This window comes from Diospyros lotus, chromosome 11 (assembly GCF_014633365.1).
Source record: "Diospyros lotus cultivar Yz01 chromosome 11, ASM1463336v1, whole genome shotgun sequence".
In the NCBI taxonomy this organism is placed as follows: domain Eukaryota; kingdom Viridiplantae; phylum Streptophyta; class Magnoliopsida; order Ericales; family Ebenaceae; genus Diospyros; species Diospyros lotus.
The window spans coordinates 7,069,245-7,134,152 of NC_068348.1; the positions used below are offsets into that span (position 1 = coordinate 7,069,245).

Genomic DNA, 64,908 nt, shown 5'->3' on the forward strand with positions numbered 1-64,908 from the left:
TGCTAACTAGCTCTGCCAGTATGTGATTTACTGCACGTTTACATTCATTATATTACTGTTGCATGGTTTGGTATGCACATGGGTACGGGCTACATGTTGGGATTATCATGATTTGGTTATGCTTGATCATGGACATGCTAGGTTGGTCAGGTTGCATCCAGCACGGGCATATGCATCGCGTGTGGTTTACTATGTGGGCGGAGCATGGCCTGATGCTTGGATGTATGGGCGTCGTGTATCACATTGATGTTCACTACGCCATTGCATTTTTATGTGCATTGCATGGCTACTGGTAGTATATGGTTCTCGGACGGGAGTACCGTTCCGAGAGAGCCTATGGCTCGGCTGTCGGGAGTACCGACAGGGATATGGGTGTCGGGAGTACCGACATGGATGGGTGACGGGAGTACTGACCCGGGATGGCGCGCACAGATTTGCTGGAGGTATTTGTTACCGTCTAGGGCAGCGACAGGTTGGTATGGGACTTGGGTGCCAGGTGTCTTATGTGGGCCCCAAGGATCGGTATGTGCTTTTGTTATGCTATACTATTGTGTTTTTAGCGTCTCATGGCTTGTGTGTGCCCGGGGGTTTATTCTGGGGAGAGATTTCTGGTTTTGTGTAGCCTTCAGCCTCTTTTTCCTTATGCTTGCTGAGTTTCTCGACTCACCTTGTTTTTTCATCATTCCAGGTAATGGCAGCGTGGGCCATGGCAAGGGAGTCATCTTTTAGCGACAGAGTCGATGTGGTGTACAGGAAGTCCCGTCAATCCCTATCAACTCTGATGGTTGAGTAGGATTTACTCTATTATTTTATACTGTGCCAGGTCTTTCCTTGAGTCTCGTGTATGTCGGCACAGGAGTCTGTGGTTATTTATTTATCATGTGACCGCTGTGCTAGCGGGGTACCCGTAGTGCATGCATGTGTTTAGCTTCGCTTCCGTTGCCCTTATTTTCGTGTATGCATGCCGGGGTGGTTTTGGTCTCGTGTTTCATTCTTTTTCTCCTTCCGTAGGCGCTCCCGTTCGGGTAGGCCGGGTGGTTGGGGATATCCGGGCGGGGGTGCTTACACGACCGAATGGAAAAGATCCTAGAGAATTGCTAACTTATGTAGCAAGAAACGAGCCACAATGGTATACCCCCCATGTACTGGATCAGTATCGCCGACAAAGACCCCCGGTGTTCAAAGGAAGGGCGGGAGACGACCTTAGTGTGGTTGAGTACTGGATGGAGCAAACGGAGAAGCTGCTCCAACATCTACAATACAGTGATAATGTAACGCCCCGTTATTTTGAGGAAAATAATAGTAAACATTTAGTTTCCGTGCCTGAGGTAATTTATGTATGATCTCCAGAGAATTGAGGGAATTTAAGAAATTAACTTGAGGAATGCAGTACTTGGATGAGTTATTATTTTTAATATAATGTATGGTGATATTTAAGGAATTTATGGGGTATAAATATAAAACTTGGACATTTAGTTAAACTAAAATTTAATATTGTGGTAAGACATAATAAGATGGTGGGAGCCAAGTGGTTGCTCACGCAAGTGATTAAGTGAGAAGGCTTGTTTTTGGAGAATTTGCTAGAAATTTTCGGCAAGCAATGGGCTGTAAAACGACACCGTTTAGGGTGCCCAAATTGAAGCCAAAAGCTGCCAACAGCCGCGCATCTAGCGCTGCTGCCCTTGTCCGCCCAGCCTTATCTCCTCACCAATTTCAATTTGATTTTGGGCCAAGCAATTACTCTCCAATTTTAATTTAATCCCAGCCATGAGCGTGGAAGCTCGGATTAGCATTGGAGAAGGGAAATCAGAGGAATTAAATGTGTATAATGATGGCAATTGAGGAAGGGATATGTTTGTAGAAAAGTAAAAAATTAAGGAAATCAAATGGTGAAGCAACAAGGGGGGAGTGAGCGGTTGCCGAGCTCACTTTATGTTTATATATATAGGATGTGTGTGATAACTTGAATTAACAAATATTATAATAAAATTAAAAGTGAGGCAAGTTAAGGCAACTTAATGTTTGAAGAGATGGTCTTGGTAGAAGGGATGGCCATGCGTACCTTGGGTGTGGGGCAATTATCAAGTGTGGTTAAATGGATTGGATAGAAGAAGGTAGGCGTAATGATGCTCCTAGGAAACTTCAATTGGAAATCTAACCTCGACATTGTTAAATTGATTTGTGGGTGCAAATAAAATTACAACCCTATTTGTCTGCCCCTCCCTTATGTCTGCCAAGCCTTCTAGTGGCTATCCATGGGAAATTAAGGGAACAAAATTGGAGGAGAAGATTGAAGAAGGAGAACAACGAGCAGCAGTGAAGAAGTGGAGAAATCTGGGGTGAAGAAGTTTGGATTTAAATTGGCATCTATATAATCAGGTAGGTAGGAAGTAAGTATATTAGACATTGTGCGATTGGATTTAATTTTTAGACGGATATATTTAATATCTAGACTGTGGCTTTGAAATATTAGTAAGAAGTTATTATTTTGCAATGGTTGAGCAAGGAAGTTGGAATCCATTACTGGAAGACAAGCTCCTAACCCTCTCCTCGTGTTCCTTATTTCCCATGAAAGTCTCTGTGGTTTTTCATATTTTAATCTTCCCTCACCGTGACTCAATTCCACGCATTAATAATAATAATCCGCGTGGTAACCACCCTATGACTTATATTTTATTAATGAGTTTATTGTTAATGGAATGAGCTAAGCAATGATGTCTTGGTGTCTTTCATTTCGACTGTCACAGTGCTTCGTATCACTCTGCTTTCCTTAGGAATGATGCCGAACCCCTTGGGGCTAGGTTCTTAGAAAGTGGCTATAGTCAAGATTATTGGGTTATGTTAATAAATTATTATGAATATGGAGATCGTTTCCTGTGTATGAGAAGAGATGAGAACGTAAATGACATAATGGTGTCTATGTTGTTATGAATAAAGTGTGCGAAATGATGAGCTTAAGTGACTAAGTTTAATGACGTCTATGTTTGTTTTGAGGGTATGGGGTGCAAAGCCACTGACTGTCAACCGTGGATCGTGGCAGTGGATGGCTGGATGTATGGGCGCCAGTCATCGACTGTTACGATAAACGCTAGATGGGCTAGAAGAGCTGGTACTGCCAGATTCTCTCATTGATTGTGTGCATATCATAATGTGTGTGCTGCATGGGGATTGGGTTGCATTCACTGGTGGGACATGCTCTATGTGTGATGGGATGTGTGAGCATTTGCATGACCCGATTGGTCTAAGAGCCAACTTAGGTATTCTAAGTAAGTAGGTGCATTTAGAGCATATAAAATGTGTGAATTCTTATGTGAGCGTAGCATGGCCTGATGCTTAGTTTATGGGGGCCTTGTCATCACATTTATGCTGCAAAATTCTTTGCATTTCCTACTTGTTGCATTGCATAGTGAGAATGTGTGGCTATAGGTGATGAGTATGGGTGATGGGCGGCGCCCACCACGAAACATAGGCCATGGAAGTGGGCTACAGAAAGACCTTGGGAGTGAGACCTGATTAGTGGTTAATTTTGTAAAAATTTTGTTATAATTATACCCTTCTTTTGATCTTAAAAATAGTTTAAATTAGATATTAATATATATTTTATGGTTATATGCAAGTTTAAATTGAAAAATGAATGAAATAAAATTTTAAAGTAAAATTTAATAATAATAATAATAATAATAATAATAATATATAAAATTATATATAATACATATACATCATTATATGCAAGCATGTAATATATATATGTGCCATGTGTAATACATATATATAATATATAATTTATTAATAACATTAATTTTTTTTTTTTTTTTGGCATGAAGAATTCAAGCCTATGAAGACTTAAAGTCCATGAAGAAATCAAGCCCATGAAAAATTAAAGCCCATGAAGAATTCAAACTCATGAAGAATTAAGGCCCAATTTGAGCAATCCATGGAAGATATTATTTGGAGAAGACCCAAGGATTATTTTTAATCCTAATGAAGATTAAAAAATCAATTTATAGAAATCTATTTTTTATTTTTTATGTGAGAGCTTTATTAGGAGTGTTTTTTAGCTAAAATCTATTTAACTATTAGGTGGATATTATAGCTAAAATCCATTTAACTTTATGAGTGCTTTATTAGGTATGTATTTTAGCTAAAATCCATTTAATATTAGGTGTGTATTATAGCTAAAATTCATTTAACTTTAAGTGTGTGAGTGCCCATTAGATATAATTATGTCTAGTTAAATAATTGAAATTGTGTGGTTTGTATTGCATCTTGTGACCTATAAATAGGTCACTTGATTGCATTTGTAAGTGTGATTATTATTCTTGAATCAAAGTTTAGTTATTTCCTTAGAATTCTCTCTTTGAGAATTGCTTTTGTTCTCTCTCATTTTCTTTATTATTTTCTTTTGTGATCTTACTTCCTTTCTTTCTTCTTTTAAATTCTTATGTCATTTATTGTTACTTTATTATTCACCGCCTAAATGGCCGGTTAATTTATGCCTTTAAATTTTTATAATTTTAATTATTGTCTTTTAATTGTTCACATCCTAAATGGCCGGTTAATTTATGCCTTTAAATTTCTGTAATTTTAAGTCTTGTCATTTAATTATTCACCGCCTAAATGGCCGGTTAGTTGATTTCTTTAAATTTCTGTAATTTTAATTCTTGTCATTTAATTGTTCACCGCCTAAATGGCCGGTTAGTTTCTGCTATTTTAATTCTTGTCATTTAAATTCTGTTATTTAAATTACGTCATTTAAATTCATGTCAATTAACTTTTAAATGGAAATGAGTAGCTAAATCTAATCTTGGGTTAAGGCAAGGACAGTGTCCAACGCCAATGATTCCCAAAGAAAGCTGCGCTTTAAATGAGTAACATTAATTTAAATTTCAGTATGAGTGTATCTTAATAATTGAGAAATCACTAGGTTTGGATTGGAGCGTAAGCCTAACTTAGAGCTTTCATGCCATGTATGAGAGTTACTAGAACTGGAAACGCTATCATACCCAAACCCGAATGATTAATTTAGTTGTTTTGTATATTAATTGTAATTGGATTTATGATAGTTGCTTAAATTAGAATCCCGCATATCATGTATGGGGATTGCTTAAACTAGAACTATCATCATCTCTAATTGCATTTAATAACAAACCCTCATATCTGAAATTAAATTAATGTTGCTAATCTTTTATACTAAAATTTGGGAATCAACGGGTTGGTACTAAAATTGTCTTAACTCAAGCACTATCCAAATTCATATTTTTACGTTTAATGTTTATTTCAATTATTGCCTTACTTTATTATCTAGTATCTGTTGTCTAAATAAAAACCATAAAAAATCATGTTATCAAACCATCTAAATGCGTGTGCGTGTGCGTGTGTGTGACATTATTTTTCTTTTGTCATAAATAAATCTCTCAATGGACGACCTGGACTCATCCAGAAAGTATAAATTTAAATTTGGACTACAACTGCACTCGTACACTGACGAATATAAACCTCTCGCCTAAATAAAGAAAAAAAATATAAAAGTTTTATTATGATTTGTTTTTATTGTGTTTTAATTGCAGGGTGAGAGTGTAGTCAAATTTTGGAGCCGTTGTCGGGGAGATTAAGGTAAAAACAAAAAGAACAAAAAATAAATAAATATAAAATATAAAAAAAGAATAAGCTTCTCCCGATAAATTCGGTAACTCTATTTCTCTTTTACTTTATTTTTGTTTGTGCATTGTATATGAGATTGAGATCAGGTAGAATTCTTAAACAGCATTTTCATATCATTTTGATTCTTTACCTGCAATTTGATTGTCAACTTTACACTCATGTCTCAATACTACTACAATCTGTCTGCACAAGATACTTATCATGATGAAAATAATCATTTTGAATCCGATTTGTCTAAACCTCTTAAGGATTATCTATACCCTCCTAGGAAAACCAATTTTAATTTGCAACCAGACACTATCCATTTGTTACCCACTTACCATGAAATTGAGGTTTGGTGTGTTGTGTGTAAAACTTCAACTCATTCGACGGATGACTGCCCTATAATACCTGCTTTTAAGGAGGTATTGTATGGTCAATCCAGTTACACACACACACACACAACTATGAGGGAATGTATTACCAGAACCATGAGGAAAACTACCATTTGGACTTTGATGCATATCACCTTAATTCACACTTTTATCCAAATTTCTCATGGGAAAATGATTTTGTAGCCCAACCACATGAGCACTTCCTTTCCCAGCCTCAATCATTTCAAACGAATGAAAGGTCTACATTCGATGCGTATCAACCCCCTCATGGGAATTCATTAGAAGATGCCTTCAATCTATTTATGCAAGGCCAAATGGAAATTTTTACACAAATGTCCAAATGTCAAGAACATACCTTTAGAGTTATAGAGGACATTAGGAACCAATTGACACAGCTAACACAGACTTTGAGCATGTCAGAGCCTGTCCATCCCAACTCACTCCAAATCCCATTAATAAAACCCATCATCAAAAGTGAAAGTCAGGAGCAGGACATAGGAGTGACTGTCTTAAGGAATGGAGAAATAATTGAGAAACTTGATGCCCCTAGGACAATACACCCTTTGGTGCAAGAAGAGAGAGTGGTTGATCATAGTAAGGTAGATGTCAATGAAGCCTTGGAGGAAGAAAAAGACCAAAATGATATGAGAGAAGAAGAAACCTGGGAGGAAGAAGAGGATAAAATCCGAGAGCCAAAATGTGAAGATGTCATAAGTTTATCCACATTTAAGCCTAAATTTCTATCTTTTAGGCTAGTCGATATTATTGGGGATCAAATTAAACTAAACACGTGTGAGATGTTTGTGCAAATTAATGTGCCATACGCGGATATATTAAAACCAACACCTCCGGACGATATATTTTCAAAATATGTATGTGCATTCATGAGAAAAATCAATTTATATAATTTTGAAAATAACTTTAAAAGTGGTGTAGTGAATGGGAGATATTATACGATTAGGTGGGCAACCACTCATTTGATCCTTAATTGGAAGAAAAGAAAAAACAATTCTAAAAAAAATAAATAAAAATATATAATAAAATAATTTTATATATACATATAAGTTGTTCCTTTTCTGCATTACTTAACTAGTGTTTCTCTATGTGCAGTTTAAATAAAATTTCTCCTTACGAGTTTATGTATTGAAGACCGCCAGGTATGCCTATCTTCTATCCTTTTATTGCCAATTGAGGACAATGCGCAAAGGTGTCGAAAAAATTTTACCTAAAAAAAAAAAAAACAAAAATTAAAACAAAATTAATTAAGAAAAAAAATTGAATTGAGAGAGACAGAATTGACGCTGGTGGTAGCCATTTTTTTCTCGGGCAGTGCAATCACACTGCCCTATAAAGAAAGAAGGCACACTGCCAAATGTTGAAAACAGAGGCGCCAAGCGTTGAAAAAAAAAAATGTACACTGCCAAATATTGAAAAATGAGACGCTAAACGACGTCAAATCTGATGGTGCAATTATGGCATGCCTCGAGTCGAGTGTAGAATAGTGATGCCCATTGCTCTATAAGAGACACCATATCTGTATGAGGCAAGCCACCCTTCTTGAGCTCAGTCTTCTCTCCTTTGTGTTTTTCGCCGATCAGGTACTCTCACCCCTTTTGTAAAATTTATAATTCTTTATTTTCTTATTATAGTTGTTTTTTTTTTTTAAAAAAAAAAGAGAGATGGATCTTTATCTCTCAAAAATTCACAAGTACTATCCATCTCTCCCGTAGAATGATTTAAAAAAAATTTATGCTGCTAGGTGTGAAAGACTTAGGTTGTTGATGCGTAATAACATCCTTGAAGATATTCGTTGGCTGATTGAAGCAAAAGTTCGATTAGCTGGTGAAACTTCACATAGTTTTAAGCATTTTCCAGGCTTAGGGAAGAGTAGTTTTGCGAAGAAAAGAAGAGCGAAAAGAGTGAATGATTGTTACAAATGTGCTTGATGGACCTGTAACACACGATGCAAATCTGTGGGGTTTACGTCCATAAATCGAGAAGATAAAATTAGTTTCATAAAGGATGGACTGAGTAAGGAGTCTTTGGATGATATCCGATTGACTCTTGAGACGCATCCATGTGGAATAGTGCAAAGAGAACTTCTTGCTTTATGGACCCAGTTCAGAAGTGACCACCAACGCTATAGTCTTGGGAATCTGACTAAAAACGACTCTGTTTGCCAATCTATAAGAAAATTGGATGGGAAGCTTATCCCCGCTTCATAGAAAGTGTTTAAGCCGTTTTTGGACGTAAAACCAGAGGAAGATGTGAGCCACAATCACAACTACTTATATATACGCATGATTTTTGTTTGTATTTATTTCTTGTTGAATTGTTGTATAGCTACGTTTGATCACCAAACTTCTTTTCAGGACATACAAAAGGAACAAACATGGAAGGCCATTTAGTTCGTCGAATCAATACCATATGTGTACTTTGTGGCTCTCAACTTGGGAGTGATATTTGTTACGCACTTGCAGCGAGCGAACTTGGTAAAAAATTAGGAGAGAAAAAAATTAATTTGGTATATGGAGAGGGAAGTCCTGGATTGAATGGTTATGTTTCACAAGCTGTACATCTTGGAAATTCATCTGTGGTAGGTGTAATGCCAATCCCTTTAGTTTCGAGATTACACACGGTCAACTTATAGAAACGACTTCTATGTCTGAGCGCATGGCTTGTAAGATTTATCAGTCAGATGCCTTCATTGCTTTACCAGGAGGTTTTGGAACACTTGAAGAAATCTTTTGTATAATCTCCTGGGCCAAGAGTAATCTCCATACCAAACCCATTGGACTTTTAAATGTTAACCATTTTTTCGATGGGTTACTCTCTTTTCTTGATCAGGCTGTGGACCAACAGTTCATTTCTCGTTCAGCAAGAAAGATTCTCATTTCTGCATCCACCATTGATAAGCTGCTAGAGAAATTACATGCTTATGTTCCACAGTACGATCCTCATGAGTCTCGGATAGACTGGTCTAAGGCAATTAGTAACAAGCGCCAAAGGGGTCCGATTAATTTAGATTTATCATTGTGAGAAATGCTCTTTATTAAGATGGCTGAGTAAGGAGTACTTTTTGTACTCTTGAGATGCATCTAGTTATTGTACAACTTGCAGGATTTTTCTTGGTTGTGTTCTTAAAAAAAAAAAAAAAAAACAAAACTGTGGAATGTTGTTAACAAAGTCTTTGATAAGATGGCTGAGTAAGGAGTACTTTTTGTACTCTTGAGACGCATTTTGCTTATCTTATGACTTGCATGAAATTTTTATTTTGGTGTGAAAATATAAATATATATATATATATGGTGTGCTCATTTGTTGTTTAAGTTTTAGCAGTTCACAGCAAATCTATGGACTTGTGGAGTTACAGGTATTCCTAACAACCCTAATTTATTACTGCAATTCAAGTTGGGGGTGTAAGGTCTAGTTATGAATTATCTGGTTCATATTTAACTGTGAGTTTGCTATTGCTAGTTTGTAGTCTTGTGTGAATTAATTATCTTTTTCTGCTCTTATTAAAAAAAATAAAAAAAAATAAAATTGTGTTTTAAATAACGCTAATCCTAAAGTTTTGAAGTTATGCACTGATAGCCGGTTAAGTTTTCAATACGAAACATGGATGCATTGATTTCTTATTTGAAAACGTATATGCATTAGAATAAGTAATTTGCATTCATCGGGGATTCAAAATTTAAAAATTGGTTATCGGTCATAAAGTCAAAGGTAACAGTAATTAACTGATTAGTACATTGTATGATCCCTCAACAGAAGTGGAGACTATTACCCAAGTAAGTGTTTGAGCCTAATAACCGTTAATTCTGAGTGAAATAACACTTACTCTAAATATGCTCTCTTGTTTATCTTATCTTTTCAATGGCTTCAAAATATCAATTCGTTTTGAATGTCTAGTATGATAGCGGATGAATTTGACTGGTTTCAAACTCTGACTTAGATGACTGAGAAGCATGATAGGGGGATCAATTTCTTTCATTGTGAGCCTATTAAACCTTTTTCTTTCTTTAAATCAACCTCTCTTGTTAGCCCATTTGAGCCATTTGTAGTACAACTTCTTTCGTTACCCTTGTTTAACCCATAACTATATGAATTTTATCCAACCTGGTGTGATTTTGGGAATTAGTCTATTTATCTATTTTCATATTTAAAGAGAAAAAAAAAAGAAAAAAAAAGTGAAAAAAAGGGGCAAATTCTCTTAGCTATTCAGCATAACTATTTCAAAATAAATGCTAAAAAAAAAAAAATCTCGACACACCCTTTGCACACTCTACCTTTTCTTTGACAACCCGTATTAACCTTATAACCCCATTACAACCCAATCTGGTCCCTTTTGATGCTATAAATCATGTGATCTCAGAATTCGAGTTTGGAGTAGCGAATCATGTTTAAATTCAGAAGTTACTCATCTAGAGCATTATTCCAATCATGAAGCTATGTCAATTTTCCCTGTTCTTTCATGAAAATACGTTCCTTGTATTTGGGATGACACCTAGTTTTGAACTTGTTCTGCATTTACTCTTATAACGGTGCACCCCCTTGTGTGTACACCTGAGGAATTCTTTTTATTGGAGGGAAAATCCATAGTAAGGTTTGAAGTCAAAACTTCAAGGGAGTAAGTCTGTGTGTTGATTATCCTAATTGCTATTCCTGAGATTGTATGACCTTTAACCAAAAATCTGATTTAGAATGCTAAATTATTTATTCAATTTTATGCATTTCGATTTTGAATTTGAAATTTTTACATTCATACAGTTATTGTGAATAAAGCTTGGCATGTGTATAGTCTGATTGCTAAGGGACTAGCAATGTTTAAGTTGGGGGGTATGATTAGTGGTTAATTTTGTAAAAAAATTGTTATAATTATATCCTTCTTTTGATCTTAAAAATGGTTTAAATTAGATATTAATATATATTTTATGGTTATATGCAAGTTTAAATTGAAAAATGAATGAAATGAAATTTTAAAGTAAAATTTAATAATAATAATAATAATATATAAAATTATATATAATACATATACATCATTATATGCAAGCATGTAATATATATATATATATAATATAATCTAATATATATATGTGCCATGTGTAATACATATATATAATATATAATTTATTAATAACATTAAATTATTATTTTTTTTTGGCATGAAGAATTCAAGCCCATGAAGACTTAAAGTCCATGAAGAAATCAAACCCATGAAGAAATCAAGCCCATGAAAAATTAAAGCCCATGAAGAATTAAGGCCCAATTTGAGCAACCCATGGAAGATATTATTTGGAGAAGGCCCAAGGATTATTTTTAATCCTAATGAAGATTAAAAAACCAATTTATAGAAATCTATTTTTATTTTTTATGTGAGATCTTTATTAGGAGTGTTTTTTAGCTAAAATCCATTTAACTATTAGGAGTGCTTTCTATCATTCCAGGTGAGAGTATCCTGAGATCGCAGGTGCGTCCGACAGGGTTTGGTCCGGATCGTCGAGTTATGATAGCAAGTGCAGAGTTCTCCTGAAACTAGATCCTGGGTGTTGTGTGTGTGGGTCAGGGTAATGCTTCTATGTTTTTGAGTCAAGTGTTTGTTATGTAAGCCCGGGTGGGCTCGTGTTGTGAATGGTTATGTATGATGATTATGAGATGTTATATGATAAAAATATTATGGCTTTAATAAGGGTTGTGTCTCTAAGTGTAGCTGCGTTATTATTCGATATCATTCAAATAATGACCATCTCACGGATCCTCTTGGTGCACGGGGGCTCCGAGAGGCAGGCCGTTACAGACAAGGAAAAGGTTAACTATGCTACCTTCATGTTAGAAGAAGAAGCTAGGTGATGGTGGCAATCGACTCAGTGGGCCTTGCAAAGAACGCCCAGGCAAGCAAAACATGATCCAAGGCCGAGACAAGCTCAGCCGATAGCTTGGGAAAGATTCAAGGAGGCTTTTAAAGCTAAATATTTTCCTCGAAGTTGGAGGGAAGAAAAGACTTGGGAGTTTATGAAGTTGAGATAGACATAAGGAATGACGGTGTTTTAGTATGATGTCAAATTTACCAAACTAAGAGGACGAGTGGCAGAAGGCACAAAAATTCGTGGGTAGACTGAAAGTTGAATTACAACAAGCTCTTAGTTCGTGTACTGTTGACATTTACGACAAGGCACTTGATATGGCTCTAACTACTGAGATGAATCTACTGCGTGTAGGATTGATTATATCGGACGATAAGAAAAGGGATACAAAAGGCACGGAACATAAGTCAAGAGGAAATAATGTCAAAGACAGTGAGCCGTGTGCCCGATGTAACAAAGTGCACCCAGGGAAGCAATGTTTCCTGAGGCATGTCTGTTGTTATGCATGCGGTGAAGACGAACATAAAGAGAAAGACTGCCCTAAGACTAAAGAGGCACATCTGACTGAGAATCGAATAGGGATTACATGTTTCTTGTGCAATCAACTTGGACTTATGCGAATAAATATCCGAAAAGACAAAAGATAGAGCAACCGGGGAAGGAATATGAAGCATAAGGACCTCGTACTGGACGAGTTTATTGCTTGACAAGAGAAGGCAAAGAGACCTGCTCGACAATGACAAAAGGTACATTGATTTTATTTGAGTAGATTTTGTGCATTTATGACTCTGACATATGCATTAGCATAGAGGTAAACTTGGAAATCGGACTTAGGGTTAAGAATTAAGGCTTAAGGTTTAGCACCTTAGAAGTCAAGACGATATGAGCATACAAATCTTACAAAGAGACAGAAAATTTTGAAATAAGATCAATCATGGTTCGAAAAGAATCATTTTGAGGATATGTGCGACCACCTAGAAGAAGCTATAACGGGAAATTCTGTGAAAAACACACCACAGTTGGTAAGCGTCAAGTGTGTGATAAATGTAAATTAGGATAATTGATATGTGGTTAAGGTGTTTGGGTAACGATATTATCGACAAATAAGGGTAGTATCCACCGACCTAAGGAAAAACCCAATGGTTATACTTTAGTTCGAGTAGGATCATTTGAAGTGAGGTAATAAGCTGAGTGTAGCCATAGTTATTTGATTAGTCAAGCACAAATTTTGAGGACGAAATTTTTTAGGGGGGGGGGGGAAGAATGTAATACCCCATGTTGGTATGAGATTGCTATGTAATTTAAACAAGTTCGGAATACCAAAAAATGGGCTTGTAAAGGCAACAAGTGACCGAATCAGCTGCAAGAAGTACCCTAAAGTTTAGATACCTAAGGAAAAATGTATGTCATTGAGGAGTGACTGGAGGTGAGATTTATTACGTCGAAAGAAATCAAATTTGAGGCAATTCCCGATACAGCTAAATCATAGCCTAAAAGACCGAATGATGGTAAAGGGCTTTCAAAAAATTCATGAAATCCCTTGGAGACTCTTATTTTGTAAATAGAACGACCCTTAAGTAGTTTCGAGAAGAAACAAAAGGATGCACGATCAAACATGATTTTTGCATAGAATCGAGTCTAAGTGTAATTTTAATTTTAGGAGTCAAAAATGACATTTTTCCAAATTAGTTGGGAAAAAATGAAAAGAATGGAATCTAGGGGTTCAAATGGTCAAATATCGAAGATTAAGGATTTCGAATAAGGGGCCAAAGTGAAATTTGGAATTAGGGGGATCAAAGTGCAAAATCTTAAAAAGGGCAGTCATGGCCACTGCCGACCAAGGCCACTTCCACCGCCAACCAGCCTATTTCCGATGTTGGGAGGGTCATTTCAGAGGCCAGTAATGGGCCCCACAACATGGTGGTTCGATTAGGATCGAGCATGGCCGAGAATGGCCATGATTTGATGGGGTATGGTCGAGCATGGCTGTGGGTTTTCGAAAAATCAAGGAATGGGTGTTCCTGATAAATCATCATGATTTGAGGCTACCTAAGTTCGTATCAGACCATTAAGAGCTTGGATTTGACTAGGCATGGCTCGAGTTGGTTGGAAATCGTGTATAAATAAAGGGTTTGGGGTGGCCGAATTCTTCAAGAATTAAACTCGAGAATCCGAGTGTTTGAGAAAGAATTGAGGGAGAAGGATAAGGGGTTTTTTTCTTAGAGTGTTGGGCATCAATTCTGGAAATTTTGGTGGGTTTTCATGGTGTTTTGAGTGGGTTTCGAGGGTGGCCGGAAAGTCATGGATCTTGCCGAAGGCGGACTAAAAACAGCCAAAATGAGGCATTTTTTAGAGGTGTTTTGGGCCAAGGAGTGTGCCATTAAGATCAATTTGAAGAGTGCTTCAAGGTGGTGGAAAGAAATTAATCATCGGAGGAGGTTGCAGATCTCTAGCAGTGAAGGGTTTGCTTGAGAAAAAAAGGACACATTTAGTGCATGCGTGGAATCCATGTGCAGTACATGTACCCAGCATATAAGGGCATGTGACATGCAGGGTATGTTTGGATTTTTTTTAATATTTTTTAAAAATTATTTTATGAATTATGGTGGAGAAAATTTTGAGAAAATACTTGAGAAGGTATTTATTTTAGAATTTTTTAGGAGAAAATGGAAATAAAATAAGGGAAAATTATGAAAAAAATAGATGTTGATATTCTTTTGAATAAATATGATGTCCAGGGATTGTTAAGGCTCGAGGTTGAGTAATAGTATTATTCTTGAGGCCTGACACAAAAATCGAGGTTGGCACGAGAATCGAGGTATTTTGAATTATAGTTAAGGTGAGTGTTCTCCCTATAACTCGGTTTATTGTGAGTGTTCTGTTTAAACTTGGTTTATTTCGGGTGGTTCAACCCTATACTTGATTTTGTTTCATGCAATGGTTTTGGCATGTGAATGGATGATTTCATGTGGATGGTTTATCCAAATTGGTTATTTTTGTGTGCATAGAAAAACGTGTATTGAAATGTCATTTTATGTAATGCATCATTACATATTGTGGTTATGGCCTTGACATATGTGTTGGACATGGGTAGTGTTCCGGGATGCTTTTGAGTGAGAATGTAATCTCTAACGTGATTGTGGTGAGTAAGGTTCCAGCGTTAATGTTGACCCTCCCGTGTCAAGAGTGGTAATGATTGTTCTCGACATGTCGGAGAGATGCATTGATGTTGCCCCTCTTAAGTTAGGATTATGTTATGCCAATGCGTCGATGTGATTATGTTGCCTTTAGAGAGATCACTCTTTTCCCATGGTATGAGTTAAGCCCTATATGGGATTCTCTTGGGCTGGGACATGTCGGGATATGTCTGTTGTTCATGGTCTTGTATACATTCACGAAATGTTTTGAACCCTCACTCAGATGATTCAGTGTTTAATTTGGACTATGTCCTTGGAATATTCAAATGTTCCAAGTGAAAGCAGCGGCACCAAGGGAAAAAATGTCATTGAGATGTAGCTGTCATTTACGTTTTGGAAGTTTAGTAGGCCTTTGACAATGTTTTATGATATTCAAATGTTATGTATTATTTTGATGATGTCATGTTGAACATCGATACGTTACTTGGTTATAAATGAGGAATTTACGATTATTTGAGGTTTCGATCTTGCTTCTGCATATGTGATGATTACCTGTCTTAGCTTATTCATTTTAAGTTTGATATGCTGAGAGGGTAGAACGGGATGGTTAGGATTGATTTATGTTGAGCATATGTTGAAAAAAAAATATTCCCAAAATCTCGGGTTAATGCATGCTTGAGAAAAGCGGGGCGTTACACATAAATTCCTACTCGAGTATGTTATGCAAAAGCTCTGTTATCTTAAAGCTTAATTGAGTATGGTGCTTCTGAAACTAACTAAAGATCTTTCACACTCGAGTAAGTTTTCTAAACAATCGAGTATCTTCATAGTTATGAAATATGAGCATATTTTTTAATCGAGTAATGCTCAATGTGTTTTTCAAATTAGTCGATTACATGCTTTAGCAAAATCATTTATCAATCAACTATAAATGTCCTTATACTCAAGTGCATTATGCAAATTCTTAGTATCTCAAAATTAATCGAGTTAGGAGTATTTTTTAATCGAGTATCTTTGAAATCAAATTTCTGAGCATCTCATTAATCGAGTATAGATTTCTTATTAATCGACTAAAGTATTTTGTCAATCGAGTATCTATATGTGTTAGTCGAGTGAAGATAGGTTAATTTGTCTCTGGCTAAGTCTTTGACCCTTAAAGTAATCAAGTAACCAATGTTGGTACTCGAGTGATTTTTATGTTAGTCGAGTAATCTTAGCCCAGGAATAGAGTAAGAAATGCATGGTTTCTGTGGTTTTTGAATTAGTCAAGTAATGACTTGATTATACTCGAGTAAGCCATCTATGTAATCGATTACTTGAGAAGTTCAATCAAATAAGCGCTATATTAGTCAAGTAACCCTAAAAGTTAGTCGAGTAACTGGTGTTGAATTTCAAAAAATATAGTCGTTACTCATAGAAGAAAAATATGACAGTTTTGACCATTAGAATTTTATCTCTTTATTTTATGAAATCTAACTATGTTCTCATATAAAAGAATGATAAATATGTTTATGCATGGTGTGCAAAAATGCTTATTTTTATAATATGCATATGGTTTTTAACTAATTTGACTGTTTTCAGTCAAATCAAAAGAAGTTGTGAATATGTGCAAGTATCAAGGCAAATCTCAAGTCTCAAACTTCTATAAAAGGTCAAGTGCTGCACAAGATCATTGTTGGCGAATAAAGATATCAAGTGAGCTTAGGTTGATATTCGAACAATGTAGAGCCAATCCAAATTCAGGCACAACAAAAGCCATGCTTTTTCGAGCAAATGTTCATTGCTTGAGTGATAAGTCTTCATGATCATTCCTTCCTTCACTTCAAGCCTGTTGATTTTGTGTGATTCAAAATTGTTTAAATGTTTTTCCATTTGTATTTTGTTTTATCAAAATAAATCGCATGTTGTTGTATGAGATTGAGAATCATATTATATTCATGATTATTTGAATTTAATTGTTATGCAATTCTGTTGATATGTATATATCATGTGGGTTGAGTTTGCTATGGGCCGAGCCCATGTCCGTATTCATTAGCGTATTGATGCTGCTGGCCCAGCCCATTTGTTGATCCATCGGTGCCATTATAAAAGGGCAGTTTGATGCCCTAATCGATTCAAATTGCATTCTTCTCATTCTCTGAAACCCTATTCGGTGATTTCTTGAAGTGAGACACATCTTGTGTAATACCCGAGACTTTTGTAAGCCATGGTTATTTAACAAATAAGAAATGTTCTAAGGAATCGTGAAAATTCGGGGCTAAAACCTCTACTTTAAGAAAAATCGAGTAAAAATGTAATTTCTCTAAATATCATAAAAATGTTTGAGGAAACGTTAAATGGTGAAATGAACCTCTTTTAAGGAGTTCAAGGATTAAAATAAGAAGTTATGCGAACGGTTAGAATCTCAAAACTTAGGGGGGCAAAGTGTAAAAATATCAAACCTTGGGCCAAAACGCAATTGTTGAAAACCTTCAATGGGACTTGCCAAAGTAACTAAACGGACTGACCGCTGGCTGGAAAGGCCATCATGAACCCTCAAGAATAGGCTTGAGCTGGCATGAAAGCTGGAAGAAAGGAATTGGCTAATTTCTCTTATAAATTCAAGTTTTTTGGATAAGGATGAAGAAACTTAAGAGATTAAGGCATGGTCGAGTAGTTTGAGGGGTAAATCCTGTTCTTTGGAAGGTGAGGAGTATTTTGAAAGTGAGAGTGAGAGATTTCGTTAAGAAATAAGAGAGAAAAAAGGTGGCCAGAACTACAAGATCACTCACCAGAAATTGGGCATGGGTCACCTGAAGCAACACGGTAAGTCAAATTTTAAGTTATAATCATGTAAAGGAAATAAAGAGGGAGATGTAGGATCAAACGGGGAGCAAAATGGAGTTAAAACGAGTGAGAAAAATGAAAAAAACAAAGGGCCCGTCACTATCGCGTCGGACGTTGCCGAAAAAGACGATTGACGCATTCAACGCACGGGCCAGATCTGCCTGCGTGTGCAGGCGCGTGAGGGCTTCTTCTGGCAGCGCGTGGGGGCGCATGCAAGCTCCATTTTACCTGAAATTTTCAAAAAATGTGTATTAAATTATTTTCTACAATTCCATATAAAAACATTTAACATTTGGTTTCTGAAAATATATTGTTTATGCAGAAAACGCAACAAGTCGCCGTGAATAGCACCCGAGCCGGATTGCTGAAATGAGTGACTCTTGTTTTATAAACTCCCGCATCCCTTGCATGTCGTATCTACATTTGGGTGGCTAGCATATCATTTATTTACTTTTGTATTGCATTTTTATTATACTTGAGCATACATCACTACATTCATGGCTAGTGACTTTAAATGGACTGCATCGTGTACGTGGTCTCGGATCACACCATTCCAAGTCAGGAATGGCTATGGCTTTATGATGACATGATAGCCGGCGGGGGTGATTGCAACACTCTGGCATCGCTATCATTGGGTTACTCCATGACATTTTGCATAATACATTTGTACGCACTATAATAATGAGTTATCTCACTTGGATATTTGTATCTAATTTGGGTGTTTATACCCTTAGAACATTCAACGTTCTAGGTGCAACAGATGTTACAGGTACCACCGGCTCAGACAAGGGCAAATGGAAAGCAGCAATTTAACTCTATTTTAGTAGCTTTTGTAAAAATGGCTATTTTAATTAAGCTTCTAAATATTGCCTCGTCTTATTATAAATTTGTAGTTGGGTATTTGTAAAATCTAATCCCATTGAGAAAATTAAGAAAGTTAAATGTGGTGTTTTGTAAATAAGTGGTGTATTTGTGGTTCATGTTTATTTTTTCCCAAAGAAACGTTATTAAATTCCAAGTCTCTTAAGTCATATTTAAAAAAGAAATAATAGAAATAAAAACCAAGTAAGAATTACTTTTACCATTTTCTATAAAAAATGATTAGCCTTGGGAAGATCATTTTCATAAGGATATAAGGGAAATAGTGGGAATTAATTTATGAGTAGAGTCACGTAATTCTAAATTATATTCTTGTGAACATCAACTTAAGAGACCAATGGCTTATATTTTGGTACATTGGGTTTCCCATGTTTAAACACCAGATATATGATCATGTGAACTTAAGTTGTCCTCATTATAAAAGAGGTTTCTCTACGAGAAATTAATTTGAGCATTGAATATACCTTATGGAATTCAAAGTACATGACAATAATGAATTTTGAAAGATTCCCAACTTGGGTCATTTCTTCCATGCAAGTGGAATAAAGATTCTTTTTCTATTCTAAAATAATAAAAAAAAGATAATGCCCTCAGCTTACTTCAAAGAAAAATAAAGGTAAAATTAAAAAAATGGACTTACAAAAAATTATTAATGCCTCATTTATTTTAATTTTCTGAACTTAATTCATTAAAACCTCGGGGCGTTACAGGTGGTATCAGAGAAGGTTAGGGAATTTTATATGATAACTAACTTTAAGGATATTTGGTGACAGGAATGAATCCAGCCATAGTAGAAGCCCAAAACCAGCGAGCCATCATGGGATGGTGGATTGCTCTCATGGATGGACGTTACATGCTTTCTGGGGAAGATTTAGGGAATTTTTTAAATTTTGTCGTCCTTATTTTACAAGATCTCCCTCCCATTTATCCCCAACCTCCTCCCTACGTGGTATCCCTTCAAGTTTATTATTTAATTTCTATACTAACCGCGGGGTGGCAGGCTCTTGGGTATCAAATCTACAATTAGTGGAATTTCAGTGACTTGGTGGGTTTCGCAAATCACTTGCTCGAGATCGAGGCTCAACTAGTCATAGGACCGTTGGAGTCAAATCATCGGATTGGAGAGGTCGCCCCAATGGATTTGGTAGTCCCAGGAGAAGACGCCCCAATGGACATATTTGCACCAGTTGAGGGACATGAGGAGCAGGCCATCACACCACCGTTGGACTTTTGTTCGGATGAGGAGTAAGGGTAACGAAGATTATGGATGAATTTGGGTAAGGAAGGGTGTAGATATAAGTAAGAGAAATACCTATGAGTGGGATATAAATATGTAAAATATAAGGGTGAGTGATGTAAAATATTTGGATATGAAATATGTAAGATATAAGAAGCCTATGTAATAAATTTGTGTGAAATACAAGTGTTAACCTTAGTGGTAGGAAAGGATTGTGAATAGTTTAATGGTAAAATTTGATAAAGTCTGTGTAAGGTAAATTTGAGGTATATGCAAGGAGATACTAATTTTTGGGTTTTCATGGTGACAGGTTGGGCATATAGCGATCTATGGGAAATGAGAAACGAGAATAAAAGCAGAGTCCACATAAGTGACCTAAATGTTTGAGGAGATCCTAATCAAAACAACTTCGAAGATTCATTGAGTTTGGTCGAGGTTATGAAAAACAATTACGATGGTGGATGGAAAAACAAAAGAAGAAAAATAAATATATATTAGAGGGGATTCAAAGCTTACAAGAACTTATTGGGTTTAGGGATTACCAAAGTTATGTGTAGCTATGACATTAAAGTAATGAGGAAACACTTAAGCGTTCAAGGGATCGTGTAGTCTACAAAATTCCAGAATTTCGTGTGAAGGCTATGAAGTTAGAAAATAATAACTTAGGAGTAATAATTAATCGTTAAAAAAAAAAAAAAACTTGTGGTCATAACTTACCATATAAATCATGGAAGATTTTAAATTATCATACTTTATTAAGTTTGGAATGACTATATTATGATTTTAGATATCTTAGATGGTGGGGACCCGACGTACTCGAAAGATGGAGCCGGTTACACCAAATTAGCAAGGAAGTAATACTCACGAGGAAGAATCTCAATACCCTCGTGAAGAGATGTCAGAGACCCCTCAAGGGGATCCACCACAAGGAGAAGGATCGGAAGGTGGGACTCGCATGGAAAGAGCGATGAAGAACATGTTAAATTTTATGCAAGGGACATTGCCAACTGGTCAGGCTAACCCCCATATGTCCGATGTTATCGATAGGTTTCAGCGGTTAAATCCGCTGACTTTTCAAGGTTAAGCGGGAGCAGATCCCTACGAAGTGAATACTGGTTGGAGCAGATGGAGAAGATTTTTAGTCTCCTTAGCCCCACGGAGGACGAGAAGGTGCGATGTGCCATTTTCATGCTTCGGGATGAAGCAAACCATTGGTGGGGAACCACACAAAGAACCATGCAAGGGGAAGGTACGCTGAATGTCAGTTGGGCACATTTTACAGAATTATTTAGTGCAAAATATTTTTCATTATATAAGAGACTAGAAAAGGGTTGAGAATTCATAAACCTGAGACAAGGCGAAAACATGACTGTAGCACAGTATGAAGACAGGTTCACTCAATTAATCAAATACATGCCTATCTACAACCTGGATGACAAAGCTAAGGCACAAAAAATTTTGGAAGGCCTAAAGTTGGAGGTTCAGCAAGCAATGAGTTCTTCAGGGGCACATTCTTATGTTGACGTGGTCCAACAAGCCTTGACGGTGGAGGGCAACTTATACAGAATGGAAGCACTGAAAGTAAACGCTCGGGAATATTATGACAAAAGGAATAGACGAAATATCCACCTAAAACCCCAAAGGAAAGGTTTCAAGGTTAAAGGTAGCTGTCCCAAATGCCAAAGATCACATCTCGGAAAGACTTGTTCTGGGGACATGCTAGGGTGTCGCAATTGTGGAGGAAGAGTTCACCTACCCCAAAATTGTCCAAAGAAACTGGTGTGCTACAATTGTCGACAAAGTGGTCACCTTGCCCGAGACTGCCCACAAATGGGAGAAACTAATCAGTTTGGACCATCCAAGAGATACTCAGGACCCTAGCAAGGCCGGGTATTCAACTTAACAAGGGAAGATACACGAGCCAACCCGACCATTATACAAGGTATGATGATCTTTCTTAATGTTCTAGTACATGTATTGCTAGACTTGGGGTCAACCCATTCATTCATATCGCATGCATTGGCAAACTGTCTGGGGTTGGAATTGGAAGACCTAGATTGCCCCATGATAGTAATCACTCATTTGGGAAAACAAGTAGAGACTCGCACCGGCTTTAGGAATGGGAAAATTTTGATCAAAAATGGTGAATTCCAAATCGATCTCACAACACTGGAAATCCAGGAATTTGACCTAATTCTGGGAATGGATTTTTTGTCCAAATATAATGCTAGGGTGGATTGTCGATCCAAAGTAGTGGAGCTACGAGATGACTAGGGAAAATGGAGACAGTTTCGAGGACAAAGTGACATTAAAAGAACCAAGTGGATAACGGCTCTTAAGGCCATTAGGTTGGTCGAGAAGGGAGCTTTGGGGTACATCGCCCATGTGCAAGTAAAGGGTGGGAAAAAGGAACTTGGTAATGTCCCAATAGTCTAGGAGTTTCCTGATGTCTTCCCAAAAGATCTATCGAACCACCTTCCCATCAAGAAATAGAATTTACTATAGAAACCTTACTTGGGACAGAACCAATATTCATACCCCCATATAGAATTGCTCATGCAGAACTAAAGGAATTAAAGGTCTAGCTTCAAGATCTCCTAGAAATAGGATTTAGATCCCGTTATGGACATTACGAATACTTGGTGATGCCGTTTGGATTAACTAACGCACTTGCAGCTTTTATGGATTTAATGAACAGAGTGTTCAAACCCTATCTAGATCAATTTGTGATCGTTTTTATTGACGACATTCTAATTTACTCTGCTAGTGAGAAGGAACAGGGGCAGCACTTGAGAATTGTTTTAAACACCCTTCGGGAGCACCAGTTGTACGCGAAGTTCTCGAAATGCGAATTTTGACTAACTCAAGTGACTTTTTTGGAACGTATCATATTAGGAGAAGGTATAGAGGTGGATCCTTCAAAAGTAGAGGCTGTCCGAAACTAGAAACAACCTACAACTATAACAGAGATTCAAAGTTTCCTTAGAAAGACTATCTAGAATAAAAAAAAAAAGGTTAACTCTTAAGACATTATGGAATATGGTTGATGTTATAAATGAATAGCAATGGCACTAAAATCTAAGTTGGGGGAGGGTGAATTGAGAGTTTTCTAAAAAAATTGTTTAAAAACTTGATTTTTTTTTTTTTAAGAATGAGATCTTAGTGCAAGTAAGGGTTGTAAAAATGTTTGAAGTAATAAATAAAAAGAATAGCACAAGTAAAAAAAGAGACAATAATTTATAGTGGTTCGACTTAAACAAAACTTAATCAATTACTTTAATTCCTCACTAAGAATTTTTCAAACAATTCACTTTGAATCTCCTATCATTTCGGATAGGCCATCTAGTAACAAACTAAGAAAATACAATCTCTTAAGCTAAGTATTTCAACCCCTTGCTTCAATAAGCAAGTTTTCCAGCACAACAAGTTAGAAAATTTACAAAGTAGTACAAGATATGAAAGGATCTAAGAGTTATCACTCTTAATTACAAATTCTCTCAATAACAAAACAAGGCTTGAAGTTAAAATTACAAAAATAAAAACAAAGCCTTTTGGAGAGATACAAATTCACCAATGAAGCACACAAGCGAATGAGCACTTGAAGCTTGTAATGTTATCTCTTGTGTGTGCAATTCAACCATTTGATCTCTATTTATAGAGTTTGAAAGCCCATTTGAAAAATCTTGCCATTGGTAGTGGAAGAGACAAATTGAAATGGAGAAGAAACTAACCGTTAGACCTGTCAAAGAAAAAAACTGTCGACAGATGTAAGTAAAATTTAAGGTTCAATTGTCAGATGCATTTCAATCAGTCAACAAATTTAACTAAAGATTTTGCAAGCATTTTGTTAGTAGACCGATGCATATAGATTAGTCGACTAATGCATGTTAAATTTAAATTATGCATACTGTTAGTCAATAGATACATATGGGTTAATCGACAGATTAAGACAAATTTTCAGAATATTTGAAACTTTTATTTTGTTAGTCAACAAATCTGAAGAGTTAGTTGAGAGATCAAAAATTATCATTCTATTAGTTGATAGATGGCTTGAGATTAATCGACAGATTAAAAGAAAAATGTTAATATAGTCGACAAATGGTTGATTTTTGTCTAAAGAAAAATCTTTCCAATTTCTTTCAATAGATTTGATTTGAGATGTGTTTCACTATGTTTTTTCAATCTCCTTAATACATGCTTTGAATTCCTTACTTCATCACTTTGAAATTGATTTTTAATTGAGAGCTAAGACCTTGAGAAATATGAGAAAAACATACTTGAAAAATTTTCATCAACAAAACTTTAATATCAAGAATAAAATATCAGTGGAATAATCTTGGTCATGCAAACACCACATCATCGCCCAATCAACAAGTCAACACTGGGTGTCGCCCGCATGAAATTAACCCCTAAAAAGTCAGTGTGTAACAAGAGCCTCTAGATCATGGTGGAGCAACGTTTCAGTGCATTTATTCCTTGGGTTGATTCCTAATATTTCTCGAGTATAATGTACATTCCAAGACTAAAACATTGAAATATAAAGGACAACAATAAATTAATACATCCAACAACAAATGAAAAAAAAACTATAAGAAGACCTACACGGAGCAAGAATTGAATTAGTAACTTAAAAGGGATTTTAATGTCTCAATCTTCCCATTGAATTAATGCCTCGTTGGCAGGGGGATTCTTAGTTTGAATAACATGGAACATTAGCAATAAAATATATTTATTAGAGGAACAATAGAAATGGAAGGGTATTAAACAGTAAAAAACCCTGATGTTATATTAATAGAAAGATTAAAATGTTTGATCTGGAATGTTGAAGACGAGCATCACCATCAGTGTGATTTAACTTAAAAAAGCAAGTTAGTAGTTTGTTTACAAGTGGGTAGGTGGTTATTCTCAAGAGGAGGAGGAGGAGGAGGATGGAAATGTGACCCCGCAGCAGCAAAGAAAAAAATGACGGGAGATCATCATCATCATTGGGGTGTGTCATTTTTAAAAAAAGAGAAAAGAAAACAAACCTTCTTATTTTGCCTACCTCTTTGTGTTCCTAAATCTTGTCGTGGAGGGTTACGACCAAGTCATGGGCGTCGCGTAAAAGCTTGCGGACATCCAGATGACCAGCCATGCTGTGGCACTCCCTCATGATCTCGTCCATGCTGCTATACTTGTCTATGATCAACTTCCTCCTCTGAAGCACACACGCTGCAATTGCATAGAGCAGCAGATCATCGGTGGGAGGAGCTCTCAGCCTCGTCCTCCCCCTCCCCCAAGCAGACTTGGCAATCCCCACCCGGATTGCAGCCTGGTCTGCCCACATCACCTCCCACAGCCCAAGCGTCTGCTCAAAGTTCAACTCCCTCCTGAAAAGCACCACCACCATCCTGTACACAAAAAAGCAGTCCTCTGCTTCCAGCCTCTCCAGGTGACTGTACAGATGAGAATCCTTGTACTTGATGATTTTCGACACGATGTTCAGCTGCCTCCGAATACCCGCCTCGTCAAGGCGAAAATTATGCCGAGCTTTCCTCATGAACCCCACAAAGCACCAGAAGGCCTTGTAGTCCTCCTGTATCACAGAAATTATTGGAGAGAGTAGATCACTCATCCCTTGGCAGTAACCCGTCTCGGAATCATACAACGCATAGGCTTCAAGTATGGCAACCAGGCGAGCTGCATGCGCAATCCTGAAAGTTTCCAGGTGGTCATAGTCCTTCAAACCCACACTCTCAGCTAACCGTCGTGCCTTCATCCGGGTTAACGCAGCCTGAGATGGTGAGTACATAATCCATTCATCATCTGTCCGCATGGCATCAAGACGGATGATGCGCTGCCAAGTGGAAAAATCTTCCGCATTGTAGAATTTGCTCCCTTCTTGTGATTGGGAGAAAGCTGACCTCATGTGAGCATGTTCATCAGTATCCTCTTCAGCTCCTTCGGGCGCAAGCCAAAGTTGTACATTCTCATTTTCTTCACAAGAGTCGGTATCAGATAATTCATCGTCAGTTTCAGAGGCAATTTCATAATTGCTTCCCCTTGCATCATCTTCTTCTAACAGTGAGCCAATAGTTATCGGGGATGGATCGCCCACAGGGTGATATGGATCCTCAACAAAAGAACCTGTCAGACTAATTCCTTCCTCAAAACAATGAGAATCCAGAAGTTGGCTAAAATCTCCACCATACTCACTGCTGCAGTCTCCAGAAGTTCCCTTCGACTTGAAACTCTTGTTATTTTGCTTTAATAATCGTCGGCATTGTCTCCGAAGGTTACTATAGTCTTTTCTGTAAAATAAATGGAGGCAAAGATTTGATTAGCCAAAAAAGAAAACAAAAAAAAACAATATTTGATTAGTGAATGGAGGTAGAGATTTGAAATCTGAACTAGGGAAAGGGGATTTTGTGTGTGAAAGAAAGAGGAAGATAATTTTTTCCCCCAGTTTTTCCCTTATGGACTCGGATGTGCTTAGGAAAAAAACAGGAAAAATGTGAAAAAGAAAAAAAATACCTCTTTTGGGTTTCAGTGGAATCTCTCTCCTCCTTGGTGCTCTTCATATCATAGCTGCAGATAGCAAACACTCAAATCAATTCATGAAAAAAGATTGAGCCCCCAACACCTGGGTGGCACAGCACACGATTACAGCATATACATATCAACAAGCAAAAGAAAAAGGTAGAAAGCATAAAAATTGAAAAAATATTATAGGCATATGGCAACTATATCGGTGGTTGGCACAGCTATCTGCAAGCTTCTGATATAAAGTAGCAACTTTGTTTGGTTTCATGAGGAAATAAAATTTCCATGTTACTTCATCTTTTACACACATGTGCAAGTTATATTGATTGGTCAGGAGATTATACACCACTTGAAATGGATCACCCAATGACCTACTTGCTCCCTCGCAAGGCAAACCACCTTCAACAACAATTCTGCAATTCTTGTAATTTCTTTTGCAATGTGTAACTTTTAAAATATAAAGTGAGAAATTAGACTTGTGATTTAAAGATTACTTGTGATTTGTTATGTTTGCAAATTATATTTCATTTTTCTTGCTTTTCATTTTATTAATTTGTTTACTTGTGTTAAAACTTGAAATTTGAAATTGATGTCTTGGAGCACGACCCACTTGCAAAAAGATTAAGCCTAAGAGCATAAACAAGCCTAAAGGATAAAAGCGAAAACACGGAGACACCCCCCCCACCCCCCTTGTATAGGTCTCCCGAAGACCCTCTTGTATAGATCTACCAAAGACCCTCCAAATGCGATCTCGGCTCTCGGTCGAAGCATGTCAACTAATTTCTAAAACTAATGCCTTGAAATCCAGAATATATGATCTCGAAAAATATAGATAGTCTCCCATCTATTAGCTTTAGCCTCTATAAATAGGGGTGCCCCCCATTCTCTAGGTATGCAAGAACTTCCTACATAAGCTACCAAAATACCTCTTTATTTTTTGATTGAGACTTAGGCATTGAAGGGCTTGCACGGGAGACACCCAACGCCCCTTGGGGGGGGGGGGGGGGGGGGGGGTGTAATTGATAGTACCTAGATAGTAGCTTGGACAGTTGTACCATTTGAATTTGGCGGCCTTTTGGTGCCATTCTCCGTGGCTAGAATCAATATATAACAACTGATTTAGCTAATTCAAGGGCATCGAAGAATACAAAGAAGATATTTCTGATTTCCCATCTCCAAATTCTCTCTCTTCTCTCGACCCCCTCCCTCTATCATTCTTTGTTTTGTTTTCTCTCCCTTCATTTCCCCCTAATTCCCTTCCCAATTCTCACCAATTTGGTTGAGAAGTCCCTATTAGATTCAAGGATCTGACAATTGGTATAAGAGCCAAAGGTCCTCGGCTGTGACTCCTGCAAATTTTCAGCGATAATTTCGATCCAACTCTTTTGAATGCCAAAGCAGAGCAAGCAACTCCGACTGTGAATTCCAACGACTGCTAAAGCAATATCAGAGGTGAGTTCAAGTTGCTGAAGGCAAAGACTAGAATCGCTTTCAGAGGCAATTCCTAGCAGCAACTCAGTGCATCCGATTCAACAGTAATTATCAAGCAGCAGAAGAGGCAGAGCAGTCCAGACGATTTCCAGCCGCCAATTCCACCTGCGATCACTATCAGGGCCTTTCCTCGGCAGTCGATTCCACCTCCAACCACATCCTCGACCAGTGATTCAAACCTTCGATAGCAAACGATACCCGGATGAAGAATTTTGAATCCCAACTCCAATAATTCCTTTCGGTGATCTCCGATCTGCAAACCAAGGTTGATTCATGGGAGATTGGGACAAACAGGAACCATGAGGCGATTATCTCCATGGATCAGAAGCTCAAACAAAAATTGGACAGCACAATGGATCGGTTGCGGGAGGAGATGTGTGATCAGATGCACGAATAGAACAATCAAATGCGTGATTAGATGCGTAAACAGAATAATCAGATGTGTGATTAAATGCAACAATTCATGGTGATGTTCACAAGGCAGAATCTGGTAAGGTTATCTCCTGAATTTCCTTGTAGGGAACAAACTGATCCAATCCTTCTAGGGTTCGGACCAGATCCTAGGACAACTGGCTCCGTGGAATTGGAGGTGGAACCTACTGTGTTTGGAGAGAATTTAAAGGAGAGAGTTGTCGAAAGGCAATAGGGAACACCGTCTACACAAAATCAGCCGTGTTTTCCTATGCTGAAGCTGGACATTCCGATGTTCGGAGGCCAAAACCCGAGATGGTGGGTAAGAAGGTTTGAGAGAATGTTTACCTTGTACAATGTTCTGGAGCCGCAGAAGGTCACATTGGCCTCTGCTTACCTCAATGATGCAGGGGATGCCTCGTTCCAGGGCTGGATCAGAGTTAGAGATGGCTACCAATGGATAGAGTTTGTGGAAAATCTGTGTGAAAGGTTTAAGGACTGAAGTATGATGGATGTTGCAAAGAATTTAACAAATTAAGGTGAGAAGATTCAGTGCAAGCCTATCAACTAAAATTTGAGGAGTTGAAATCCCTAATGTTGAACCTCAACCCACATTAAATTGAAGCCTACTTCGTCTCAAGCATCATTAGTGGCTTGAGCGAAAAATTAAGGCTAACAATGAAAATGTTGCAGCCGAGACCCATCAAACAGGCAGCAAAGAGTGTGAGGCTGCAAGAACTTTCAGTAGAAGCCTCAATGAGAAGGAACATAGTCCCGTATAAAGGAATTGAGTTGGGGGAAGCACGGGTGTCCTTGGTTAGTAGAAATTTCAATGGAACAAATAAGAGAAGACTCTTACAAAAACCTCCACAAGACCCATCCTTGTCCTCTCAACCAAATATGGCAAAGGCTGATACTACAGAACAAAGGAGGCAGATGGGACTTTGCTTCAAATGTGGAGAATATAACAGGCAGCTGTTACTTTTGGAAGGCAGAAATGAAGAGGTAACAGAGGAAATGGAAGCCACTGATGAGGGAGGAGGAGGAATTTCATTACATGCCTTAAAAGGGCGTCCCTCAAACAAAATCATCAAGGGAGAGGGTCAAGTAAGGGATAAAAAGTTAAGGATATTAATTGACAATGGCAGTACACACAATTTCCTCAATGAGAAAACTACCAAGGACTTGGGCTGTGAGTTGCAGAAAACGTTTCCTTTGTCACTCATTGTGGCAAATGGAAGCAAGGTGTATAGTAAATCCAAGCGTGTTAACTTCGGCTAGGAAATGCAAGGGGAAGAATATATCACTAAATTGTGCTATTAAAGTTAGATAGATGTGACATTATGTTAGGAGTGGATTGGATGCAAACATTCAGTCCAATAATATTTGACTTCAACAAATTGGAGGTTACCTTCGAGAAGGGAGGAAAGAAGGTAATTCTCACTGGCAGCTTGGAGATGGGAACCTGCAAACTAATTTCTGGAAAGAATTTACAGCAAATTTTCAAGATTCCCCCATGCAATCTGTGGAAGAGAAGAAATGGACAAGGGTGAAAATTGAAAGGCTGGAAATATACTCCTATAGGAGGTCATTTTATTTCTTGAGGACAAGAAATTTTGAGAGGGGGGGGGGGGGGGGGGGGAATTGTCATGAACTGTAGATTTACAGTCATTTTAGTCTTAATTTACACCATTTAGGCAATGATATATTAGGAATATACAGCAATGATATGCTAGGAATGTACAGTTAAGTTTCCTTTTCTGTTGATAGATGTTTTTTAAGAGATTGATAGATGATTTGTAGGAGATTGATTGGAGATTCGTAGGAGATTAGAATCAGTTAGGGATTTCTTTTTCTGTATAAATGTACCCTCAATGAACAGCAATGATGAATGTGTTGAAACCGAACACTAATATGGCCCAATAATCACTCAATATTCTCACCGAACCGATCACAACACATTCACAATAACAGAAAGTAAATAATTGACAGAATTTAAAAGAGAACAAAAATGCAAACCACAATGCAGCACACCTGATTTACCCTAGTTCATGCCATAGAAATGGCACTACATCCAGCACTCCAACGAAGAGAACAATCCACTAAGAACTTTCAAAAATCAGTACAAAAATCCCTCAGTCTCCTTCTCTTTCCTCTCGAATACAATACTCACATGAAAAGACTCCAAGAACTACACTTAATCACAGCTCTCTCTCTTTTCTCACTGCACTTGAGATAAGAGAATGGAATGACAAATGATCGATGATGATCGCAGGTCCCTCTGCCCTTCTATTTATAAACTAAATGGGCGAACCTTCTTAGGGGAAATAATCAAGTAATACAAAGTCTAAAATACCCTCACTGATTACAGTTAATTACAAATAAACCCTGCAACCTAACTGCCTTCCGATCATCCTCATTTTCTCCTCTGATTTCTTCTAGACTTCCAGCACATTAACTCGGGCAAAACATCAATAGAATGAAAAATTATCTTTTCTTCTTCATGTACCTACTATTATGGGGGGTTATACTTTGTACTTGTAGTTATGGCTATGATTGATTGTACCTAGATAGTAGCTTGGGCAGTTGTACCCATTTGAATTTGGTGACCTTTTGGCACCATTCTTGGTGGCTAGGATCAGTATATAACAACTGATCTAGTCAATTCAAGGGCATCGAAGAATACAATTGAGATATTTCCAATTTCCCACCCCCAAATTATCTCTCCTCTCTATCCTTCCCTCTATCATTCTTTGTTCTTCTTTCTCTCCCTACTTTTCCCTTTACTTCCCCTAATTCCCTTCCCAATTCTTGCCAATTTGGTTCAGAATTCCCTGTCAGATTCAAGGATCTGATATAAATCTATTGTTGTGTCTTGGCAACAACATTATTCATGTAGATGTTTTACACTTCTAGTCCTTTGTTACAATAATATTAGTTATTATTATAATGGTTGAAATAATATTAAGACGCGTTTGGATAGAGAGATGTCAAATGTCATTTGAAATTTGTAACTTGAAATACTTGCATTTCATATCCAGGAGTGCATTGGGATCCAAATCCAAATGCTTTCAACAATAATGTATCTCAAATAATGGATTTGGAATTTCAAATCCCAAATGACAAAGATAGGGCGCCCCCATCCAAACAGACCCTTAGTTGTTATTATAGTGGTAGTTATTTCTCATTTATGATTTATGAGTTCGCCTTTACCTCTTTATACATATGTATTGAAAACATTGGTGTATAAGCATTTTATACACATTTTAAATAAAACAATGTGCATAAAATTACTTAAAGAGGGTAACAACTCTACTTCAAATGGACCAAGATAGATGTATCATCCTCAATTTGTTTTTCTCTAAAAGGTTAGAGTAATCATCATTTTCATGTCCTCCAAGCTTAGCTACCAAGGCAGGAAACACCAATACCTAGCTAGAGTTGTAATCAACCAAAAGACCACAGTATAACCCTGCACCAAGCTCAAGGAGCTCCTTGATCAAGTCAATTAGCACCTCAGCATGCTTTTAAAAGGTAAGATAAGATGGAGTGTAACGACCCGTTAGAGGGCCCAGTATTTATTCAAGAATAATTTAACTAATTGTTGAAGTATTTGATTAAGAAATTTTGCCAATTAATTATTTAATGTGGCAATTTAGCAATTTAGAGATTTTGAAAGAAAAAAATAGCATTTATTTCTTTTTAATGTTGGAGTTAAAGGAATTTTCCAAGGTGGCAATTTAGATTTTTAATTGAGATAATAGTATTTAAATAGCATTTAAATAGCATTTAAATGGCATTTATTTTGTGGATTAAATGCAAAGGCAGGAAGGTAATTTTGGAGTTTTATTATTATTTGAGAGTTTTAATAATAATTTTTGTATTATTATTAATTAAGTGAGATTATGTATTTAAAGGAGAATAAGAATCTATGTATGAGATGGATTTAGATTAAGAGTCTCCTAGTCCCAATAGGAGAAGGTTTTGAGAGTCTCCAAATTCAATTGGGAGAGGGATTCTAAGTTATAAAAAGAAAGAGATCTAGGACTTTATGTCTATATATAGAGCCCATTAGCTTAGCTTTTATTCACGCCGTGTGAAGAACAAAAAGGCCAAGAGATAGCAGAAGCTTGCTAGTGTCTTCAGGATTGCTCCAGGGTTCGATCAGAGAGTTCTATCAGGCAAGTATTCTTCCTGTAATTCCTTCCATTACAGGTTCTTTTGAGTTTTTTCCAGATTATCCAGTATCATTGTTCAGTTTTCAGTTTATATCAACCAGCAGATACGTATATATATATAACTATATACGTTACAGTGAGTTTTTCAGGCAGTTCATGCATGTTTAATACAGTGATTCGATTAAATATCATCGTTGAATCATCTCTAAAGTTGTTTCATATCAGTTGGGACTTGTTGCCCGAAGTTTTATTCTGAATGATATAGTTTGTTAAGATTCGTTCTAGATCAAAGTCTCTATGAGCGTTCGTTCTGGGTTTAAGAGTTGCAGATATCCGGATGTGAGCCTTCATATCCGGATGAGTTTTTCAAGTATGTGAGTGATAACCGGAGAGGCCAGAGGCTATCCGAATGTATCAAAAAGATTTATGTGAGTGACATCCGGATGGGTTGTTGAGATATCCGGATGTCTCAGTTATTCTTTGTGAGTGGTATCCAGATAGCTCTTGTTCAAATCCGGATGGCCAGTGATATCCGGATGCTTCGTTTTCGTATCCGGATGTGTCCAGCAGTGATTGTGATTGTGAGTAGTATCTGGATGCCTTGAGTCATATCCGGATGTGCCTAGTTGTTGTGAGTGATATCCGGATGCTTCGTGTTGTATCCGGATGAGTCTAAGACTTTCTGTGAGTAATACCCGGATACCTTGTATCGTATCCAAATGTATCTAAAGTTCTTCGAGTATGATATCCGGATGGTTTGTTTATACATCCAGATAGGTCAAGATAATATCCGGATGTCTCGCCTGATATCCGGATGCCTCCCTCAAAAGTTGAAATTCGTATTCGAATAGTCTCTTGTGACATCCGAATGCCTCAGTGAGATATCCGGATGTCCTAGTCCTTATCCGAATACTATCCAACATATCCGAATAGCTCGTTCTTTGTGCTTCCAGTGTATCCGAATGACCAGAATCATATCCGGATGTCCTAGTTTCTATCCGAATACTATCCAGCATATCCGAATAGCTCGTTCTTTGTGCTTCTAGTGTATCCGAATGACCAGAATCATATCCGGATGTCCTAGTTTCTATCCGAATATGTTCCAGCATATCCGAACAGCTTCTTATTTGAGCGTCAGTGTATCCGGATGAGTCTCATTCATATCCGGATGTCTTTCATCATATCCGGATATCCACCCTAATATCCGGATGGCTTTTCCAGAAATTTAATTGAACTTCCAGAATAGTTTAATCCAAGTTTTAATTAAGTTAAAATATTCAATAACTTCCAGTAATGAGTTTATATACCAGAATATAACAAGTTAATCATGCCCATACCATAAATCATAATTCATAGAATCTTTGTATTCCAATATATAGATGAAGATCATATCATGTTCAGCATTATTTTATTTTGACATGATCAGCATTATTTTATGAGATTATGTGCATACATTTTGGTATGAGCATTGAGCATGACTTTATATGAAGCACTACATATCGTGTGCTAGCATTTATGTGAGCATTGCATTGCATTATGCGCGCCAGGCGGCTTGTCCGCGGGATCCCATCAGTTTCAGTTTCAGCTCAGTTTATGAGTTGCTCGCCTGGTGGCAACCCAGGGGCTAGGGGCATATTGCCCAAAATATGTGCTTACAGTTTTTATGGTTGCAAGATTCAGATCAGTCAGGTATATTTTATCAGATTATGTGGGCCTATGAGCCAAAGTTGCATACCTGCATTTAGTTTATAGTTTATGTGCATTACATTTTTATGAATGCAAACAGACTGTGATTATAAAGTACAAGTTCAGTGAGTTATTTATCAGTATCGATATTCTTCGATTTAGCTTCAGTATTATTTCCAGCTTATTACTTGTTGAGCTTTTATAGCTCACCTTGTACTCTTCACCCCTCCAAGTTCTAGCAAGGGAGTATCAGATGTGGGGCCTAGCAGCAGAGTTCAGTAGTGTGTGTACGTAGAGCCGCTCAAGATTAAAGATGTCTGGGAAGTTTGTTACTTTATAGTGTTTGTCAGTTTAGATCTATTTTATATTTCAGTTGATGGATTGTCCCTTAAACAGAGTTTATGGTTTTCAGTCTGTATTGACTCAGAGTTTTTATTCCAATTGATTGAGATGTTCAGTCATGATATCAGATTTCAGTTAATTTTATTTTATTTTCCCATAGCACCTCTTCTCGGGCAGTTCTAGGAAAGGGGGTGTTACATGGAGTACTCCAGGTTTCTCTACTACGTTATGATCAAGGTAGCAATTGAGCTTTGGCCTTTGCCATATGAAACTTGAATCTAACTTATTCCATGTAATTAAAGTAAGAAATATTCCAGCAAACAAAAAAAGAACTCAGAAATAAAAAAAACATTCCTAACTCTTTGAAGTTCCTAAATAACTAAAATTCTACAATAATTAGAATTATAAAATTCTAAAATCCCCACCTTGTGGGGCTTGTGGTGGTGGTATAAAGTTCTAAATAATTAGAACTCTTGATCTCCATCAGCCTTTAATTAAAAATATAAAAATTCTTTTTCCTTTCTGCGGGTGAACATATTCAGAGGTAACTTAAATGCTTTCCCCAACAATTGAATATCATATAAAATTTTACGTTTTACCCTCATCCACAAGCTACACTGCCTATGATTGTTAATAGATATGAATAAGTTGCATATGGCCATGCCCATTTGTCATGCCCCTCAATTACAAAGGGGATTTTTCTATAATTTCTTCAAAAGAAAACATTGCAACAACAGCAAAACGTGGAGAACACTCTCCAACAAAATGGTAGCACTGTTATTATAGCATGAAGTCACAAGATGTTATATAGAGCCTATAAACATCTATTCGGGCACCAGTATTATGTGCAGATAGTTGTCTCACCAATTAAACTCATCTAATTCTCATAGCCAAATTATTGATGGAGGATATGCAGAAAATAAAGAAAGATTGGAGAAGAAAATAGGGAAAGAAGAGAAGAGGAAGTTGAGAAGAACAAGAAGCAAGGATAAAGAGAGGAGAGAAAGCGCACTCAAGAGAGACAAATATTAAATGTATTCAAATAATTAAAGGTGTCGTTTTCAAAATGCATCTTGAGTTTTGTTGAAGTTTGCACCAATTAAGTCATAAATTCAGAGCAAAAGGCATGAAAGAAATCGGAAGTTTATGTTTTATTTTTAAATCATTGTAACGGTAACTAACCGTTTAACAGTTAGTAACGACTTATTTTTCCACTTCTTTGAAGTGTCTTGTAATTGCCGCCTCTATCCTCTATGGGGGTCTTCTTCATTTCATGTACACAATAGAGAGAAAAGCCTAGGTTCTTAGACTTTGTAATCTCTATGAGGGAAGCCTGTGTAAGAAGGCTATGTGAGTGTGTATCTTTTTGTTCCATAGTGGATTTCTTGGTATCGCCTACAATCTAGATGTAAGGCTTTGAGTTATTCAAAGCCTGAACTAGGATAAATCTTTTGCCCCTTGTATTTTCTATTCTTTTCAAGAGAGAGTGTGAGAATTGTGTGTAAAGTGTTTGGTTCAATACTCAACAACTTGGTATCAAAGCCAAATTCACAGGTGCACAATCAAGATTCACTCAAAGGAGTAGAGACAGAAACCACAATCAAGAAATGGCTCTATCGACATCGTCCTCAAGGTATGATATTGAGAAGTTCAATGGCAATAATGATTTTGCATTGTGGAAAATTAAGATGTAGGCACTTCATGGAAATCTTGGATTAAAGGAGTCACTAAAAGAGGAGTCAAAGGAAAAGGTTGGAGAAGGGGTCAAGATCCTCTCAACAGAACAGAAGGCGGATATAGAAGAAAAGGTGTACAACACCCTTATCCTAAGTTTGGGCGACAAGGTCCTTCGAGAGGTCTCCAAGATGACTACAACATTGCAGATATGGAAGAAATTGGACAGCCTCTACTTGACAAAGACACTGTCAAGCCGGTTATTTCTAAAGGCAAGATTTTTTACTTTTAAGATGAAAGATAATCAGGAATTGCAAGATCATATTGACGAATTTAATAAGTTTTGTCTATACTTAGAGAATATCAATGTTAAGTATGATGATGAAGATAAAGCTTTGGTTTTATTGCACTCTTTGCCACCGTCATATGAGCATTTTGTTGATATCTTGCATCATGGTAGGGACAAGTTGTCTTTAGAGGATGTAATTGGAGCCTTAAATTTTAAAGACTTAAGATTTGAACTGGATGAAAAGTTCTCCACTGGAGATGTGTTGACTACTAGATCTAGGAACTTCAAGACAAACCCTAAAGTAAGGGGAAAATCTAGGTCTAAGTCAAGAAATGGGAGGAATCTAGTTAAGTGTTATTACTGTCATGAAGATGGGCACATTAAAAGAAACTGTCCTAAGAGGAAAAAGGACTTACAAGATAAAAATATTTTTGATGGTGGAGCCTTGGTATGTGAACTCAGGTATGACAGTTCGAATGCCTTAGTTGTGTCACAAAAAACCGAGAAAGAGATATGGATAATGGACTCGGGATGCTCTTTTCATATGACACCTAATAAGCATTGGTTTGTGAACTATCAGGATACTAATGGGGGTAAAGTTCTTTTGGGAAATGACCATGAGTGCAAGGTTCTTGGTATAGGAGATGTTAGACTAAAGATGCATGATAACTCTTATAGGACTCTCAAAGTTGTGAGACATGTCCCTGAGTTAAAGAGAAATTTGATTTCTCTTTGAGAATTGGCTAGGAATGGCCACTGCTTTAAGGGAGAGGGAGAAACTCTAAAGGTAACTAGAGGATCCTTAGTGTGTATGAAGGCCTTACAGCAAAATGGCATATATGTTCTGCAAGTTGTTGCTTTAAATGGAGAAGCAACAGTGGCTGGAGAAAAGGCAGTCACACAGGCAAGACTTTGCTGTCTTAGGATGTCCCATATAAGTGAACTCAGTCTAAAGGAATTATCAAATCAAGGGATCTTGAAAAAGGATCAGGTGGCAGGACTAGATAAGTGTGAGTCCTGCATTTATGGGAAGGCCACTAAGGTAAAATTCAGCAAACATGCCATCCACTCCTCGAAGGCACCCCTAAACTATATACACAATGATCAATGAGGACCTGCCCAGACTCTTACCTATGGTGGAGCTAGATACTTTCTATCCATAATAGATGATTATTTAAGGATGGTCTGGATTTATATCTTGAAGTCCAAAGAACAAACTTTTGAAGCTTTCAAGACATGGAAGACCATGATAGAAAATGTGAAGGGGAGAAAAATTAAGACAATCAAGACCGATAATGGCCTTGAATTCTGCAATAGGGAGTTCACAGATTATGTAAGGATAATGGGATAGTTCAACATCTAACTACCCCTGGTAATCCTAGACAAAATGACCTTGCAGAGAGAATGAATAGGACATTTCTAGAGAGAGTGAAGTGTATGCTATTTCATGCCAATCTATCTAAGGCATTTTGGGGAAAGGCCGTGAACACTGTTGCATATGTGATCAATAGATAACCATCAGCAGCTATTGGATTTAAAACCCCTTATGAGAAGTGGACATGGCATAAACCTAGTCTAGAACACTTGAGGGTATTTGGGTGTATTGCATATGCCCATGTGAAACAAGGAAAGTTGGAACCCCGGGCAAAGAAATGTATTTTCATTAGATACCTAGCTCGGATAAAGGGGTATAAGCTATCGAATTCGGAACCTGAAAGCCAAAAGATCCTCATTACCCGAGATATCATTTTTTATGAAAATTCCATAGCTAAAGGTCAGGAGGATAAGGATAATGAGGAGCAATCTTCTACAGTATAAATGGTAGATATTTAGTGGCAGGACAAAATTCCAAGCACAAATACTAACAACTCTCAAAGTTATAATTTGGATCATCAAGAAGACAGTGAGGAGTCAGTGGCAGACTCGGAATTTGACCCTCAAGAAGAAAGTATGGATAAATTAGATGCTAAGAGTGAGTTTGACTTGCAAAGGTATAACATTGCAAGGGATAAGCAAAAAAGGAAAAATAGACCTCCCAAACATTATGGTTACTTAGATCTTGTATCCTATGCACTTACCAAGTGCATCAGAGGCTATTGGAGATGAACCCCTAATCTATGAGGAAGTAGTCTCCTCAAAGGACAGCACAATTAAATTTGGTTATGGAGCAAATGGATGTTACAACAGCATTTTTACATGGGGAATTAGATGAAAGGATCCTCATGGAGCATCCAAAAGGGTTCGAATCAAAAGGGAGGATAGAACAAGTCTACTTATTAAAGAAATCCTTATATGGACTCAAGCAATCCCCAGTTAAGCAATCTATGAGGAAGCAGTCTCCTCAAAGGACAGCACAATTAAATTTGGTTATGGAGCAAATGGATGTTACAACAGCATTTTTACATGGGGAATTAGATGAAAGGATCCTCATGGAGCATCCAAAGGGGTTCGAATCAAAAGGGAGGATAGAACAAGTCTACTTATTAAAGAAATACTTGTATGGACTCAAGCAATCCCCACGTCAATGGTATAAAAGGTTTGACACCTTTATGATAAAACATGGGTTTGCTAGGAGCTCATATGACTGATGTGTATATTTTAAGCATGTATCCAGCAACATATCAATATATCTCCTATTGTATGTTGACGATATGTTGATTGCTAGCCAATCAGGGAAAGAAATTCAGCAGCTAAAGCTGGATTTAAAGTCAACATTTGAGATGAAGGATCTAGGAGAGGCAAGAAAAATTTTGGGAATAGAAATGACTAGAAACAAGCAGAAGAGAACACTATGCCTATCACAGAAAACCAAGGTTGCACGGAAACGGCTCGAAGATGTTTTCCCATTTCCGAAACATTTCATGTTCCTGTTTTAGACCCTATGTATGTCTATTTTTTAGAATAATGTTCGTTTTCGCGTTTCCGTTTCGTATTAGAAATGTTTTCCATTTCCGTTTCCGTTTCCGTGTAACCTAGTAGAAAACATACTTAAGAAAATTAATTCCAAAGTTTGGGATAATTGAGGCAAAGGCTGTAAGTATTCCATTTGCCCAACACTTCAAGCTGTCAACAGACCAATCTCCTACTGACAAGAAAGATTAAGAAGAAATGAGAGAAATCCCATATTCGAGTGCGATAGGAAGCCTGATGTACAGTATGGTATGTACACGGCTAGACCTAGCACATGCAATGAGTGTGATCAATCAGTTTATGGCAAACCCTAGAAAACCTCATTGGAGTGCAGTTAAATAGGTATTGAAGTACTTGAAAGGATCATTGGTTACGGTGTTAGTTTATGGCGGAGCCAAGGTGGAAAGTGAGGCAAGTATCCTAGGATATTCAAATGCCTACCATGCAGCAGATCTAGATAGAAGAAGGTCCACAACTAGTTATGTCTTCAAGGTTTGGGATGCTACAGTAAGTTGGAAAGCAGGTCTACCAACATGAAATAGCCTTGTCAACCACTAAGGCCAAATACATTGCCATTTCAAAGGCAATTAAGGAAGCATTGTGGATAAAAGGACTACTAGGAGAACTACTTGGAAGAGAGATAGACACTACCATTATGTGTGACAGCCAGAGAGCCATTCAACTATCTAAGAACCAAGCCCATCATGAACGCACAAAGCACATTGATGTGTGGCATCATTTCATTCAGGAGGTGCTAGATAGGAAGGATCTTAAGCTAGTAAAAGTAGCAGGTGAAGACAATGAAGTAGATATGTTCACCAAGGCCATTCCAACAACCAAGTTGAAGCACTGTTTAAAGCTACTCCAGATAGCTTCAGGAAGCCTAAGCAATCAAGCTTAGGGTAAGAAAGAAGGAAGGTAAAGGAGAAGGTAGATGCAGAATCCACAAAAGAATCTAAAGATTGAAGACTCAACTTATGCAAATGGTGGAGAAATTGTTGAAGTTTGCACTAGTTAAGTCTTAAATTCAGAGCAAAAAGCATGAAAGAAACTGGAAGTTTATATTTTATTTTTCAATCATTGTAACGGTAATTAACCATGTAATGGTTAGTATCGATTTATTTTTCTGTTTCTTTGAAGTGTCTTGTAATTGCCACCTCTATCCTCTATAAATAGAGGGTCGTTGTGTTTCTCTATAGGGGTCTTCTTCATTTCACGTACACAAGAGAGAGAAAAGCCTAGGTTCTTAGACTTTGTAATCCTTACGAGGGAAGCATGTGTAAGAAGGCTATGTGAGTGTGTATCTTTCTGTTCCATAGTGGATTTCTTGGCATCGCCTACAGTTTGGACGTAAGGCTTTGAGTTATTCAAAGCCTAAACCCGGATAAATCTTTTGCCCCTTTTATTTTCTATTCTTCTAGAGAGAGGGTGAGAATTGTGTGTAAAGTGTTTGGTCCAATACTCAACACGCTTATTTATAGGCAAAATCTCAATCCTGACTATCACATAATTATGAAACTCTATCCTAACGATAATCATCTCAATAAAATAAAATAAAATAAAAGATAAAAGATAACTAAAAGATAACAATCTCACACCTAAACCACAAATAACTCAAAAATCTAAACAAACTATGATAAATTAAAACAAAATAAGATAAAATAAAATCACCAGTATTCTATCACAAGTACAAAAGAAAACTATTAATTGTCATATTTTCTAAATGATCTTCAACTATTAATGCAAAACAGTGTTTTGAAAATCGTAAAGTTCTAAACATGAAATGAGACTTTTATGCGTTGAATCATAGAGAACATTTTTGTGAGTGGATGTCAAACTAATCCTACTACACACATATATCACATCATAACACCAATACAATGCATATACTTCTCAAATTGGAATGTCCACATAGCATAACTAACTACAACCAGATTTTACAGAAAATTATAGGAATATAACGAATATTCTAGGGCTTGCAAGGTGTATAAAACAGTGAGGGCTTGCTTATCTGGTCTTGATACAAAGAATAGGAGATTTGAAGGGCAATTCAAGGTCCTAAAAAGTGTACCCATGATCTGGTCTTGTAGCTTAGGGCAGTAACAGCTTAATGGTGGAAGGAAGAAAGAACTACAGAAAATCAAAGAAAAAAACACAGGCAGAAGAAGAATTGGGAAGTGAGGCTAATACCAACTAATGCTAGAATTCCATGCCACATTCCAAAAGAGATTCAGAGGTCTTTAAAATTCTAAAATTTTCTCTCTTGTATTCAAATGATAACATGATAATATTTAGACTTCTAAAGCATACTCTTCCAAAAGCAATATTCATAAATCCAAAACCTTCACTTCCCAAACTCACCAAGACAAATTAAAAACATGGAAGATCTATTATCATAACTTGACCCAAACTGTAACTCATGTTAGACTGCTCAGGGTAATGAATACTTTTTGAGCTTCCAGGACTTAACAACTCTCTCATGTCACAATCCACTCGGGCCATCCACAATGTCCATAATCAAACAGACCAAGATGTTGCAACAACTTATGACTGAAGAATGGATTGGCAAGTTTTCACTCAACCTCAACATAGAAGCATTGGAGAAGTGTAGAAACATAAATGAAATAAAATCATGCAAAATGCTTACACTCCAAGAAGGAATGGCCAGACTTCTGCCCTAATACTAGGATCAACACCCTGCAGCAAAGATATGAGGGGTAAAAATTACAATAACAGTAGTGCAAATAGAAATAACTTTATGCTAATTAAATAGGAATCTGTATCATTATGAAGGTGGATTAAAATTGATCACATACTCCACTCCGAACTTTCTTCAAAAACTTGACTCCACCATTAAGGAGCTGTCCCTCTGAATTAAACATACTTCTCCATTTTTTGGGAAGGAGGGAACGTTTCCTCCTCTGGGACCAAGGTGATCTAAGGCCAGCCCTGCATATAATACAAGATATATAATTTTCCACAAACACCAGAAGAGTAACATCAATGCAAGCAATAAAGGAAACTTCATTTTGTACAATATTGAAGATTATAATGTTCATGTAACAATAGATGGTCCTCTGTTTTTTAAGCAATGATGAAGTATTCAAGTGCTCCCAACAAAAGCATTCTGTGATTGCAGGAAATAAATTATATTAACAAGTCAATCTAGAGATTCACATGTGAAAGGAAGACTCCATCTCCACTAGTCCCCTGAATAAACATAATAATGCACTAGGCCATTGAGGAAAGGAAAGCGTATGTATTTTAGTTACATCAAATGTAATCAAGAAGAGATGGATTAAAACACAGTTCTTGTCATGATTGAATCGCACATCAGTAGTTTAATAGAGATATCTTGGGTATGTTACTTGGTCCCATGAATAGAAGAGCCAACTTCAACTAGTGCTTTTGAATAAGGCATCGGGTGGTGTTACAAGTAACATCAAAGCCAACCTACTACCAATCAGGCACAAGTTAGGAAAGCATTGGAGATTGGCTCAGGTCACATAGAGATTAGAGATATATGTCTAGACAAGGACGCCAAAAATTTGAGGGGAGTTCATCAAAGAATTTCAAATCGGTAGTTCACTGGGGAGTTTTCAGTATATTACTAATTCCATGAACAAAGAGCCATCTTTGGCTAGCATTTTTGTATGGCATTACAACTTTGGTTCATGATTGTATTATCAAGTCATTTTGCACCGGACAATGTGATGACTTGTCAGAGGACCACATTAAGGTGTTAATTCTATCAATGGATGTCATTTTTTGGAAAACACATCCAATCTATCCTGTGTCAAAGAAATCAGTATCAGTCTCAAAAGAGAAACTGAATCTTAGCTACAGTATATCCTCCCCAGGCCACTCTATCCTTCCAAGTCAACATTCTGTCCCACTCCCATACACCCTGGAGGGGAAAAAGAAAATCGCACACCCAATTTGAGAGCTAATCCACAACTGATTTCCAAGATAATCTTCCCATCTAGCAATGTGATTGTGTGTATAGAGAGAAAGAAAGCATACCAGAAATTCCAAGAACAACAATTAACATCACCCAGATCATTATCAATCTCATTGATTATATTTTGTGCTTCTAAATATATAAACCACATTAAACAAATACAGAACGGAAACCAGGAAAAGCCATGGAGTTTATGTATTCGATACGGTAACTGTTTGAATGAGATTGAAAAGGACAGTAACCACTGACCAATTTGACATCGAGATCTAAAATTTGTATCAAAGACAACGAGAGCAGAAGATGAAAAAGAAAAAAAAAAAAAAAGAAGAAGAAGAAAATAAAAAGAAACTTACCGATCGGTGGACACTGGTGAAGACGAGGAAGTAACGACTAATTGTCCCGATCGCGAAGGAATCGATGACGACGTCGAGGACCTTGGTGAAGAGGAATTTGACGCAGGCGAAGACAACGGCAAGAAAGTGCGGCTCCGCCGGAAGGCTCCCATCAAGGGTCTCTGTTCCGTCAACCTCTATTATTCTATTTATGCGTATAGATGACTGATATATACCTACGGTTTCAGAGCTGATATTGGCATTGATGACGCCTTTTTTTTTACTTTCGATTGAAATGATCAATCTGTTCCGATCCACCCACGGAATTGGACGAGAATGGCAGCCACGGTGGAGACCGCGAGGTCTATTCCGACATTGAAAGGGGAATCCGCAACCCAAAAGCCTCCACTGGCGGCGGCGGCAAAGGGACCGCCTCCCCTGCCGCTTCCTTGGACGAAGATAATTGATCCTCTCCGACCATCACCGTCGGAGAAAATTATCATCAAGGAGAGAGCGCCCGCCGACGACACCACTCAGAACGGTGAAATCCCTCTCAAGCCCTTCCCTTCGTCTTCGCCACTCGCAATATCCCCGCCACCATCAGCAGCCGAAACCCATTTCGACTGCTTCTCTTCCCGGAGCGAGTCTGTATCTTTTTTATTCAGTATCTCATGGTAAATTAATCGGACGCCCTCAACTAATACCGACTGTCACATAACCCACCCCCCAATTTATGAATTGTTACAGTTTGTTCCTTCATGTACGACATTTGGTATTTGGATCAGTTAATACTGGACAAAGTGGACAAAATAAGGATGAGACTAAATATTTATTACACATGTTTAGTATAATAATTTTAAGGGAGGTATAACCTTGAGATAATATTGTTAGGATATAATAATTAAAATTTATTTATTGTAAAAAATCCAACGAGTAGTAAAAAAAACTTGGTAAGCAATGAAACTTATCTTATAAGGGCATTGGTGTGATAAGAGGCTAGGAAAAAGGCTCAATCTGTTGTTTGGGAAAGTAAGTGTAGTGCTGGAAGATAGGTGAAGACAATAATGCCTTATTAGGAACGATTGTAATGCGAGTGTAGGTAGTAGAGATCCTACAAGATCGAAAATAATCAGAAGGCAATTAGGGATTTCTCTCACACGAGCTTTCCGATACTTAAGTTAGATAAGGTCATGATAATGAAATAAGAAATAACATACAATAATGCAGTAATGTACCCAAAGAAAGTAACGAATGATGTGTCTATGTGTATGAACTTGCATGTTTTCCTAAAAGAGTACTTGGGTACTTCCAAAAATTAAATCGTGACGGACTCAAAGGTTTAAAATACCCTCTAAATGTAGGGGGGAAAACCACTAGCCCCAGAGAAGTCATGGCAAGGACCAAAACTACCCATTATCTTAAAGGAAAGCTAGAATGTTTCTTTTCTACTCTTGATGTTAAATATGGAAATATGATCAAGGGGAATTTTAAGATACCCAACTCTTAAGAACCCAGAAGGCTTGAAAAAAGAATATTGAACCTCTCAAATTAATGAACGATGTGTGGCTATCCACAAAAATAACCTAAAAATGGGTTTGAGGCTCTTACTTCATCCATTCAGAATGTCATTTTTAAGAGAGTGCAGGTTAGCATCCACCTAGTTGCACCTTAATGGTTGGGCCACGTTGGTTGGTTTTTTTGTTCTTTGCAATAAGTGAAGTATGGAACCAACTTTGGAGTTGTGTAGTTGCTTTTTTCGGTTTAGAGTGATAAAGGGCCGAGAAGAGTTTATGGGTCTTCAAAAAGCAAATAACAACATTACCTTTTTTGCCGAGTCTTTAAAGAAGATGAATAATTTTGAATCGTAGTGGCTAGTAGTAAACCCACGATGTATATTAAAAGTGCCCATAGTCTTAGTGCTCGAGAGCGATAAGGACAAGCCTTCCTAAACCACTTGAGGTCCATCTGGTGATGAGCATGTAAGATAAAGTTGATTCAAACCTACCATTGGGTGATGTGCAAGCTTTCATGCCCTTCACCATTGACTGTCAAGAGACACCAACAGCCATTAGGGAGGAGTCTACACCCAGGCTTGATGCAGCAGCGCCAAATGAACGTCACTAGCAAGAAGCAATCATCTACAATTGGATTTTCCCCCTCTATTGCCACGTGGGGGAAGAATAATGCTATTTTTTGAGGTGTCTATTCTTTTGCTACTTTTTTTCAAGCTTTTGTCATGCACATACGTGTGTGTGATGTGTGTCCCTAATGCTAGATTTGGATGACGTCTAATGGGATTGTAATAAATGTATTTATTGTATCTTTGTATATCTTAATAAAATACATAAACTTTTTAGTTTGCTATTGTAATGACCTATTGTTAGGTTTATGTCATGATTAATGATTTTATTTTATTTTGGTGAATAGATATATTTTTATATTTCTTAGATTATAGAGAAATCTAGAGGTTGGAAATTTAATAGAATGGGTTGAATTTAATGTATAGGGTTGGGCTAATCTGAAAAGTACAAAGATTTGGGATAGCTAAAAATTAAATAAAACCCATTTCTAATGGATTTGACTTAAACTACCCTGGTCGTAAATTTAGTTAAATTCAAGTGAATTGGGTTAGGCCTTAAGTGTTGGGCCAAATTAGAAAATAAAGTCTTTGGGCTTATGTGAGTTGCGCCTAATTAGTAAGAGTTGAATTAATAAGTTGGACTCGAGCCCATTTGCTATGTGATGAGATAAATTAAAGGAAAATGTAATTTAATTGTGAAATGTTAAGAAAGGGTTTGAGATCTTTATGTTGAGTGAGAAAAATGTAAGGGTAAATGGGAAATTGTATAAATGGGTTTGATAAAGAAAATGAGAAAAGAAATGAGAATGACAAATACCCAAAAGGGGCATGATAATAATTGTGTTTGTGTGTGCAAGTGAAGGGCAAACTGGTCTTTTGGTGAAAGACACGTGGCTTTCTCTTTCCCTTTTTCCCTCTCCTTTGTTTCCCTTTATTCTCTCTCTTCCTTCCATATCCGAGAAGTCTTCTTCATCTCCTTCTTCTTGGTTTTCTTCTTCTTCTTCTTCTCCTCCATTTTCAGTTTTTCATTTGAAACTTCAAGGGTGAATTCTCAAGTTGGAAGACAAGTTCTTATTGGTTTATCTCCATCAAAAGAAAGACAAGTTCTCCTTGCATCTTTTCTTGATATGCAAGGTTCTCTTATTTGAGATTTGTTGTTGAGATTTACTTTTTTTGTATTGTAGGTCTCTTATCCTTGATCTTCTCATCTTATGGATTTTTCTTGATTTATGTTAAAACTTACTAAAATCTTCGATAGGTTATTGGTTCACCCTATAATTTTCAAATGGATGACATTTATTTGATTTGGCTATGATCGTTGCAAGAATTTGGTGTTATCTTGCAAGCATTTTTGGTTTTTTATTCGTTTCTTTGTGCCTCGGTATTTGGTGGTCGACCGTTTAGTTTATTTTGTGTGGAGTACGAGTCTCAGCTTCAAAAGGTCAACAGTTAAGCCTTCAATGATCGATCGTTTCTGTGAAAAAGTCTCTATCATTCGATCGTTTCTTCCCCACCGATTGACCATTTTTTACCCTTCTTTGCTTATGCTTATTTTTGACAATTTGTGCATGCTTTATTGTTTTGGGCATAACTTTTAGTAGAAATATCTTATTCAAGATCCGTTTATTGCATTGTAAACTAGACTCGATAAGATTCGATTTGATGCATAATTTGGATTATTTGGACAAGAATTGATCCTATTAGGGGCCTGTGAAATACCAAGTTGAATCTGATTTTTCTATTTGTAATCCGAAAATGCTCCGATTTTAGGGGCATAACTTTCTGTGGTGCTATCCAAATTGAAATCCGATTTTTGTGTCATAATCTCAACCTTATAATCTTTGTCTTAGCATACTCTTGGAATTAATTGGTTACGTTTTGAACCCATAACAACTCGATAATCCTTGCTTAAATATGAAATTCGTGAGATAGTATGCACTTGAATCAAGCAAGTATGCATGATAATCATGTTGGGAAATTGTCATGATACATACATGGTTGGCATGATCATGGGATTTCATGTATGATGTATAATATGATTATTATCTTTGCGCACCTATTATTTTGTGCGGCGGCTATGTCTGCGAGTGAGAAAATGATATCCTATAAGCGCCTGATGTGGGTCGATGTGGCCACAACCCGGTAGGCGAGGCTCAAATTGTTAGTGTTTGTTGATGTATTTTCATAATGTACGTATATTCATGTATAGATATATTGGTCGTTGAAGCCTTGAGAATTATGTGAAAAATTCCTAACTATTGATGCATGAGCATGGAAATGATTATATGGTATGCATAATAATCACAACATGGGAAATTGATGTAAATGGAAAACTTATGAGTTGTATTATACTGATATCTTTTCATAGAGTTGTTTACTCTATCTTGGTTATCCATGCCTTTGATTCTATATCTCCATGCTTTATATATATATACTTGCTGAGCCTTGTGGCTCACCTTATTTACTCTCATGTCATTCTAGGTAAAGGTAAAGTAGTGGTTAAGGGTGAGTCCAATGGGGCTAAAGCCCAAGGTTAAAGGTGTACATAGACCTCTTAGACTAGACAGTCCATGTTAGTGTTTATGATAGGGCATGTTGTAAGGAAATTTTATGTTATAAATTTCGTTACTGTCTTTGTATTTCATTGTGTTTAGGCTATGGTGCCAAGATGTTGTAAACCTTTATATTGACTTCCGTTAAATTTATCTAAGGATAGTAATATGGTGTTGTATGTTATTGTTCTATATCATCCTTGTGATGACCTCTTTTCGAATATCTTATGCTAGCGAGACTATCCAGGAATAGGCCACTACAGCTATATGAATGAGTCCCTAGATCTCCTATTTAAAAATCTTATTCTCAAGATGTTGAGACTGTGTGATAGGATTTTCTGGTGACAGGACTTTTTTAATGATTCTTAGTCCTTAAATTAATTGGATGGGCACTTTGATTAATTAAGTATTGACTAGTACAATGTTTACTACCTTGTTTAGTATGAGATACTAATGAGAAGGTGGTGTGTCACATGCCATATGTCGACATGGGGATATCGTCGGTAAACCTGTGAGTGGTTGTTGGGAAACAATACACTAAATGTGACACTGATGATTGGCCACATGATAATGTAGATAATGGTCAAGTAGTCTAAGTTGCAATAGTGTAATTGATCCTTAGACTTAAAGCAGCACGGTTGTTTTGTATATTGGTGTGTGGAATTTACTAATACACCGAACCATCCAATTGCGTGATAGGGAGGTTCATCTATGTGGTTCTATATTGCTAATGTATGGAGACAGATGTTGGGAATAAGATTCGCCACCCTCGTTGTTATTGATGAGGTGAACATTCTATGTGATCTACTATTAGTGTGACAGAACAATCTCTGGCCAAGGCAGATAGATTGTTGAAAAAATGTTTCTTAAGGTGTTATCTAGTCACACTAATGAGATTAGACACATAATTACCGAGTTTGTGAGTCTATCACTCCATGGCTCTCATGATGTTTTGCATTTGATATGGTTTTGATAATGAAAAATAATTGTATTTTGATAATAAAATTATTTTGTTAATGATTATTAACTTGGAGCTTCAAATTACTTTTATATGTTCTATTAAGCACCAAAATGAAAATTAATTTTATCATGCAATCTAATGCCAAAAATCTTGTAATACATTTATATGGCATTTGGAATATTATGTTTTATTTGGTTAAAATATGCAAAAATTTATTTAAAAGAATTTTTACCGTTTGCTACAGTGAATAGTGAATAGTAATCAAACCGTTATAAAAAGTGATCTGACCGTTGTGAACAGTAATTCAACTATTTTGAACAATAGCAACTATAAAAATGGCTAGTTTCTTTTAAAACTCTTGGGATGCCTATAAATACAATTCAAGGATGCAAAAAAAAAAAATAATAATAAGCAAGAATAAATTCATTTGAGCTAACATTTGTATTTTTACTTCTCCATTATACTTGTGCTTTCATTTTTCTCTCAAAAGATTTTGATTATCATTTGTATCATTTTGTTAAAGTCTTGTGTTTATTATTGAAAGATCTTGTAACTAAGAGATTCATCTCTTAGATTATCTTTTCTATACATTTCTTGTATTTCCTAGTTTGTGAGCTAGATGGCCTACCAGGTTATTGGTGAGAGGTTGTAATTCCTAGCAGTTTAAACTAGAGGGACTACTTGTATATAAGTAGGAGGTTTGTATTTCCTAGCAGTTTATGCTAGAGGGCCTATCAAGTTTGGTAGGAGATTTAGTTGATTGATTTGAAAATCTTTAGTGAGAAACTAAGGTAGTGGATTAGGCTTGGTTTAGTCAAACCACTATATACCGCTTGTGTCCTTCTTGCATTTTATTTTGGTTGTACTTCATTGTTTTTATATTTTTTTTTTCAAAACCTCTTATAAAGTTTTTAAATTTCTCAAACACCCAATTCACCCCCTCTTAGGTTGTAGTGCCATTGTTATACGATTATAACAATTTGTATTAGAGCCTAACTCCTTATTTTAAGCTCTAACAACCTACGGAAAGATCCATAGCATTTATGAAGGTTTTCATGTATAAGAAAGGTTATCTTATTGATATGACATCTTATTTTGATGGCTCATGTTATGATTTTTAGAGAAAAAGAATTTGTGTTTTCATGACATCCATTTATTGTTATTTGTGGAATATTGTGAAAAATGGTTTTGTTTCAAAACCAAAGTTGGAATGAGATGATCATGACAAAAAGAACTTATCTTTAAATATTAGAGCTATGCATATTTTACAATATGCCTTAAGTGATAATATTTATGTTAAAGTTTATAAGTGTTCCAATGCTAAAGATATATTGAATACTCTTAATTCAATTTATCTTACAAATGTTGTGAGCATGTTGATGAAAATTTACAAGTTGAAAATCCATTGAATTATCAATAAAGAGGTGAGAAAGAAAGCTCTCATACCTCTAGTGAAGAAAGCTCAACATCAAATATGGTAACCTCTATTTCTATTTATGATAATGATGATATTGAGAATGATTTTTCAAAAGAAGAGTTACTAAATGCCTTTAATGAATTATATGTCAAGTTTGAAAATGTATGTTTGAAAAATAAAACTCTTCAAAAACAATTTAATTTATTATCAAATGAGTTCGAAGCCTTAAAATTAAAGAATGAATACTTACTTGCATCCAATAAAGAATTTTCAAATGAAAATAATTTAAAAGAATCTCAATTGAAATCTCCTAATAGTGCTTTGAATGAGAAACCTATTTTAAAAGGAAAGATTTCAAATTCATGTGATCACGACAAAGGTGCTCAAAATTCTTACAGTTAAAGAGCTAATGTCAAAAGCTCATCTTCACATACTTCTCATGATATTAAATGCTCTTATTGTTGCAAAATAGGCCACAATGCATTTTGTTGTCCTTTTAAAAGAAAATCATCTAGTGGTCCTAATTTGAAATGGATTCCTAAGAGAACTAAAGTATCTAGTATTTCTCATACTAAATCCCAAGGATCTAAACATGTTTTGATATAAAAAAAAGTCTCATTTTTAATAGGAATGTCCAAAAGTATAAAAAAAACAAACTATTTTCATAAAAAGGAATAAAAAATCCTTTGCTTCACATCCTAGCTATTGGTATCATTTTATAAATCAAGGTTTTGTAAGAAACTATCCCAAAAAAATTAAACAAGTATGGGTTCCAAAGGGAATATTCTATGTTAACAATCGTGAACCCAAAGTGGTTTGGGCACCAAAAACTCGTGGATAGTTATTTTTGCAAGTTGCTTGACATCCTAATAAATCTCAGAAGTCAAATCATTAAAGGATGAATCAAGTGTGAATGAAAGGAGGAAGTGAAGAAGAAAATCCTCCCAAATGATGCTCATTTGTGCCATCCAAGAGTAACAAAGACTGTTCAATTCCATCTTGGTGGTATATCCCTCAACTCTCCATAGTTTTGGTGTTCTTGAATCATATGTTTATGATTTTTGCATGAAAATTTCTTTGGCAATCATATTGGTTTCTCAAATTAAGGGGAAGTTATAGTGTCAAAATGATTTTAAATTTTTTGATATATTTTATTAAGGGGGAGTGTAATGCCTCATATCGCATAGTGTTAGAAATGATAAGATTGCCAAATAATTCTTAAGTAAGTTCGAGGAACCAGAAATTGGTTTGAGAATTTAATAGCCGAATCAACGGTAGCGAGTGCTTTGGAACTTCGATAACTGGGAATAAGGATATGAGATTGATGAGTGTCTCGAGACAAAACAAACTATACTGAAAATGATCAGATTAGGAATAGTTTCCATATAAGCCAAATTGTCCCCCGAAAAATCAAAAGGTCAAAAGGGACATTCGAGAAGGGGGCTCTGATTTTATGAGTAGAACAACCCTTAAGCAATTTTAAATGGAAAAGTTTGCAGAAATAGGCCTAAGTATGATTCGGGCCTAAGTGCAATTTATGATTTTAATTGGGAAATGGACAAAACAAATTTTTTTTTCAAAATTTATGGTGCAAAATAAGGAACATAGGACGCAAGAACCCAAGTGGAATTATTCCAAAATCAAAGGACTTAAGCCAAGGGCCAAAATATAAAAGATATAATCAGAGGGTTAAAAGTGTAATTTTTGGAACCTGCAGTGTGAACACACTACAACAAGTCGGTCGCGGCACTATGCACACCTGGAAAGCCGTTGGAGGTCTCAGAAGGGTCAGGGATAGGCCTCAAGTCATGATGAAGTATCAGAAGCGGCGTAAGGTCGGAAAAAATGACAGGATGTGACTATTTTTGTGGTGAATTTTATCTATAAATGGATGAGGATTTGGCTAAGAATTTCATCAAGAAATCAAAGTGTTTGAGGAAACATTAAGGGAGGTGGATAAGGGGCTTTTTTTTCTCCAAGAGGAGATGATCATTTTTGGAGAGTTTGAAGCATTTTGGTGCAATTTTGAGTGAGTTTTGAGGATTAGCCAGATAGTCGGCCTTCGCCGAAGCTAGATGTTTAAACGGCCGATCAAGGGCCTTCCGGTGGTCCTTTCAAGTAATAAAAGGTGTAACACGCCCCACTTTTCAAGTATAATGGTACATAAATCCCCAAAAATCTAACAAATAATCCCTCATCATTATGGTAATTCCTTATACAACATTTATAGTGCATCATTCGAGATATACACATAGTGAACCCATATCCATTTATAATTAATAGAAATGATAGGAAATTCCAAAGGTTACGGTAACACTTCTTTATACAAGGAATCGTAGTACAAGAACAATAGAAATCAAACTAAACTTCAGCTACCCCTTTGCCCTTCCTCTTATTTGTCTTTAGGGTATTTGGGATGTTGAATATCCCAGGAGTATGAAACACCCAAGTTAGATAGTTACATCTAAATGAGTGGCATAAGAAAGGAAATAATGCATGCAAGAGAAATATGTAGTTATGCCACGAAATCTTCTTAATGGTAACCATGCTAGAATGTTGCCCTATCTGAACTTTTCGGCCCTCTTACACAAGCACGAGGCAACCGCCTTACTTGCCATGTCTGAACCCCTCAGCCCCCTTACACAAGCTCACATAGTCAACCCCCTTACACAGGTCACTGTGGTAGTTCACACATGATAAGCTATTAACTAGCCGCAGCCACCAAAACAACATGATATATGATAAAGCAGAAGGAATATGATTTGCAAGCCATAAGTCACGCACAAAAGTCATCATGTTCAAACCTGATGCAAGCAAAGTTGAATGGATATGCCCAAAACAAAGGAAATAAGAGATGTAGGCAACAAACCACCCACAAATGAAACCCAGAGTGATCAAGAAGAAGCAAAGCACATGCAAGAGCAATTCACATGCACAAGAACCACTGACAAATGAAGCCAAGAATGTCCAAGATGAATGTAATACCCGGTATTAAATAATAAGAGAATTTTTGAAGATATGGGTCAAAATGATATTTAGCAAAGTTTCGGGCCTAAGTGCAATATTCGAAATGAAAGACGAATGACTAAGTTAAGATGAGCCAATTGAGGAGAAATGGCACAATTGGATGATATTTGATAAAAATCAGGGATTTTCAAAGGTTTGAAGTCAAAAGCACGCAATTAGGAGAGTTCGGGCAAAAGTGCAGATTTTGCAAAACATCAGAGGGAGGTTGAATCGACCAATTTTATAGAAATTTCAAAAGGAAATGGAAAATATAGAACTTGAGGGTCATTGTGGTATATTTAGAAAGATCAGGGACTCAAAGAAAAGGGCCAAAATGTCAAATGAAGAAAATATGGGGTGAAAATGCAATTTTGAAAAACTTGCATAGTGGGAACGCGACCACCACACATGGCCGCCGGTAGCCGCCTCTGGAGGCGCCGGGAAGCTCGCCTAAGGGTGCCAGGGTGATCTATAGGTGATGATGAAGCTTCAGGGGGTGGCCATTGGCCGAGCACGGCGGCGAAGTGACCGGAAATGATGGCCAAAAATATTTTCGATTTGGTCGAATTTTTCGAGGGATCTAGCGCTTGATTTGGTGTTTCTCGATTGGTTTAGAGGCTAGATTTGGGCTTAAGGGATAAGGACGAGCAAGATAGGGTGGGGAATCGGGTAAAAATCGAGTATAAAAGGGGATTTTCGGCCGAGGGTTTCAAAAATGAAATCGCTCAAATTTCTTGTGTTTTTGCTTGAATCGAGCTTGAGGGATAAGGGGCTTTTGTTCCTTGGATTGAGAGGATCATTTCTGGAGCATTTGGGATCGATTGGTGTAGAAATGGAGAGGTTTTAGAAGCTTGGCCAGAAAAATGAACCGCCGCCGCCATGACCTGCAACTCGCTTTTAATCCTACCTTCAGCCACCCTTTCCGACGAACAAGGGCACCATTGAGGTCGCCTTGAAGAGCTCTACAAGCCCCTATAAGAATTTAGGGCATTAGACGTCGCCGGAATCGGAGAAGACGACCGAAGAAAAAGACTGTGCGGCGGCGCGTGGCAGCCACTCGCGGGACCTCTGGGTGGCGCGTGAGGAATCAATTGGGTCATTGGAAGAAGAATTACACAATTTTTGAGGTGTGGTACGTTTTTCGAGGTGAAATCCAGACTTTTTCGAATTGAGGTGAGTGGTTTGATTCCAGCTTTTCCTTGTCTTGGAAGTGTTTTTAGGTGCTTGTGGTGGGTTCTAGTGAGTGGTTATACCCTCCTAGACATAGATTGTTTTACAAGGCTTTTGCTTATGATCATTGTGTCGATATTTGCTACATTGCATTAACTGTTTTATTTTAAAATGTTGGTGCATGGCGTGTAAATTTTCATATCATTTGGGGTCAAGTTTAGTTTCATCGTTGGGTCCGTATGGGGCGGGATGGGGTCTACTTGAGATTGGGACAATGTTAATCCAGGTGAACGGGTGTCACACTGGGGCACTTGAGGGAATAATGTTAAACCAGGTGAACGGGTGTCACGACGGTGCACTCGAGGGATTAACGTTGGACCAGGTGAACGTGTGCCACAGTGGGGCATTCGAGGGATTAAGTATGTTAAGGTGATATCTCGAGTTAGACGTGTCTTGCATGTTGTCGTATAGTATGCCATGCTCGTATGTCTTTCATGCATTGTATAACTGTTTCATACCTTCACTTAGATGGTTTATCATCTAACATGGGTTATGCCCCTGGAACATTCAACGTTCCAGTCAGGGACAACAGCGAGGTCGAGGACACGACAGATGAGCCAGTGGTGTTTGTTTGATAGTTGTTGTTGTTGTATTATTTTGGAAGCATTGATGTTATATATCGCTTGACGATGTTGTAATAATTAGTATTGATGTTGTATGCATATGATGGTATGGGAACATTTTGTGTGTAACACGTGGTAGGCCATGTCATTTTGATTAATTAAGTATTCCGCTGTGTTTATATTGTCTCGTTCGGTTAAGATTTGTTATTATTAACTAAATGAGTAAGACTGGAACTCTCGGGGTATATATCTGCATGTGGAGATTGTTCTTAAGATCACCGCGAGTGCCGGCTATAGTTTTACGATGAGTGTTTCATCTGCATGTAAAGATTGTGCTCACAGGCGTCGCGAGTATCAGACTTAAAAAAAAAAAACCCAGGAATTTCCTTATAGTGACACGCCTGTATAGGGCGGGGTGTTACAATTGGTATTAGAGCCCTAGGTTAAAACCCTAGGATGGTTAGGCTAGGTTATTGAATTTAGCACGGCCAGACTTGCACCAATTCCTAAGTCTTTTGGTCAATTATACTTTTATCCAAACTCCAATAATTACAATTTTACCCCCGAATCAGAAGTTGAACTTTTATCTCAGGACTTCCATAATCCTTTGAAATGTCCTATTTCCTAAAATATTTAAATTTAAAAATCTCGGGTATTACAAAAGGTGTCGTTCGAACTTGAGGAGTACTTCATTTTGGTGCAAGAGAAATCAAAGATCAGGGAAGATTTACAATGGTCAACGATGAGAGAAAGGACGAAGAAGATGATGCGCGTGAGATGCACGCATGCATCCCACACGCAGCACATGCGCCTAGCACATGAGGGCGCGTGAAGCCTAGGGTAAGTTTGGATTTTTTTTTTTAATATTTTTAGAATATTATTTTATGAATTATGGTGATGAAAAAATTGAGAAAATGTTTGAGGAGGTATTTCTTTTGGAATTATTAGGGGAAAAATAGGAAGAAAATAAGAGAAAAATTATGAAAAAATTAGGAAAAATAGAATAGTGATATTCTTAACTAAATATGATGGTTAGGGTACATTGAGGTTTTGAATTAACTACATTAGAAGGCTGGCACGAGAATCAAGATATTCTAAGATACGTCGAGGTAAGTGGTTCTATCCAAACTTAGCCTATTTTATAAAACAGTGTGATTCATATATGCAAGTACGCTCCACCATCCATTTGACATATTGACATACTTTGATATGTATACACCATGTAGTTGCATTTACATGTCATGATGATGAAATATGCATATGTTCATGATGATATTATTAATCATGCATCGCATATATTTGAGAGTACGAACAGGCATCGCTGCTTTACCATAGGTGTTGTACAACACCTTAGCCTGGTAAGGAGGTTGTAAAATGGGGAGTAGCATTAAAATGTGATTAATGTTAGCTCTATATAATGACAAATATATCCCAAGATGGGGGGTGAATTGGGATTTGAGTAAATTTTCAATAACTTAAAAACTTTTGCTCACAGGACACTATGTTTCGAAACCTGAGGAAGTATGTTTCGAAACTAACCTTTCTGTTAAGTATGTTTTGAAATATAGATGAGTATGTTTCGAAATCAAGTTTACTGTCAGATATGTTTCGAAACCTACTATAGTATGTTTCGAAACCTTACTCTCTGATTGCAAATATTGAAACTCCTTTAGTTTTTTCAAAAATGATTCTTTTGAAAGCATGAACAAGGATAACAACATGTAAGAATTGAGAAATCAAATACACATGAGATTTATAGTGGTTCGGCACTCGCCTACTCCACTACCTTCAAGCTTACCCATTTGAAGGATTTGCAAACCACAATCACTTTCACTAGCGATCAACGACACCAAGGGTTTTACCACAATTCACCTTAAAACCTTACACAATGAGTTTTTATGGGCTCAATTCAAACCTTACAACAAGATAAATAACACTTAACTTTTACAACCTAATAATTTGAATGTTAAATAAACACCTTACCAAATAGTTATTACAAACCTATTGGTATAGAGTGAGGAGAGCGTGAAAGGATGAGAGCTTTGGATTCAGTTTGTTTCTCCTTTTCACACCACAATGCATACTAAGGAATGATTGAAAGGATCTTCTTTGAGAGCTTGTTAAAAGGGCTTCGTTTGCTTGTGCTTGTGGCAAAAATCTCTTGTAGATGTGTAAACTTGTGTATGTTTGTAAGAGAGTGGCTTTATATTTTCAAAAACTGATATATATATATATATCAAACAGATAGATTTTTGGCTAATTATAACCGTTAGAGACAAGATAACAAAGTTGGTTTCGAAACACATATTTTAGGTTTCGAAATAACACATTTTTATACAGATGTTTTGAAATATACGTACCATGTTTCGAAACATACAGCCTTTATAGCTAGATGTGCACCAAGAGACAAAATGAGTGGGAAACATCTTTATAAAAACAAAAAGATTTTTTACCGTTTGTTACAGTGAATAGTGAACAGTAATTAAAAACTGTTGTGAACAATTATCCAATTGTTATGAACAGTAATTGGACTGTTGTGAACAATAATCTGATTGTTTGAAACCGTAACAACTATAAAAATGGCTAGTTTCTTTTGAAGCTCTCGGGATACCTATAAATACCGTTCAAGGATGCTCTTAAAAAAAAAAAATCAAGAAGCAAGAATAAATTCATTTGAGCTAACATTTGTATTTTTACTTCTCCATTATACTTGTGCTTTCATTTTTCTCTCAAAAGGCTTTGATTATCATCTGTATCATTTTATTCCAGCCTTGTGTTTATTATTGAGAGATCTTGTAACTAAGAGATTCATCTCTTAGACTCTATTTTCTATACATTTCTTGTTTTTCCTAGCTTGTGAACTAAAGGGCCTACCAGGTATTGGTAGGAGGCTGTAATTCCTAGTGATTTACGCTAGAGGGTCTACTTGTGTATAAGTAGGAGGTTTTTATTTTCTAGCGGTCTATGCTAGAAGGCCTATTGAGTTTGGCAGTAGGATTAGTTGATTGATTTGAAAATCTTTAGTGAGGGACTAAGGTAGTGGATTAGACTTGGTTTAGCTGAACCACTATATATCACTTGTGTTCCTCTTGCATTTTATTTTTGGTTGTGCTTCATTGTTTTTATATTTTGTTTTCAAAACCTCTTATATATTTTTTAAATTTCTAAAACACCCAATTCATCCTCTCTTGGATTGTAGTGCCATTGCTATACGATTATAACATCTCACTTAGTCAAAATGTTAGGTGACAGAAGAATTATAGTACATGGTAATTGTTAACTGTAATAGGCTCAGTTGAAGTTATAATTCATCATCTTAGACTATTGCTAGGCACTATCCAGGACCTTTTGGACCATCATCGGGATATGGAGAGATTCTTATGATAGGTCAAGGTGTTGGCCGGTGCCAAAATGACTTTTGGTGCTATTTGATTATTAGCAAACAGTGAACCTAGAAACTCATACACCATATAGTGTTACGTTTGGTACTGACACTAATCACCCAATGTGTCTCGGGTATTCGATTTGCTAAGAGTTAGTGAATCGGGTTGCAGAATCTTTTGGACACGAGTGCTAGTGATACAGAATCCTTGGACTAGCATGGGAAGAGGTGACCGAAACTATACTGGATAGTACGCTAGGTGTGGATAGCCTAGACCCACCACAATGTGAGGTGGAATCGCTCTTAGTACAAAAATTATTTCTGTACCCCAGCCTGACATCAGACTTCAAGTATTCATTTATTGTATTTCATGTGATGGAATAAAGTGTAGCTTAAATATCCAAACTATGTATGGTGTGTGTTAATAACTTCTGCTAGATATATATATCTAATGCATGTAAAACTTTTTAATTTTACCCACATCACTATACGTGTAATTCGTCAATAAGGGGTGGTGTCGTTGTGTGGTAATCGCTTAGTCAAAGGGGTGGATTTTAAGGCTTATCTTGGGTTATTTCATACCGACACGATAGAGGATCTGGGAGTTGGGCCAAGGCTTATTTACGCAATGGTCTTACCTTAAGATGAATAGAGATTTTTTTGGTAAACGCTGAGAGACATGGATTGGGCCGAGAGGCTAATTATTGATTGATAATGCCTATTGCAATTCGTTTTTTCTTCTTCACACATTACGATATCCTAATATCCAATTCTTATTTTCGTAGGGTATCTAGCTGATGATTATTGCTAACACGAGTAACCGAACATGGCTAACATGAGCCAACAAAGAGAATAACTAGAGAACCGAAGAAATCTTACACTTTAGGAGCAAGTATAATTATCTTCAGTGGTGTGCCAATCAATACGAGGTTACTCTAAACGAAGCTTGTAACCTAAGGGTAGAAATTGAGAGCTTGAGAATAAAGAATCTATCTTTGGAGAATGAGCTTGCAGGAATAAAGCTTACTAAGGAAAAATAATAAAAGGCTATGGAAGTAATTCAGACTTCCAACACCTTTTCAATTGAGGAACTAGATCGAAAAAATAGGGAGTTAAAGCAGGCCCTTACCCAATGTCAATATTTTCATAATAAGGCACAAGAAGCCGAATGTCACCTCACAAGAACTGATGTGGCCACTATTAGTGTCCAAGCTATGAAAGAGTACTGTTTATCCAAGGGTTTCTATAAGAGGAAAGAGGCGCATTCTGCTTGCTTTGTGAAATATGGTTTTTACATGGCTCATAGCCTACTAAAGTTGAGAAGCCTCGGGGAATCGTTTGTTAGTGTTAGTGCCCTAATGCTAGATTTAGATGACATCTGATATTTATATTTATGGGACTAATGATGTAATTCTTGTAATATGTAATAAAATATGTTTTCATATTTAAGGTCATATCTTCATTTATAACTCTCCAATCATTAATATGAATGATTTCTTAGATTTTCTATTGAATGTCTTATTCTTAAGTGTTAAGAATATGTGACAATTGACCTTTGTAATAAGGATGTCTTAATGATTATTCCCAATTCTTAGATAATACCTTTAATTAGTATGAGATACTAATGATAAAGGATGGTGAGTCGCATGCCATAATCCATGAGAATAATATAGTATACATGTGGGTAGGTGTTAGTGGAACACTTACTGAATGTGACACACGTGATAGATCACATGGCTCAAAGGATCTATGGTCTATCATAAGCTTCGATTGTGTTACTGGTCCTTTGACCGGAGGTAACACAGTTGTCTTGTGTGTCGGTACTAGGGATTTGTCGTTATTAAGAATCATCCGGTTATTGGGTGGGAGATCAACTGTGTGGTCCCTGTGTAGTGGCATATGGAGGCAAGTGATTGCTAATGGGATCTATCGACCTCCAGCGTGAGGTGAACATCCTATGCGATCAGTGGTGGTCTTGATTATAGAAACCCCTGGGCAGGGTACACTTGATTGGAAAGTGTTTCAATGTCGAAAAGAGTTCCGATGTGTTGTCTCAATCTCACCACACTGATTTTGTTATAGTTATCGAGTTAGTGGGTTTGATCAGTCCATGACTCTTACTTGATCAGGGTGATAACTGATGGAGGGATTATAGTGCATCATAATCAAAAGCCCAAATAGGTTCTATTCTGAAGTAAGACTTTATTACTGGTAGGATCTTCCTAACATAATGCTAGTTGTCACTCAGGGTCTTTCGGGGTACATCGAGGAGATGGAGAGATCCTCGTTGTAGACCAAAGGTGTTTGGTCAACGTCAAGGTGGTTGGCGTTTCCTAATTGCTACTTAGTATTGAACCTAGAAGATCATACGCACATCCAGGTGTGATGGTTAATTAAGTGATTAAGGTTAAAACCGTCATTAAGAGTTAATAACGTTATCGTTAAAAGTTAACGAATCGAATTTAAATGATTAATTAATAATGAGCAATCGACAAGAGTTGACATGGATGTCGTTAAGAGTTAACGGAGGCCTTAGTGTCATTATGAGATAATAAAAGTGTCATTAAGAGATAATGGCAGGCTTGGATGTAATTTTTGAAAAAGAGGCTGAATATATCGGCAGTTCCTTGCGAACTATTGACCGTTGCAAGATGAACTGTTGACAGTTACCTGTCGATTTCTTTGGTAGATCGCATGACTCTTTGTCGTCTTCTGCAACGGAAAGGAGACCCGTGGTGGTGATGGACGATGGGAGGACGAGGAAGGACAACGTGTATCCTTGGCACGCATTCTTCTTCTCTCTCCCTTGTCCCCTCTTGATTCGCTTGTCCATTTTCCCCTTTTTATGTGTGGCCTAGGGTTTCTGATTTTGGGAGGTATATATGATATACGAGGAGCAGATTTCGATGCAATTTTGGTGTGTGAGCAGGCTCGTTGTCTCTGCCATTGCTTGTTATTCTTCTCCCCATCTAGAAACCCTAACTTCCATAGCTCATTATCCCTCCATTGCTATAGTAGAAACCCAAGCAAAAATAGTGAGACTGTTTTGATTCTTGGGTTTCTTCATTCCGAACTCATTTTGTTTATGTCTAGCACAAAGAGAGAGTAGTGGAATTCACCATCTCTCTGGAGCATGGACTTGATAGGCCCTTCATATTTTTGGGGGGCAGTCTAGTCTAATCGAAACAAGTTCGGGAGCTGATTTTGGAGTAAGAAGTTGCTGCCAACGGAATGACTCAACCTCCACATCGGCCTTCAAGTGTTGAGAGGTATACCTACTAAACCCCCTATGGCATGGTTTAGTTTTTAGATAGCATATTGACATTGAAACAAGTCTTGCAAGGGCATTTTCGGTTTATGTTTCCACTCCATTTTATTGGTTTTTCGAAAAAGTTTTGAAAACCTAGTTAAACCCTTGCATTGATACTCCAATAGATGGCGTTTCGCTTCATCATTCTCAAAACTGCTTTATACCAAGAAGGTTACTAAGATGGATGTACTATATTGGAGATGATACAATTTTGATTCGCAAGACCTGAATGAGTATCTGGATTCTATGCTGGCAGATTATCTATCCAATCTATTAGAACTATGGAGCCTCTTCATACTGGAAGGGGATCTTAAACGTGAGGCTTCTGAGGTTCTAACAGCCAGGAATATTGAGATTTTGGGAACCTCTGTAACGACCCATTAGAGGACCCAGTATTTATTTAGAATTATTTGAGTATTTATTTAAGCTTTGAGAATTTTCCAATTAATTATTTAATGTGGCAATTTAGATTTTTAATTAAGAGAATAGATTTTAAATGGCATTTAATTATGTGGAAATTAAGTGCAAGGGCATGGAGGTAATTTAGATGTTTTAAATAATAATTTCCTACTATTAGGAATTATTTCATTAATTAATGATATTATGTATTTAAGGGAGAGTGAAAATCTATGCGTGAGATGGATTTGGATTGAGAGTCTCCTAGTGATAGTAGGAGAAGGATTCCCAGTTACAAAAGGAAATTTAGTTATGGGCTAGGGCTTCTTATGCCTATATATATATAGCTTGATAGCCATAAGTTTCTTCACGCCATATGAAGAACAGAAGATAGAGGAAGTTCCAGCAGTGTTTAACATTGGAGAAGTTGCTTTGCAATCATTGCAATCATTGCAATCTAGTCAAGAAGATTCAGGCAAGTATTCTTCTTGTAATACCTTTCATTATAGGATCATGATAGTTCATTTTCAGAATTTTCAAGACTCTCGTTTGATACTCAGTTTATCAGCCAGTTTATATATACCTATATGCGTGTTTAGATTAGCATATCAAAGGCTTCCTTGAGCAAGTATCTATCCTTGTAAAACATTCTCATGGGATCATGATTCAGTATTAAATCTCAGTTTTTCAGTAACTCTTTGTTGAAGTTTCAGTTGTTTAGACAGTACACGTATATATATATATGTATATATATATATGCGTATAACAGTAAGTGCATGAAGAAGATATGCATGATTCTTTGTAGCAATTATTGTAAATATGATCTCCAAATCATGTTAGCATACGTTCTCAGATTAAACAAGACTCTTCGTTCTTGTTCCCAGATCTTTATCAGTTGTGTTTACATGCTTATGTACATACACAGTTATATCAGTATCCAACGAGTTGATAAGTGGTGCATAATTCTTACAACGATTTCTTTCAGAAACGATTGATTAATGCATCTTGAAATTATTCTATATCAATTGGAATTGTTCCCCCAAGATTTCTTTTGGAATGGTGTAGCAATGTTAAGTTTTTGATTCAAGATATCGTCTTTTTTATTGTAAGCTTTGTTTCGTATGAGTTTTCAGTCATTCAAATTAGCCTCTTTGTCATTCGAATGAGTTCTTAGTGTTATCGTATCATTCGTATGTGTTTTTGAAGTTTTGAGTCTGTCATTCGAATGAGTTTTCTTGTCATTCGAATGAGTCCTTGAAGATTTGAGTAAGTTGTTGCTTTATATAATCTAACATTCGAATGAGTCTCTCTGTCATTCAAATGACCCGTGAGTATTCCATTCATTCATTCAAATGGGGTACTATTGCATTCGAATGAGTTGCTTTTTGCCTGTTCAAATGTTGGAAAATTGTCAAATTCATTCGAATGAATTTGTGAATAATTCGAATGAGTCCTTGAAAGATCCGATTAGCCTTTGTTATATATCATCTATCATTCGAATGAGTTTCTGTCATTCAAATGACCTTGGTGTAGTCCACTTATTTCATTCGAATGGGCTGCTGCTTCATTCAAATTGCTCCCTTATGCTTCAGTAGTCATCCGAATAGTATGATATAGCATCTGAATGACTTCTAACAAATTCTTAATGCAAGTTTTAAATTTAATATAAATATTCAATTCTTCAAATATTGAATTTTTATGCCAAGATATGATAAAATTCAATATGCCATGCCCATACTCAGAAATTACAAAATCTTTGTACGCCAATATATTGAAGATCAGATTACATGTGTAGTTTATTATGACATGATCAGCATTATTCTGTGAGATTATGTGCATACATTTTGGTGTGAGCATTGAGCATGATTTTATATGGAGCACTACATATCGTGTGCTAGCATGTATGTGAGCATTGCATTACAGTATGCGCGCTAGGCGGCTAACCTGCAGGGATCCCACCAGTTTCAGTTTCAGCTCAGTTATGAGTTGCTCGCCTGGTGACGACGAGGGGGCCAGGGGCTTATTGCCCATAGTATGTGTTTACAATTTTTATGTATGCAGAATTCAGATCAGACAGGTATGTTTTACAATTATGTGGGCCTATGCGCCAAAGTTGCATACCTGCATTTAGTTTACAATTTATGTGTATTACATTTTTATGAATGCAATCAGACAATGATTATACTCAGTACAAGTTTAGTAAGTATTTTATCAGTATCGATATTTTTCGATTCAGT

The 64,908-nt window shown here is 36.8% G+C and overlaps 1 protein-coding gene across 3 annotated transcripts; it reads right to left on the reverse strand.

The window, feature by feature from the left end:
* Window positions 1-23,265: 23,265 nt before the first annotated feature.
* On the reverse strand, window positions 23,266-44,421 carry LOC127813404 (rab GTPase-activating protein 22-like). 3 transcript variants are annotated; one of them, XM_052354359.1, is made up of 6 exons: window positions 43,796-44,421; window positions 42,298-42,430; window positions 42,129-42,178; window positions 26,492-26,545; window positions 25,023-26,268; window positions 23,266-23,733 (listed from the first exon to the last, which is right to left on the reverse strand). In XM_052354359.1, the coding sequence occupies exons 1-5, from the start codon at window positions 43,945-43,947 to the stop codon at window positions 25,035-25,037; spliced, it is 1,623 nt and encodes a 540-aa protein (XP_052210319.1). In that variant the 5' UTR covers window positions 43,948-44,421; the 3' UTR covers window positions 23,266-23,733; window positions 25,023-25,034. The 3 variants fall into 3 exon arrangements, with proteins under 3 accessions (XP_052210319.1, XP_052210318.1, XP_052210317.1); XM_052354358.1 differs by having other exon boundaries at window positions 23,267-23,717; XM_052354357.1 differs by lacking the exon at window positions 23,266-23,733 and having other exon boundaries at window positions 24,739-26,268.
* Between the last annotated feature and the right edge of the window lie 20,487 nt (window positions 44,422-64,908).

Bases quoted from the DNA above. Each gene is read 5' to 3' on its own strand.
- LOC127813404 (XM_052354359.1), bottom strand. From the start codon at position 43,947: ATGGGAGCCTTCCGGCGGAGCCGCACTTTCTTGCCGTTGTCTTCGCCT. The intron at 42,431-43,795 runs GTAAGTTTCTTT...TATTATATGCAG, and splicing joins TCACCAGTGTCCACCGATCG to GGCTGGCCTTAGATCACCTT. The intron at 42,179-42,297 runs GTATGTGATCAA...TCTTTGCTGCAG, and splicing joins TGAAGAAAGTTCGGAGTGGA to GGTGTTGATCCTAGTATTAG.